This window comes from Octopus bimaculoides, chromosome 3 (genome assembly GCF_046866305.1).
Source record: "Octopus bimaculoides isolate indiv1 chromosome 3, ASM4686630v1, whole genome shotgun sequence".
Lineage (NCBI taxonomy): Eukaryota > Metazoa > Mollusca > Cephalopoda > Octopoda > Octopodidae > Octopus > Octopus bimaculoides.
The window spans coordinates 168,752,529-168,824,617 of record NC_142930.1 but is presented as its reverse complement, the minus strand read 5'-3'; the positions used below and the strand labels follow the sequence as shown (position 1 = coordinate 168,824,617).

Sequence of the window (72,089 nt, the reverse complement as noted above, 5' to 3'; positions counted from 1 at the left end):
AGAAAGAAAGAAAGAAAGAAAGAAAGGGAGAGAAAAAAAAGAAAGAAAGAAATTGGAATGATATTGATGGAGAGCATTTTGAGATGTTGGAAAAGTGAAACGTTTAACTTCACTTTGTGATATAGATATGTTAATGGATTATCTGAACATTCTATAACAACACCTGGTACTGTTGTTGTTGTCGTTATTGTGGTGGTGGTAGCCGTTGTTGTTGTCATAAATGTTACAACCTTCGTTGAGTCGAAACTGACTATAGAAAGAACCGCTCCACCCCAATACCTTCTCTCACTTCTTCTCTTCTACACTTTCTCTCTCTCTCTCCCTCTCTCTCGCTCGCTAACCACTTTCCACATCGTCACATTTACAGTTTAATCTGATTTCATCGACTGATTATAAGCAATCTTTAATGTATGGAGATCCGTATCTTTCCACGTGCCCCAGCACTTCGTATCTTGATAAATATCTACGTATACATTACATACGCACATTCACACTTCACACACACACATGCATATATATATATATAAATAAATATCATAATGGGTATCTAAGAGATTCCACCATGCGTGAAATAGTAGCCAAAACTTGACTCTAAAACCACATTAGTGTGGTTTTAGAGTCAGGTTTTGGCTACTATTTCAAGCATGGTCGTATCTTTTAGATACCCTTAATTATAATTTTAATAATAATTATTACCTTTTGAAGTTTTTATTCCCATGCTGGCCACCTGATAGGATCGGTACTTTAAATAACGATCTTATCCTCATATATATATATATATATATATATATATATACATACATACATATATATATATATATATATATATATATATATATATATATATATATATATATATATATATATATATATATATATATATATATATATATATATATATATATATACACAGCCAAACGATACCTGCCAATTCTACATCAATCACCAAATCTCCAACGTATTATTAAAATAGAGACAAGACCGGAAATAGCACCAATACAAAAAAATAACAACTACAAAAAAAAAACAACTTCCTCTCATTATCATAGCACACGTGTGTATGGAAGATAATCAAAAGCGCTTACACACACCAGAAAGAAGCTTCTTCCATAAAGTTTGGTGACGTTCTAGTAAAGAACTTATAACATTAAAAAAAATTAATCTTTTGTTATGTATAGTAAAACTGCATCAAGCAATTTTCAAAATATAACATATATAAATACACACACACACACACACACACACATATATATATATATATATATATATATGGGAGAATATACAAAAAATAACAACAGACGAGGACAGGTGGTGTAAATAACAAAAGTATATATTAGTATGACGCTCGGGAATACGGAAAGTCTTTGACGTTTCGAGCTACGCTCTTCAACAGAAAGAATAGGGAGACAAGGAGAAAAACACGGAGAAAAAAATTGAATAGTGTTCAGTCAACGGTCAATCATAATAATGGCCGATCATAACAATGACTGACCGGAAGTTAGAAATTCTTATTTCAGGAGAGCTAAGAAAGGGGGAGATAACAAACGGTGATCGGGAACGAGGGGCTGTGTGTGGGAGGTAGACTGCTGGTGATCTTGACGTATGTAGTGTGAAAATGGGGGAAGGGAGAAAGGGAGAAAGTAGTTGGTCAGTTGTAGTGTGTGCGTGGTGTGATGCGAGGGTATTGGTGTGGTGTGCGTGGTGTGATGCAAGGGTATTGGTGTGGTGTGATGTGAGGGTGTTGGGAGGTGGGGAAGGCATGGGTGGAGTGTGGGGTAGAGGTAGGGGTATGTGGGTAGGGTGGGGTATGTGGGTAGGGGTGGGTGGTGGGTGTAAGGAATTGGACGGGGTGGAGTGGGAAGGTAGAGTAGGAGTGTGTTGGGGTGTGGTGGGATGAGCTTATGAGGGGGTGTTGACGAGGAGGGAGAAGGGGAAGGTGGATGTAAGAGAGGGGGAAGATGGGTATGGGAGGGGAGAGGAAGAGAGGAGAGAGGGTGGGTATAAGAGAGGGAAGGGGGATTGAGAGAGGGGGAAGGTGGGTATGGGGGGAGAAAGAGGGGAAGGTGGGTATGGGGGGAGAAAGAGAGGAAGAGAAAGAGAGTGAGAGAGAGGGAAGAGAGTGAGAGAGAGGGAAGAGAGTGAGAGAGAGGGAAGAGGGGTATGGGGGGGGAAGAAGAAAGGAAGAGAAAGAGAGGGGAAGAGAGTGAGAGAGTAAGGGTGAGAGAGTAAGAGAGTAAGAGTGTAGAGAGTAGGAGAGTAAGAGTGTAGAGAGTAAGAGTGAGAGAGGGGGAGTACGAGAGAAGAGAGTGAGAGAGAGTAAGAGAGAGGAGAGAAAGAGTAGGGGTGAAGAGAAGTGGGAGTGGAGAGAAGTATGAAGAGAGGTGAAGAGACGTACAAAGAAGTAGGAGTCGGAGCAGGAGGTGGGGGAGGGGAGAGATGGGTGGTAGGAGGGAGGGTGGGGGAGAGAGACAGGAGGAGGGGGTTAGATGAAGAGTGGAGGGGAGTTGAGCCCATGTGGCGCAAAGGAGCGAAGATAGAAGATTAATCCCTGTTCACGGCGCAAACGGGAGTCTGGATGGCCCCTGTGCATGGACAATCCAAACACAGACAGGTGTTGCCGCAAGGAGTGGCCGGCAGAACGGAAGTGGCGTGACACCGGGGTGTCATTGCCGACGTTGATATCTCGGAGGTGTTCCGCGAATTGGTCGGCCAGGCGCCGCCCCGTTTGTCCGATGTACAGGGATTGGCAGAGAGAGCAGGAGAGGCAATATATGATGTTGGTAGACGTGCAGGTGAAGGAGTCGGTGATGCGATAGGGTCGGTGATGGGTGCTGGTGAGGAGGGTGGTGTTGGAGAGGTAAGGGCAAGTGCGGCAGCGTGGGCGGGAGCAGGGGAACGAGCCAGGTTGGGAGGTTGGGTTGGGGAAGAAGCTGTGGACCAAGAGGTCCCGTAGGTTGTGGGCTCGTTTGAAGGAGGGGAGGGGTCGATTAGGGAAGATGTGGGAGGTGGAGGGGTCGGACTGGAGGCGCCGAAAAGCTCGGAGAATGGAGCGTTGGAGGGGTAGGGTGGTGGGATGGTAGGTGAGGGGAAAAGGGAGGCGGGAAACGGCAGGGCGGGTTCGGGGGGAGAGAGCAGATGCACGGTCCACAGAACGTGCTCTGGCAAGGGCGGTGTGGATGGTGGTGGGTGGATATCCACGCAGGCTAAAGTGGTGAGCCATGAGTTGAGACTGAGTCTCAAAGTTATGGCTGTCGCTACAAAGTCTGCGTAGACGGAGGAATTGGGAATAGGGGATGGAAAGTTTTGTGTGTCTAGGGTGGGAGGAGGAGAAGTTGAGATAGGAGTGTGAGTCTGTGTGTTTGTAGTGGATGGAGGTGCTAAGGGCGGAGTGGAGGATGCTGACCGAAATGTCAAGAAAGGGGACAGAGGTGTCAGAGACAGTACAGGAGAAGTGGAGGGCAGGATGGAAAGATTGAACGAAAGAGAGGAACGAGTCAAGATGTTCGCGGGAGAGAGAGGTGGCACCGATACAGTCGTCGATATACCGACCGTATAGTTCGGGAGTGGGACCAGTGAAACTCTACAGTTTTGTTCTTTTTCTTTGCTCAATCATATGATTGCGGCCATACTGGAGCCCCATTTAAAGGATTTTTAGTCGAAGAAATCAACCAAGGACTTATTCTTTGTATGGTTAGTACTTATTCCATGAGTCTATTTTATCAAATCGTTACGGGGACATAAACACACCACCATCGGTTGTCACGCAATGACGTGGGGTACAAACACAAGCACATGCACATAAATACATACATACGTACATATATATTTGAAGTTAAGCAACAAAAATTCAATAGGTTATAGCAGTACGTACGTTTCGTACAAGCTCCATTTATTCATGCAGTGAGAACACTACAGAAAATACAATGAAAATGTACTCCTCAGCTGCATAAAGGAATTTCATTTTAGAAAGTCAATTCGAAGATGTTTGTAAAAACCAGAGTAAGAGAAGAAAACACATCTCGACTATGCTGCTGTTTCACTTTCTGTGAAACAACAGCATAGTCGAGATGTGGTTTTTATCCTACCAAATTCTGGTGCCTCAAACATTTTAAGTACCACATTTAATCTTTTGATTAAATCTATATTTTTATATGTACATATATATATATATATATATATATATATATATATATATATACATATATATATATATATATATATATATATATATATATATATATATATATATATATATATATATATATATATATATATATATATATATATACATATATATATATATATATATATATATATATATATATATATATATATATATGCGACGGGCTTCTTTCAGTTTCCGTCTACCAAATCCAGGCATTGGGCTTTGCTCAGCTAGGGGCTATAGTAGAAGACACCTCCCAAGGTGCCACACAATGGGCCTGGACTCGGAAGCATGTGGTTGGGAAGCAAGCTATGCATATCAGTCGATTTTGCCAATCGATTTTGCACTGGATATTATAAAACCGAATATTAGATAATAGCACGGGTAGGTAACTCTACACGGTCCTTAGAGGTGTCATACCCAGTGAGAAATCAATTAGCAAGATCTGCTGAAATAGACCCAAGCTTCAGTATATTTTGATTAATGTACCCACTCTATTAGCAAATATACGAGTGCCTACTGTTTCGTAGACGAGTATATATGCATATACATATGCCTATATACTTGTACATACATGCAGATGTATGTATATATATATATTTATATACATATGTATGTATGAATATATGTATGTATATATATATATATATGTATATGTATATATATAATATATATATATATATATATATATATATATATATATATATATATATATATATATATATATATATATATATATATATATATATATATATACATATATATATATATATATATTGTTTCTAATTTGTGTAAATGTATATAGATTAGTATATCAGTTCACTAAAGATGAGACAGTCTGCCTTTCATGTTTTTTTATTATTGTGTTTTAGAAAAATCAGCGGTTTCATACATAGTGTATTCATCAGATTTCAAATGTGTTTAACTGACATCTGGATTCTTGGCAACTTTAGTACCTGGTTGGAGCGTTCTAAGAGGTACTAAAGTTGTCAAGAACTCAACTGTCAGTTAAAAACATTTGAAATCTGATGAGTACACTGTATTAAAGTGCTAATTTTGATAAAATACCATAACAAAAAACTTGAAAACCAGACTGTTTTAACTTTGTTCAACTTATATATATATATATATATATATATATATATATATATATATATATATATATATATATATATATATATATATACATATATATATGCATGTATATATATAATATATATAATCACACACACACACACACAAGTTTGTGTATGTGTCTGAGCAGATAGCACGTAGCATAGGGGAACGGATAGGTGGATACTGGCAGAGCTCAAAGAAGAGAAAAGCTCGTCAGTGCCCTACCACCATGCTAGTTAGGACATAGAGGCTCGGTTAATAACATAGATGTTAAGGTATTACAACACGTAGAACAGACACGACACTTAAATAGATTGCAGAAGCCGTACTTATTGTAGTAGAAAGACCGAGCCTCAACAGAAAACACGAATGGAACAATAACACCCCACCACCACGATGGTTTGGCCAGTTCCACTCGGGAAATTTTTCTTTCACCCTTGATATGGATGACTGCGTAATGTCAACAGTGAGCTTCTGACTACCGTAGTTAAGGAAAAGCAAGCTGCAAGAGAATTAGCAAAATGGTTCAATTCAGGTTACAGTTCGATCGCAACACAGATTCTTGAATTTGGAAAATTTTTCTAAACTTGGTCAGTAAGTCCCTCATCATGTGGTTGCTTCTCATCTTAATCAAAGATTTTCCCTCTGCTCGCTATTGAGAAATATATTGGCTACCAAATCTTATCTGGGTAGAATCATCACAAATGATGAAAACTAGGTTCTCTATAATTTTATCCAATCAAAACGATAATGGTTTGCACCCGCTGGGAAAGGAAATTCCATTTCCAAACCAGGACTACATCCTCCAGACGTTATGCTCTCTGTTCAGTGGAGTATAAAGAGTATCGTCTCTCGTGAAGTGTTAACCCAAAACGAAATAGTTTATGTGGAGAAGTATTGTCATCATGTGGAAACATTTGCAGAAACGAGCCCCCATTACTGGGTGTTGCTCTTGTACAATAATGCAAGACAAAATATTGCCGAAATTACACAGGGAAAAATTATGACGCTAAATATGAGAAATTTGCCTAATCCTACTTGCTTTACTGACTTTTATCCACCTGAATACCATCTTTTTTTCAAGAAAACCAGTTCAACTCTTGCGAAAAGATTACCAATAATATATTGAGTGTTTCTTTTTTTCAAAACCAGAAACATTTTACATCCAAGGGATCACCAATTTGCCAAATAGCTGGGATTATCAGTAATAAAAAATAATATCGTGATTAAATATATTGATAAGGATCAAAGAAGCATTTGTTTCTTTTCCATTTTGAAATGCCTCAGTGTTTTCTATCCAACCTAAAAATAACAAAAAATCTACATTTATCTTATTATGAAATTGATTTTGAAGGACTGAACAGTTTGGATAATGTCTATTGCATATCGATACAGCTTATTATTGGGAGGGGGCGATCAAACAGGTTTCCGATTTGGAAATGTGCAGAATTTTGTACTCTGTGTCTATCCTCTGATAACTCAGTTATGGCAGTCAAATTCAGTAGAAAACAATCTAAAGGTTGCGGCCTTCTTAGACTGAAACATTTTCTCTCAGTATAAATCGCATCCCAGCGTTGTCATGTTTATGTAATATTTTGTTCTCTTGCTACATATTCGTACATTTGCATACACACCATTAATCACAGCATATTTTTCTCTAAAATTCCCCCCTCTCTCTTTATCTCATCTCATTTTATTATCTTTTATTTTACAATCTTTCGTCTCCAGTTTTCTATAGCTTGTAACATTGTTATTACATTTGGCTTCGCCAGTCTTTTGTTTCTCCCATCAAAAATCCAATACATTGCCAACCATCAGCTGTCGATCAGGAGACAATGTAGTTTATATCACCATAGAGACGACTCTTGATAAATTAATTCTTTATTATTCAGTAACCGTCCAACACAACATCTGCCCGTATCTCTGTCTAATTTAGTCTATTCATACATTTTTTAAAGACAACAAAATTCCAAAAATATGAGATTAAAAGATTCTACACCACATAATCCTGAGAATATATTCATCTTTGGCTGAATGGTTGCAAATTACTGCACAATATATCAGTGACATCTGCCGATTCACATTTACATTTACTGATTAAATGTTAAACATAAATTTACGAAACATTCCAATAATTTTATAACAGATTCGACGTTAAACATCATAAATTCATATTCGAAGATGATATTATCTGGATCATAGAATCAGCCATTCCCATCTATTTTTTCCAGCAACTTCTGTTGTGGCTTACGGAAATGATTGTGTAATCTCTTCATGCGTAATTCTTCTTCATACCTTTTTGTAATTCTTCCTTTGTTTTCCTTTTATTGTCAGCTCTCAATACTCCCTCGTTCCTAACTGTCACTAGCTAGGTTTCCTTACTTTGGGATAGGTAACTTATTAAGCTCTCGAGTTCGATACGTGCACAGTCTTCCGCACTTCTTAGTCCCCTTCCTCCTCCATTTGCTCTCTTCATGTATAGGCGATCAGCTACTGCACGTGGCTGATGGTCTCCATGCATCGTTAGGAGCATTCATGACTTCCTGTCCATCTCCCTTAACTTCACCTCTGTCCAATTCAGGACTCCAGCGCCATACCAAACTACTGCGACTGCGGGCCTGTTGATTGTCGAAATTATGTTTCGGGCATTCAACTTTGAAGCAAATATTCTTCTCATTCGCCGTAGGTACTCTCTTTTTGTATCATCCTTCATGACGTGGTGTTCGATTCCATCTGCCTCATGTACTGCCAGGTATTTATAGCTGGATTAAGTTTGAATTGCCTTCGTCATTTCATCACTTGACAACAATATGCCTTCAGTCTTGGTAAGCTTTCCTCGTCTCATCATCATCGTAGCACATTTTTAGAGTCCAAACTTCTTAATATCATTGGAGAAAATCCGTACAGACTGGACTAGGCTGTCCGGTTCTGCCCCAGTTTCTGTGAATAGCTTCAGGTCATCCATGAATACCAAGTGGTTTAGTCTTCCTTACCTCTTCGCAGATCATACCCCAACTTTGTTTTTTGCAGTATTTCACCGAAGGAGATAATTCTCAGCACTAATATCAGTGAGGACACTCTGTTCCCCTGGAGGATTCTTCTCTTGATTTTCACCTCTCCAATTACTTTCTTCCCTGCTCTCAATTCCATTCTCAAATATTTCATGCTATTCCATATAAGGCTTCTCATTTTCTGCTACGCCATACGTTTCCATTTTTCTTATTAACCAGGAGTGTGGTATCATATTGTATGTTTTGCGATAGTCAACTCATGCCAAGCTCAGGTTTGTATGTCTTCTCTTGCAGTTCCTGATAATTACACTATCAATTAAGAGCTTATCCTTCGTTCTCCGGCTACTTTTTCGGCATCCTCTCTGTTCAATGAGTAGCAGCCCACATTTTCCTGCAAGTATCTGTACAGTTCACCGGCCAAAGCACCTGACATTAGTTTCCACATTAGCGGAAGGCATGTTATTGGTCTAAAGTTGGATGCAACATTTTCCTTTTGAGGATCTTTGACACATAACAATATCTTTCCCCTTGTCATCCAGCTGGGTACTTCTCCTTCATACAAGCACTCATCTAGCTGTTGTGCTATCCTTTCATGGAGCTCTCTCAGCTTCTTCATCTAATACTCTTGGACCCTATTCCGTCCTAGGCTCTTCCAATTTGGGTATTTTCTTAACTGATTTTTTAAATAATTTCTCCAATTATCTTTATGTCGTCTTGGATTTCTATATTTCTTAACCTATCTTGGATTTCATGCAGCCAATCCACTTCATCATTATGCGCTACAGGTTGGTTCTAGATCCCACTCCAAAATGCCTTGCTTTTCTCTGGTATCATTGTTAACTGTTCCATTTCTTGAAAGAGTTTCTTCTCTTTTGCCTCAACTCTCTTTTTTCTATAGTCGTATGTTTCCAATTTTGCTATCATTGCTGTTACTCTTTGTTTCAGTGCTTCCAATATCACATCATAACCTTTATCTCTTATTCTTTATGTCCTTTCCAGCATTATTCTTATCCTTTCATTCTGTAATTCCCCTCTTCTCAATCTATCAACTTGTCCTAAACGGCTTTTTAACTTTGTTTCTCACAAATTGGTCAACTCCAGGATGGTTATTTACGTTCTGCTTGTTCTTTTCTTTTGTATCCAACTCTATCTGTAGCCACCATAGCTGCAGCCCAAAGAATCGTGTTGGGTTCCGTTATATTTCTCGACTGGAATAGCCCAAGAACCGAATCTGTTTTTCAGTTTCAATTTGAAGCTTGTGTTAATCAATGTACCTCAGACTGGCGGTGGTGGTGTGGGGTCTGCTGGATCCTGGTCTTCTCTAATTTATCGGCTCAGCATCCTCACTATGTGTTCGTCATTATCGTAATCTTATATTAATTACTCTCCCTATTATTTCTGCTTCATTTTCTGAGGATGCATTTATATTTACACTTTGCTCTACAACTTCACTGCCGTCTTTTATTTTTTAAATTACTTTTTACTACTACTTTTATTATTATTATTATTATTATTATTATTATTATTCAGTAGTTTTATTTTTATAACGTGCTTTCACTTCACTACCGAGCGCAGCTCTGTGCGCCTTGGGTATGTGCTGTGGTTTGCTGTGGTGCTCTTATGTTTACTGTATTGAAAGTGTTTTGCGTAGAATGTGTGCAGTACCCAGTAGTGCAATTTTCTGTATGTTATATATATTTGTAAGTCCTGGTGTTTTTGTTATGTATTTGTCTGAATATTTTTTTATTATACCTAAGGCACCTACTATGATAGGAATTGTTTCTGTTTTTAGATTCCACATTCGAGTTATCTCTATTTCCAGGTCTTTGTATTTTGAAAGTTTTTCCATTTCTTTTAGAGAAACGTTGTCATCTGCTGGTATTGAAACATCAATTAGAAGGCATTTTTTTCCTTCATGATCTTTGACAACTATATCTGGTCTATTTGCCTTAATTTCTCTATCTGTGTGTATTGGCATATCCCAGAGTATGGTTGCTTTCTCGTTTTCTGTGACCTTTTCTGGCGTGTGTTTATACCATCTTTTTTCTGTTGCTATTCCATAATGTTGGCATAGCTTCCAGTGTATATAGGTCCCAGCTCTGTCGTGTCTGTGAATATATTCCTTCTTAGCCAGGACTGGGCAGCCAGAGATAATATGATTTATTGTTTCTTGTCGATCTCCACATATTCTACAGTTACTTGTTATATTTCTTTTCATTATGTGTTTTTGGTAATTTCTGGTGGGGAGGCTTTGGTCTTGTGCAGCAATTAAAAATCCTTCAGTCTCTGCTTTGAGTCCTGAGCTTCTCAGCCATCGCTGGGATTTTTCTCTGTCTATTTCTTTCGCATTTAGTTTAGCCCAGTATTTACCATGTAGGGGCTTTTCTTGCCATCGTTTTATCATGGTCCGTTGCTGTTCTAGTTTTAGTTTGGATTTCATTTGTTTTATAGCTTTTGTTGTTTCTTCTTCTTCTTCTTCGTATTTGTTAGGTAGATTGATTTCTTGTTTGTATTTGTCAGCTTCCTTAAATACTGAAAACAGTTTTTTGTTTTGCTCGTGTTTTGTGGCTATTTGTATTAGTTTCCCTTGCTTCTGGAGTAGGTATTTTTGCAGTCCTATGGTGGTTATTTTATAATAGTTTTCTAGCTGTATAAGACCCCTGCCACCTTCTGTGCGTTGTATATATAGCCTTTCTATGTCAGATTTTGGGTGGTGCATCCTATATCCTGTCATTATTTTTCTTGTTTTCCTGTCTATTTTACATAGTTCGTTTAGTGTCCAGTTAAGGATGTTGTAGCTGTAGCTTATAACTGGGACAGCTAAAGTGTTGATACCCATTATCTTGTTTTTAGCATTGAGCTCTGTTTTTAGTATTGATCTAACTCGTCTATAGTACTCTTTCTTTATTTTTTCTTTCATTTGTGTATGTTGTATCCTATCTAGTTCATTGACTCCTAAATACTTATATGGTTGGCTTTCGTCTAGTTCTCTTATTTCATTGGCTTTATCTAGTGTTATATTGCTACTTTTAACTAATTTTCCTCTTTTCAGGGTTGCTTTGGCACATTTTTCTAATCCGAATTTCATTTCTATTTCCTTGGTAAAGCCGTGTACTGTCTGTAGTAGTGTTTCTAGCTCTTTGTCGTTTCTTGCATATAATTTTAGGTCATCCATATATAGAAGGTGGCTGACTGTTTTTCCATAGCATTTGTAACCGCATCCAGTTCTATTTAGCAATTCTGTTAGAGGTGTGAGTGCCAGGCAGAACAGGAGTGGAGAGAGCGTGTCTCCCTGGAATATTCCTCTTCTAATGGGGATGGCTTTCGTTTTCACAAGTCCCTCTTTTGTTTGGAGCTGTAGCACTGTCTGCCATTTGTTCATTGAGTGCTCTATGTATTTTATGATAATTGGTGCCACCTTGTTTATGGCTAGTGTTTCCAGAATCCACGTGTGGGGAACACTGTCGAAAGCCTTTTGGTAGTCCACCCAGGCCATACTGAGGCCTTTCTTCTTTCTGCGGCTGTCTTCAGTTATGGCTTTATTGATCAATAATTGATCTTTACAGCCGTATGAGCCCTTGCAGCATCCCTTCTGCTCTTCTGGAAACAGGTTGTTATTTTCCAGGTGTTTACTCACTCTCTGCGATATTATTGCAGTAAAGGCTTTGTAGATCGTAGGGAGACAGGTTATAGGTCTATAGTTTTGTGGTTTCTCCGTTTCCGTGGATTTGGGGATTAAGATGGTTTTCCCTTTTGTGAGCCATTCAGGCATTGTTTCTGGATCTGCTATTATGTTGTTAAAGTTTTCTGCCAGCTTTTTATGCATTGCTGGCAGGTGTTTTAACCAGAAATTGGGGATCTTGTCGTGTCCAGGTGCTTTCCAGTTGCTTAGTCTTTGCAGTGTCTGGGTGACCTCTTCAGTTGTTATAGGGGCCCAGAGTTGCTCAGGTGCTAAGTTCGTTGTTTTAATGGTCCTTTTTTGGGGTTGTTGCTTCACCGACCATATTTGTTTCCAGAATTTCTCTAGTTCTTCTGCTGTTGGTGCTGAAGTAATGTCTATTTTATTTTTACCCAGTTCTTGGTAGAGTTTTTTGGGGTTGGATTTGAACTGTTTGTTTTGTTCAAAGAAACGTTGGCGTTTCTCATACCGGCGGATCCTCTGTGCTTTGGCAAGGATGTCTTGCTTTAGTTTTTCTTTTGCCTCAGGTAAGTCTTTTTCTGTAATGCTGTATTTGTACAGTATTTTTGTTTTCTTCTTGTTACTTAGTAGTGTTGATTGTTTACTAATTTCGTTGAGAATCGATAAATCTTTTCTCTTTTTCTTAATTTTGTTCTGGATGTTATTTATCCACAAGGTCTGTTTGGGTGGTAGAACTCCTGTTCGGATGGGTTTGAGTGAGTATCCTGCTTCTTTTGTGGCTGCAGTGGCTGCCGCATATATCATGTCATTTAGCTCAGTGATATTGCCTGTTGTTTCTGTGGTTGTTAGTTCCGTGACGGCCAGGTTTATGCTATTTATTATTGATGTTGTTTTATTGTCTATTTTGATTTTTGGGAGATATAATCTGTGGTCCATTCTAAGATCTGTGGTTTTCAGTTCTTCGGTTATTTTCATTTTCATAGTATCGTAATTATTAGGTTTCCCTTCGTTATTTCCAGGCTTTATATTTGTTTTGCCTTCCTTTTCATTCATATGTTTGTCTGTGGTGTTCTGGATTGGTGCTTTTTGTACACTATTATACATCTCTACGGTCTGGGTTTGTTGTTTTTTGTTTACTTCGTTTTTGCCGGGCATGTTACGTTTGTCCTCGTGTTTTGCTATCTCAGTGTTTATATTATTATTTGGCATTGCTGTGTGACTACTATCTAGATTTTCCTGATGTATTTTTTCTTTCAATTGCTCTATTTCTATTTCTGATATTTTTTTTGCTTTTAGAATATATCTTCTTATGTTAGCTAGTTTGTTAGGGTTCATTGTTTTATCGAGGTCTATATTTACATTATTTTTCTTCCATGTTTTATATGTATGTGTTGTTGCGTTTTCGTTTTTTGGGTAGAGTACTGCTGTGAAATTATTATTATTATTATTATTATTATTATTATTATTATTATTATTATTATTATTATTATTATTATTATATGTTTGACTTTTGTTTTGCATTTGTACAAGTTGGATCCAAGTCTCACCCAGAGACCTCAAGAGACAACAAGTTAGAAGTTCATGTAGGTGTTATGCCTAGGGTACCATATATTTGGATTTGTACAGTTTTGTTCAAGTGAATGTTTAAGAAACCATAAGAAAATTATGTGTTTGCTTTAAGATTTGAGATCACATAGACAGTATTTTACGTAGGATATGGGCAGTTCCCATGAGCACTATCTTTTGAACTTCAGCCATTTTGGGGTTTCCTGGAATCTGAGCTAGGTAATAATCAGCCCGTTTCGCTGTCATTCCCAGGGCACCTATGACAATAGGTATTGTTTTCGTCTTCAGATTCCACATTTTGCTAATTTCTATTTCAAGATCTTTATATTTGCTCAGTTTTTGGTAGGTCTTGACAGATACGTTTATATCGATTGGGACAGTCATATCAATGAGGAGGCATGATTTTTGTCTGAAGTCTTTCAGTATGATGTCTGGCCTATTTGCGTCTATCTTTCTGTCAGTTTGAATGGTGAAGTTCCAGAGGAGTGCAATGTGATCATTTTCTAGTACTGGGGGTGGTTTGTGTTCCCACCAGTTTTTATCATGGGGCAAGTCCAGGTTTTTGCATATTACCCAGTGAATATATTGTGCAGCTCTATCATGCCTGTTGAGATACTCTGTAGGCGCAAGCAGACTGCACATGGAGACAAACATGATCGATGGTCTCATTTTGTTGTTGGCATATACGACAGAATCGGGAGCTGCCGTTCTTTAATATGTTGGCCTGGTAGTTCTTTGTAGGTAGGCATTGATCTTGGGCTGCTATGATAAACCCCTCTGCTTCTGATTTCAAGCCAGAGGCCATTAACCATTGGTGGGTAAGGGCTTTGTCAATATTATTATTATTATTATTATTATTATTATTATTATTATTATTATTATTATTATTATTATTATTATTATTATTATTATTATTGTTGTTGTTCAGTAGTTTTATTTTTATAACGTGCTTTCACTTCACTACCGAGCGCAGCTCTGTGCGCCTTGGGTATGTGCTGTGGTTTGCTGTGGTGCTCTTATGGTTACTGTATTGAAAGTGTTTTGCGTAGGATGTGTGCTGTACCCAGTAGTGTAATTTTCTGTATGTTATATATATTTGTAAGTCCTAGTGTTTTTGTTATGTATTTGTCTGAATATGTTTTTATTATACCTAAGGCACCTACTATGATAGGAATTGTTTCTGTTTTTAGATTCCACATTCGAGTTACCTCTATTTCCAGGTCTTTGTATTTTGAAAGTTTTTCCATTTCTTTTAGAGAAACGTTGTCATCTGCTGGTATTGATACATCAATTAGAAAGCATTTTTTTTCTTCATGATCTTTGACAACTATATCTGGTCTATTTGCCTTAATTTCTCTATCTGTGTGTATTGGCATATCCCAGAGTATGGTTGCTTTCTCGTTTTCTGTGACCTTTTCTGGCGTGTGTTTATACCATCTCTTTTCTGTTATTATTATTATTATTATTATTATTATTATTATTATTATTATTATTATTATTATTATTATTATTATTATTATTATTATTATTATTATTATTATGTTGTTTTTTCTTTCTTTCTTCAAATTTTCTTCCATTTCTCGCCGAGTGTTTTCCGTACACCTAGGGCAGAGAAACTCGTTGTATGCAATCCCAGTTTACACACGCAAATTCACAGGTAAACCATGTATTTAAAAAAAAAAATCATGAATGGATGTTGTTTTCACAGGGATAATGCTCTTCTCAGTACATGAGTCGTTCCAGTTAGCACGATTTTTTGCACTTCCTGTAGGGATGGTAAGCCTGGTATCATTTTCAAATAGGTTTCAGTACCTTTTTTTTTTATCATTCCTAGAGATCCTACAATAACTGGTATGGTAGTCGCCTTGAGGTGCCACATTTTTTCAATTTCTATTAGCAAGTCTTTATATTTACTGATCTTGTCAAATTCTTTCGCCGCTATATTATGATCAGAGGGAATACTCATGTCAATTAATAAACACGTCTTCTTTGTCTGATCTTTTACAATAATATCCGGTTTATTAGCTTTTATAGCCTTGTCAGTATATATGGGGAAGTCCCAGAGAATCGATACATTTTCTCCCTCAGTCACAGCTTCAGGATGGTGTTTATACCATTTGTCAGCGGTTTTGATTTTATAATGCTGACATATTGTCCAGTGTAAATACTGGCCAACTCTGTCATGTCTTGCTTTATATTCTACAGATGCTAAGACTCTACACCCTGAGATTAGGTGATCTATAGTTTCAATCGCATCGTTACAAATTCGGCATTTTGGGTCAGCTCCATTTTTTATCACATTGGCTTGGTAGTTCCGGGTTAATAAGCTTTGGTCTTGAGCAGCCAATATGAAACCTTCACTCTCTGCTTTTAGCCCTGAACTTCGTAACCACTGATGCGTGCGTTTCTGGTCGACATCAGCTTGTTTGCTTCGAGCCACATACTTGCCATGCAGAGGTTTCTCTTCCCATCTGCTAGCTAAATTTTCATGTGCTTTTGTCTTTGCAATTAATTTTATTTTCTTTGCAGCAGCAGTTGGCGCATGTCCTTCAACCTGATCAAGCTGGTGGGTATCTAAGAGTTCGGTAGCGAATTTTTTGCTCTCTTTCAGAATAGAGTGAAGTTTTTTCGGTCTATCATGTTTTTCAACAAGTTTCAGCATCCAATCGTTGGTTGTTTCAAGGTATTTGGACAGTCCGATTGTGGTGGTTTTGTACGTAAGTTCAAGCTGGATCAAGCCTCGACCTCCCTGAGCTCTGGGAAGGTAAAGACGATCCACGTCTGCCTTTGGATGGTGCATCTTTTTACAAGTCAGTAGCTTGCGGATTTTCCTATCAATTTTGACTATTTCACTGGTATTCCAGTTAAGCACATTGAAGCTATAAAGAACAACTGGGACTGCTAAGGAATTTATGGCTAACACCTTATTATATGCATTCAGCTCAGACTTCAGAACTGCTCGAACTCTTCTATAACATTCCTTCCTAACCTTCTCTTTCATGCTTGCATGCTGGATACCAGAGCCTTCATTTATTCCTAGGTATTTATAGGTTTCTTCCTGCTCAAGTTCTTTTATTACTGTTTCGACATCTAATTCTATTGAACTTGACTTTATCAGTTTCTTTTTCTTAAAAGTGGCTTTGGCACACTTTTCAAGGCCAAACTCCATCCCGATATCATCACTGAATCCTTTCACAGTATGTAATAGTCCCTGAAGCTCTTCATCATCTTTGCCATATAGCTTTAAATCATCCATATAAAATAGATGGCTTATTTTCTTGTTGTCAATTTTGTAGCCATACCCTGTTCTATTCAGTTCACTTGAGAGTGGTATCAGTGCTATGCAGAAAATTAGTTGTGAAAGCGAGTCACCTTGGAAAATGCCACAGTTTATGCTAATATTGTTTGAGTGCAATACTCCTTTAGAGAAACGTTGTCATCTGCTGGTATTGATACGTCAATTAGAAAGCATTTTTTTTCTTCATGATCTTTGACAACTATATCTGGTCTATTTGCCTTAATTTCTCTATCTGTGTGTATTGGCATATCCCAGAGTATGGTTGCTTTCTCGTTTTCTGTGACCTTTTCTGGCGTGTGTTTATACCATCTTTTTTTCTGTTGTTATTCCATAGTGTTGGCATAGTTTCCAGTGTATATAGGTCCCAGCTCTGTCGTGTCTGTGAATATATTCCTTCTTAGCCAGGACTAGGCAGCCAGAGATAATATGATTTATTGTTTCTTGTCCATCTCCACATATTCTACAGTTACTTGTTATATTTCTTTTCATTATGTGTTTTTTGGTAATTTCTGGTGGGGAGGCTTTGGTCTTGTTCAGCAATTAAAAATCCTTCAATCTCTGCTTTGAGTCCTGAGCTTCTCAACTATTGCTGGGATTTTTCTCTGTCTATTCCTTTTGCATTTAGTTTAGCCCAGTATTTACCATGTAGGGGCTTTTCTTGCCATCGTTTTATCATGGTCCGTTGCTGTTCTAGTTTTAGTTTGGATTTCATTTGTTTTATAGCTTTTGTTGTTTCTTCTTCTTCTTCTTCTTCTTCTTCTTCTTCTTCTTCTTCTTCTTCTTCTTCTTCTTCTTCTTCTTCTTCTTCTTCTTCTTCTTCTTCTTCTTCTTCTTCTTCTTCTTCTTCTTCTTCTTCTTCTTCGTATTTGTTAGGTAGATTGATTTCTTGTTTGTATTTGTCAGCTTCCTTAAATACTGAAAACAGTTTTTTGTTTTGCTCGTGTTTTGTGGCTATTTGTATTAGTTTCCCTTGCTTCTGGAGTAGGTATTTTTGCAGTCCTATGGTGGTTATTTTATAATAGTTTTCTAGCTGTATAAGACCCCTGCCACCTTCTGTGCGTTGTATATATAGCCTTTCTATGTCAGATTTTGGGTGGTGCATCCTATATCCTGTCATTATTTTTCTTGTTTTCCTGTCTATTTTACATAGTTCGTTTAGTGTCCAGTTAAGGATGTGGTAGCTGTAGCTTATAACTGGGACAGCTAAAGTGTTGATACCCATTATCTTGTTTTTAGCATTGAGCTCTGTTTTTAGCATTGATCTAACTCGTCTATAGTACTCTTTCTTTATTTTTTCTTTCATTTGTGTATGTTGTATCCTACCAAGTTCATTGACTCCTAAATACTTGTATGGTTGGCTTTCGTCTAGTTCTCTTATTTCATTGGCTTTATTATTATTATTATTATTATTATTATTATTATTATTATTATTATTATTAATATTATTGTTATTATCATTTCTCTTTATCACATGTTTGCTTGGTATTACTGGAGTCTTGCATGCGTAGCGAGCTTACTCCCTGCAGCCTATTGTACCATGCTGTCCGTCCTTTTTAGCTATCTAATGCTTTCCTGATTATTCTGGCTGTGCCAGGGAGGCAAGGCTTTTGTAATAGTTCTACTGGAAATTCTATTCCAGTTTCTTTTATATTCCTCTTGATACCTTCTCATACTTTTCCAAGCACGCAACAATAATTACCACTATCTTCACTCTCTTCATTTTCCTTAGCCGAGTCATTTAGTACTTAAGAGGGTTGTATTTCTCGACTATTCGTGGGTCAAAGGGGTATGTAACATCAACATACAGCACATGTAGTGAACCTTGTCCACTACCATTAGATCTGATCTGTTATGCTCTAAGCACCTGATTTTTTTTTGGATTGGGAAATCCCACAGTATTGAGCCAGTCTCCGACTCTGTCACCCTCTGCAGTTTGTGCTCATGCCACGTCTTGCTTCTCTCTAGTACCCACTTTTCACACATTTTCCAATGTAGGACCTCCGTGATCTGATCGTGTCGCCACAACTTGCAATGGTTTTGAGGAAGTCTAGAGCATTCTTTCGTGATATGGCCAATGATTTCATTCACTGTATTGCAGATACGGCACAGTGGAGACACTTTCTCATTCCTAAGTTTGACTCTCCAGTTTGTGGCCAAAGCTTGGTCTTGTGATGCCAGTACAGTGCTCTCGGTCTCTTTTCTTAGTGTTCCTTTCATCACCCAATCCTTTTTTCCAGCAACTTCTGTTGTAGCTACATGGAATTGATTGTGTAGTCCCTTCTTGCGTAATTCTTTTTCACCTCCCTTTTTCTACTTCTTCCTTTGTCTTTCCTTTTACTCTGCTTTCAATACTCTCTCCTTCCTAACTGTCACTAACAAAGTTTCCTTACTTTAGACTCGGTATCTCATTGACTCTCGAGTTCGATACGTACGCAGTCTTCCACCCTCATCGGTCCCCTTCTTCCTATTTGCTCTCTTCCTCTATTAGCGATCAGTGTCTGCACATGCATCGTTAGAAGCTTTCTTGACTTCTTATCCATCTCCCTTATCTCCCCCTCTGTCCACTTCAGGATTTCAGCACCACAACAAACTACTGCGACTGCGTGCGAGTTTATTGCCTAAATTATGATTCTGGCATTCAGCCTTGAGGCCAATATTCTTCTCACTTGCCGCAGGAACTCTCTTTTTGTCCTTTCCTTTATATCGTGGTATTTTATTCCATATACCGCAAGTACTCTCTACCGCAGGAACTCTATTTTACCACTACTTCTTCTTCTTCTTCTTCTTCTTCTTCTTCTTCTTCTTCTTCTTCTTCTTCTTCTTCTTCTTCTTCTTCTTCTTCTTCTTTCTCCTCCTCCTCCTCCTCCTCCTCTTCTTACTATTATTATTATTAAGAAAATATTGGACATCATTAGAGTTAGCTATGTAGTTGTGTGGTGGATTTAGAGTAAGTGAAGAAATAAGAGAGGATTTTTTTGTGAAAAGACTTTGTTTCGTGTTACTATTTCCGGCTATGTTTTTCTGGTAAGGACTGCCTGTAACATTACAATTGTTTATCTTATTAGAAATATAGGTATTGGGAGAAATCTGGTTAGTAAAAGTCTTGTTATTTGGTCCATAATTGTTAAAAGTTTTGTTTCTTTTTTATGGTGGTGTTATCTTTACAAATATACTTCATACAGTTAAGTTTGTGTGCCAAGGCGTTCCAATTCATGACGGTGTTTAGAAATTGTGGTGTGCTTATTGAAATTCATATCCATATAGCTGTCATTATGATTGGAAAAATCATTGTTAAATTTGTTATACTTAATTTGATATCTATAACCAGCATTTCTAAGGGCCAGACTGTAATAGCCTTTATGCTTATTAAAAATTTCTTCATTTGAATATAGTGAGTTAATTCTATTTTCAATGTTATAAGGTATGTTATCAAGAATATTAGAAGGATAATTGCTCTGCGCATGTATATAAGTAATGTTGCTATTAGGTTTATGGTATGGTTGGTAAGCTGAAGTAGTGAGGTTAAAATTTGCATCTAAGAAGCTCACAGAAGTGTGATCCTGCTCGATGGTGATGGTAAGTCCATGGCTTTTCGAAAATGTGTGTAATCTCTTCTGATATATTTCGATTTTACGGTTGGGGGCATTTTGAACTACAAACAGAGCTTCATCCCTATAGAGAACACCTTCAAATTCTGGGAGATCTTAATGGAGTAGGTGTAGTAAAAAAATCTCGGCTAAGCGTGTGACTTCAACAATGTTGCGCGCCTATTGGTATGTCAAAGCAACCTGGTGTGTCCTTTCTAGTCCAAAATTTTCCTGGGTGATGAATTATGGTCTTCCTCGCCTCAAGTATAAATTTTATTTCCTTCATTGATAAGTTAGTCCTATTCTTTGCGAAAATAAGAGCATTATTAAGTAGAATAGCACTAATCGATGGCTAATAACTATCAATGTCAAATTGGATGAATTTTGATTTCTTCTTATTACTTAAGCATTGAAACCATTTTGTAGTTTCCAATTCTCTATGTTTCTTTTCTACTAGTCCATCTGTTTCGTTATATTCTACTATACATACGTGGCCCTGTTTATTATACTTTGTCTCGACCTTCTACCATTTTTTAAAACACATCCGTTAGATTTTTATTCTTATTTTCTGTGTTATAGTTTACTGCACATATAGACAGGCATCCACATTGATATGTCTGTCATTTTTTGTCTTTCGTCTCTCTTACTATTATTACAGCTATTTCCCCCCCTTTTACAACTTGTTTGTAAATACCCGAGTTTTCCCTGTTACAACATTTGTATTCTCCTTTATTGTATCTTATTTTAATTTACTTTATTTTATTAAACAATTTTTGATGTCTTTACAAAAATTCCTGACACTGATGAAAATGACAACGCATAAATTTAATTACAATTACTATGGTTATAATTTTTTTCTTACATATTTGTAGTGTCCCTTGAAACGCGCGTATGTATTGAATCCTATTTTGTATTAAATCTAATTTTGATTAAGCATCTTTTTCTCCTTCATTTTTCTATAATTGTTTATGGTATATTTATACCAATAACGATATTTTTTAACTATATATATATATGTACAGACACACACACATTTCGCAGACTACGACTTCCCAAAAATATTTTTAGCATAAAATACACACAATATAAATGTTAACATATCAATTCATATAGTTGCAAGTAGTAAATATCTATTTGATAATGAACCATGTAATCCACACTCTCGGAAACGCATTTCTTTAAAATGTTGGGGGTTGAGGTGGGGTAAAATTTCGAAGGGTTTCATCTCAAGCCCCGTTTTCCGAAACAATGTGTTGTGTAGCTTATTAGGAGGCCACCGTAATTCATTCAACGAAAAAAAGGATGGGGGGGGTTATATTTCTCACCCACCCCTTTTTTCAGAACAGAAATAAGGGGTTTGTGGCACATTAGGAAGTCAGGGTATTTGATCCCACGCAACAAATCCGAAATTAGCATTTTTCTTAGTGAAACGCGTGCGCGTGCACTTACCAAAATTTACCGAGAATTCAAGTCCCAAGGTGCAAGACTTTTCCACATAATACTCTTACTCTGATGATCAACTCTGACAGACCACAAGCTCCATTCATAGTAGAAAGGTACGCATGCGCATCTCCCGCAAATCGTGGATAGACACATTCCGTAGAAAAATGAATTCTACTCTCTCTACGGGTACGTGGGCCGGTGAAAAGAAAACCAGTGACGTCACTCAGCTCGGTCCAATACGTTAGTCAGATATCAAACTGAAAGAGGTTGGGAAGAGACAGAAAGAAGGGAGAGAAGGAGGAATTTAATTTGAAAGCCACAATAAAATTCACAATGAACCACGTGATACAGCAGTTTCACGAATACAATCTGTACACAACGCCACGCTGAAAGCCCAGTTGAATAAAGATAGGAAAGAGACGAGGATAATTATCGAGAAATACAAAACCGATCGGTAAGTGTTATTTAATAGACACATTTGAAATGCATGAATGATCGAGTTATACATATGAAAAACTGCTATTAACATTTGAGTGGAGCTAGAATAATGCTAGAATCGAAATGTTGATCACCGATATAATTAGTTTATATTTTAAATAACTGAGCTGCAAAAGTTGTGACATCTCTGTCTGTTTGTCTGTCTGTCTGCCCCTCGTTAGTAAATTAACAAAGCAATATAATTTCCTAATCATTTTCACCAGATTTCGTAATGCTCCACTGTAACTTCGTTGCATGAGAACCTTACATGATCATCTCGTTCTGTTACTTACTATCTTGTGAATTAGTCAGGTAGAGTACTTCTTGTTTTCTATTCACTATCTATATTGTGGACATTTACATTTTTAAAAAATTAACAAAGCGAATCAGGATATTTAAAAATTGAGCAATAAAGACTCAACAAATATATTATGCAAGTGATTAAGGATATACTTAAAATATCTTCTTTAGGTTAATTAAATTTAGTTTAATTAAATGCATCGCACAAATAGTTTCTATATTCCATGTAGCAAACTATATATTTGGTATTAATTAACTAGAAGTAAATAATCCATTTTACAAAACAAGAATAGTTAAATAAATAAATATATAAGGTATATTGGCTGTGTATTGAGTCGATTCATCTTTGAGTATCTGTAACATATGCACAAAAATATTCATAGAGGCAATCACAGTATTTTCTGCTCTAATTCTGATTCAGAACGAACTATTTCATCTTTGATCTGAAAGAAAATTTAAGACTCATGGAAAAATCAGAAAATTTCGACGCTGCTACAAAGCAATTAACTAAATATATAATTGATTACTTCGGTAATATTGGAAGCAGAAATGCTTATCCTGCGGTTGAACCCGGATTCATGAAAACTTTAATACCAGCTGAAGCTCCTGAAACACCTGATAAATGGGAAAATGTGTTTAATGATATCGAAAGAGTAATTATGCCAGGGGTAAGTTAATAATATTATATATACTTTGTCGTTAGGGAACAGGCGACTCTGATGCATGTAACGATATTTAATTTCTTCTCTCTTTATAAAATCCTGCTAACATAAAATCTATTGTCATTATTTTAAATCATTAAATATGTCCTCACGTATTTTTCCATGGCCATTTCCTTCTCATAAAACTTTATTGTCTTTTATAAATATAATTCCTGTCTAAAAATATATTTCAAAATAGTTTGATAAGTGCCAACGCACATAATTATACACTGTTGCTTCTGCTATATATTAATAAAAAATAAACACATCCTCATAATTTGAATTTTATTTTACCTGCTGTCATAACCATACCTGCATATATTTGCTCATCGACTTGAAGCGTTACACTGCAAATTGGTATGACTCAAATATATTAAACCTTTCCTCATCTGGAGGCCCTGTTCTTTTCTCTTCTCTTCTGTTATTTTCCGTATTTTTCTTCACTCTGATGAAGCTCCATGTACCAGATCAAATATACTATAGAATATGACGAATATTATTCTCAGAATTTTCTTTGACAGTGCTGACGGGCATTGGAAGCAGAAACGGCTGTTAGAAACGATGAAGTTTTGCATTAAAAAATAATAATCGATGATAGTCAATTTGTTTGTTGTTCAAGAATTTTCTTCATTTTCTGCTTAAGTTAAATTTGATTCCTTCCTGATAAACTCTTGTTTATTTTGTTATTGCCTGTATACTATGAGCATAGTATGCATTGCATATGCATACCCAGGGTTTACATACGTAATTTATACCGTTGTAAAAACGGATATTCTTATCCCTTAGGTGGTTATTCCAACCGCTAACTCTACTAACTTATATATATATATTTATATATAAGCAAAATAATTGAGATTCAGATGAATTAGGTACTTAAGTTGAAGCACCAAAAATGAATGCAGTATTATCCATACCACTTCAAAATAAGGTGGATAAAATCAAAATAAGCAACAGGATAACCAGTGGTGATGCACTACGACCGTTTCAAGCGGCTCCATTTAACTGAACAATGCAATCATTACATAAATTTAAATGTAGGGCTATCCTCAGCTGCATAAATGAATAAATAGAAATAGAATTGTTTTAATCAGTCGGACACATTTGTATAATTTTACTTAAATCCTCTCAATGTAAGAAAACAGATAAAATCCATGCCGTTGTGACTTCAGCTTAGAAGTTTCTAAGACATTTGGAAAAATTCTGTTTGGATTGTCACTGAATTTGGTTTATCAAATCTTTGTATATCAGATCTAAGACTAGGGAATAGTGTCTGTTATGAAAGGGCATGGGGGAGTTGACAGAATCAGTGAGTCTAGTCATAAAACTTGTCAAGACTATTTTGAAGTAGTATAAAGTAATTGGCTATAATGAGGTTGGGTAGTGGAAGACTTCAAATCAAGTAGTAAATCCAAGCAGCATTTTGGCAATATTTTGAATGATGCTTTCATATTGAAGGAATGTATTAAGTGGTTAACTAGTATGTAAAATGTCCACGTGAGAATATAGAATAAGAAAGACAGACATCACGATAGACAGATATGGGATGTGAGGGAAGTGAATAGAAGAGACGAGAAAGCGGGGAAAGAAAGGAATGGGATAGGTGCGGGAAAAAATGAATGTGAGCTAAAGTATAATACAATAAAAAATCAAAATCAAAAATAAAAATTCAAAAAATAAAGATAAGGATAAGATGCCAGTATTATTCTTTTTTTGGTGTCGATTCGGGGTGAGAGGTCAGGCGTTAAGGTTTTGGTAGAGTGGAGGAGGAAGGCGTTTATGTCTATTAATTTAATTTAATTCTAGATTCGGTGGGGTCAGAGAGAATATTTAGTTCAGTGGTCGGTAGGGTCAGTTTCTGATCAGATCCGGTTCTGATAAGAAGTAAAATTTCATTGGTCTAGAGATAGGTTACGTCAACAACTGGTGTTTGTATGATGTTATTGTATGATGATTTGGAGTTGCGGTTTCAAAACCCGAGAGGAAGAAGCCGATAAAGGGAATGTTGTAGTAATCATGGACTCAGAACAATACATGAACACTACCCTAATCCTCCGTCATTTACTACGAAAATATCAATAGCTACAATCAATCCAAAATAATGGCAAAACGTACTAATCTTATCCATCAGTTCCAACAAGATTTAACGGAAAAGGATAGAGATTAGCTAGATTTGACTGTAAAACCAACAACTTTTATAGACTTCCCAAAATCCACAAAAGTAAAGCCATAAGCGAAGCTTGCAGCAAATCAACTTCTTTAGTCATAACTATTTCACATCCCAGAGATCTCAAAATGAGACCAACTGTGGCCTGTCCGTGTTGGACACAAAACTCAGTCACTTTATTGACGTGCTTTTAAAACCTATTCTCCAACACATATCAATGTTTATAAGGAATGATCTGTACTTTTAAAATCGTTTCCCGAACAAAACCAGCAAGAAATCCCTCCTAGTTTCATTCGATGTAATAAACCTCTACATTCCAATTCCTCACGAATACAGAATAGAAGCCATACAATTCTGGCTGCAAAATTCTCAAATGACATTCCTGACCAAATTGGAAGAAGGGTCATCATTGAATGAATAAAATTCATCCTACAGAACAACTTCATCGAGAACACCTACAGACATTCATCAGGCACTGCGATGGGAACGAGGGTAACCCCTTCTTTTACTAACCTTGTCATGGCATAATTGGAATTCCAAATATACGAACACACAAGACTGAAATTTGGATACCACTTCCAAAAATACTTTTCCACCAACTGGAAACGCTACCTGGATGACTGTTTTATTCTGTGGTCGCATAATCTTGAGTAAGTCTTAGAATTTAAAAACTTAATCAACAGCATTAACCATATTATCCAGTTAACGATGGAATGCAGCCACAAACAGCAACCCTTTCTGGACATCTTAATCATAAAAGAGATATTGAAATTGAAACCACCGTCTTCTTCAAACCAACGGGCTCAAACCAATATCTTCTATTCTCTTCCTGCCACCCAAAACATACTAAAAAAATATACCGTTCAACTTAGCAAGAAGAATTTGCATAAATGCATCAAATCCTGAAACCCGAGAAAAGCGACTCCATGAACTTAAAAACACATTTCTAGATAAAAAAAAAATAACCGACCAGTTTAATCAAAAACGAAATAGATTGTGCAAAAACGATAGACATCCAAGAGTTAAGGCAAACAAGAAAACCGCATGACAACCTTAATACTTTATCTTACTATCAACACATAATCCGAGGAACACGGAAGCATACAATATCATCCACCAAAACATACACCCCCTTGTGAACGACCTGAAAGTGAAAAAGGCACTGGAAACACATAGGATTATCAAAATCAAGAGACAACTTAAAAAGGTTACTCACAGCGCCAAATTACCTACCAAATATACAACCCCACTTGTCAAAAAAATGCAACAGCCCTGACTGCAGGACTTGCAGCCACCTCTTGGAGGGCTCAGCAAATAAATTTAAGTCAGGTCAAACTTTTACATAAAAAATCACTTTACCTGTGCATCGAAGAAGTTAATCTATGTCCTCAGGTGTGGTGGATTAATGGAGACTAGATCGGTCATATAGTTTGACCTTGAGAAACAGACTGACGGTAACAAAGCAACAAATCCGGGACCCCACGACCAGGAAAATTCCCGTAAGCAAATACCTATACCAATGCTTCTCAAACATAAACCCGAAATACCAAGTCTTCCCTCTCTATCAATGCACAGGAAACAAAAAATATAAACCACATCTGAATATCCTTTAAAAAGAAGGGAACAATAGTAAAAAGAAGGAAAAAACTTATTTTCTCCACAAAAGTAAAACAACAGGCATAATTCGAAACACGTTCGTAAGAGTCTTCTTCTCGGGTTTCGAAAGCACAACACAAAAATCATCATACAATAACACAATACAAACACCTGCTGCTGACGTCACCTATCTGTCTGTCTGTAGAACAATAAACTTTGACCTCCGATCAGAACCAGCACATAAAATACACTGACACTTTATGAGAATCAACAAACTGGAACGGTAGATGTCTATTCCTTCCAGGGACGTCAACCAGGCAGAGCGCCAAATTTGATCACAAGAAAGAATAAGACGTCATCAGAATTATAACGAATCAAAAATTAGATCCGTTGACGGAAAAGCTTATAAATATACTGACTAGAAAACACTCCGTTACAAGCAAAAAACCTGCACGTGACGGGAAAAAGAACCACAGATGACAGAAACTGTAACAAAACTCCCTTTTCTTTACTCTCTTCCTTTTTTTGTCTCTCTTAACTCAATATGACCGAACCCCATCACCTTTCCCCATCACATAAGTCTTCGTGGCCGTCATTTCTAACTGTTCCTTTTGATGCATGGAGATCTTTTGCAATTGACCTCACGGACTTTCTGGAATTGTAATCAATGGTGATCCACATTTTCTTATATTCTTCGTCGATCATTTCTGATATTATTGAATTTTGTGTACATTTAATCACTCAAACATGTTTTCTACTTCGCAATTTAATTTTTTCTAATCCCATATGTTTATACCATTGATAAACAAAAAAATTGTTGAAACTAGTTTGGTATGTATAGAAATAAATTTATTTAAAATCAAATTAGGTGCATTATATACACAGGGTGCGTAAGATATTTGAAGACAGATTTATGTTTATAAAACAAAAACAGATATATAACTGAAAATAACCTTCTTTATCAAAAATATGCTACGAGGATAATTTTTTTTCAATAAAGCCACCTTCAACCTCAACAACTGCTTCTACATGAGATCCGAATAATCTCCATGCTCGGATCAAGTGGTCCTGGTTAATTTTGGACATTATTCTGACTATGGTAGATTTCAAAGGATCTTTGGCTTTATGGACGTCTTCTTTGACCTCTCCCTCTCAACAACGCTTCACATGTAAGAGTTCAATAGATTGAGATCTGGGGAATTAGGAGGCCAAATGATATGGGGCCATGTAATCATGAAAATCTTCATCCATCCATTCCTGCATTACTAGAGCCATGTGTGATGGTGCTGAGTTTTACTGAAACACATATGGCCTTCCATTTTATACACTGTCTATCGAGAGCTTAACAACAATAATTTCCAGGACCTCAATGTAGGCGGCCGAGTTAATTCTAAGGCCTTGTGGAAAGACGTAAGGAGGTTTCACATGTCCTTCATTGCTGACAACCCCTAAAACCATGACAGTTGCAGGAAATTTTTTGCATAACACTTGGAACTTCAGAAGAGTCTCTACATAACCCTCTATCATTTCTCCTGTTAAAGTTTTGATCTTGGTCGAAGTTACTCTCGTTTGAGAAAAAACAAATCAAATTAGACTTCTCAAAACCAGAAAGGGAAAAGCTGATTCTAAGACTACAGATCCAATATGTTACTGCAACTGTAAAAATGTCTAAAACTTGCAAGACGTTTATCATTTAAATATATATGAGCATGTCTACAGGTGCAAGTATATACATGAGAAAGCATACATAAAACAAAACATACAAACCTGCACGTATGCATACTTACAAACAACCACACACACACACATAGATACATACATACAAACATACATACATACCTTGCTGTTGATGTTGAAATTCCAATGAAGGAGCACAGACTAGTTTAGAAATCGGTTCTTTCTCTATTGGAAAGAAAGTTTGAAATAAAACTGAATAATGACATATATACAAACATACATACAGGCAGATATACATACATACAGGCAGATATACATACATACATACATACATACATATATGCATGCATTTAAACATACATACATACATACATATTCCATCTTTGGAATATGTATGTATTCTCGGCCTGAAGATCTGAAACGTAAGTTCTTCTCTAGCTTGATGACGGAGGCTGGTTTCATCCAATGTAAAATGCATTCACACTCTAACATTCAGAAATGAACAAATAATCGATCACAACATTTTGCTTCTCTCTATTTTTTCACGTAAATTTCATTGATTCACTCAACAAAAAATAATTTGAATATTTTTGTTGTGTAACTCTGATAATTTATAAAGGAATATATATCAGGACTAGCACTTAAATCCTACCCAACAGGTCTGTCACTGGCACCATCCAAAGTTTGGTGCTTATTTCCCAGCACGAACCTCTTATGCTGCAATTCTGGCAGCAATGTTGTCAGATGCTTTGGTGAATGTGGTAATTTCGTGGGTAAGTTATATTCCTTCATTTTGCATTTCCTGCATAAAAACTAGTTTTACGACTCGATGATTTATACGTCCATACATACACACACACATACATACATACATACATACATACACACATACATACATATGTATATATACACAGAATAATGAAAACATAGCAATGGTGTTGCCATAGGGTGCAGACCAGCTGGGAAAAGTTTTATCGAAACCGATTCACAGCTATTGGCGTGATTCTGGGTGTATATATACATGAGCGGTTGTGTGGTAAGTAGCTTGCTTACCAACTACATAGTTCCTGGTTCAATCCCACTGCGTGGCACCTGGGGCAAGTGTCTTCTACTAAAGGCTCGGGCCGACCGATGCCTTGTGAGTGTATGCATACATATGTATATACATACATATATGCATACATACATATATCTATCCACACAAACACATACATACAATAGCGCGGGCGTGGCTGTGTGGTAAGAAGCTTGCTTACCAACCACATGTTTCCGGGTTGAGTCCCATTGCGTGACACCTTGAGCAAGTGTCTTCTACTATAACCTCGGATCGACCAAAGAATTTCGAGTGGATTTAGTAGACGGAAACTGCAAAAGCCCGTCGGATATATATATATATATATATATATATATATATATATATATATATATATATATATATATATATATATGTGTGTGTGTGTGTGTGTGTGTGTGTGTGTGTGTGTGTGTGTGTGTGTATCTGTGTCTGTGTTTGCCCTCCACCATCGTCTGGTAACCAATATTAGCGTGTTAACGTCCCACTAGCTTAGCGGTTCACCAAAAGTGACCCAGGACTTATTCTTTGTAAGCCTAATACTTATTCTATCGGTTTCTTTTGCCGAACCGCTAGGTTACAGGGACGTAAACACATCAACATTAGACGCACGGATATATATATATATATATAAACTTAGATAAACTTAGATATGTTTCGACCAAAGATTGGTCTAGGTCATGTCTAACTTAATAACACCACCTGATAGGATTATCTAAATCCTTTTTACAGTCAAGTTTTGTCTATGGTCTATTCAAGTAGTGAGTTCTTATTGAGTGAGTTGTATCCAGGTATGGGTGGCTTGTCTGGTACTCTTTGAAGAAAGCTGTCTAGACTCCGTTTAAAGCTGATAGGATCTGTTTCCTCTTTTATCTGTTTCGGGACAATGTTAAACAGGGCAGGGCCTGTTGAGGAAAAGAAATGATGCCGCACTGTACCTATACGCTGGTATTCTGAATTGAGCAGGGGACGTATGGCTCGTGGTCCCAGCCTTGGATGAACCTTGAAACTAATGTTCAGGTCGTTTGGGCAATGCTGGCGGTATATTTTCCACGTCGTACAAATAATGTACCGCTCGTGGCGGCGCTGGAGAGAGTAGAGCTTCAAAGTTTTAAGGCGGTCCCAGTAATCAATATCTATCATGCCTTCAATTCGTTTGGTGAGTGCCCTCTGGGGTGATTCAATCCTCGAGATGTTTTGTTTAGTATGGGGAGACCACAAGGGGCAGTAGTATTCGCGGTGTGGCCGTACAAAGGAGGAGAAAAGCGGAATGAGGACACTTTGTTCTCTCGACCGGTAGGTTCTTAAGATCCAGGAGCTCATCCTACGAGCTATATTGGATCCTATTGTTGATATGGGCACTCCAATTGAGATTGTTGTCAACAATTACACCCAGATCTCTGATATTGTTGGATGTCGTGAGCGGTTCCCCTGAAGGAAGAATATATGTATACACGACTGGCTTCTTTCAGTTTCTGTCAACCAAATCCACTCACGAGGCTTTGTTCGGCCCGAGGCTATAGTAGACGACACCTGCCGTAGGTGCCACGCAGTGGGATTGAACCCGGAACTATGTAGTTGGTAAGTAAGCTACTTACCACACAGCCACTCCTGTATATATACACCCAGAATCACACTAATAGCTTAAGAGTGTAATTTAGGATTTCTCGGTTTTCTGTGAATCGATTTTGATAAAACTTTTCCCGGCTGTTATGTTTTCATTATTCTATATAACGTCCTTTCCTTTTCAGTTCATATTCTTCAGTTTTGGGGTGAACCACGCTAATAACGTCTGAACGAAAATACCTCATCTAGACATATTTTTTCATTAAAAAATGAAGGGTAAGGGTACATATATTAGCATACATTAAGTTTATCTTTAACAGAAAACCATAATTATATTATAACAATGATGTAATGAATTATTTAGCCACATAAGCGCCATTTGGACGGATAACTTCAAAAACCCTCTTGGTCATAGAATCTCCCAATTTCTTAATAATAGCAGTTTGAACTGCCTCTGATGCAGTTTTGATAATCGCCTATTAGACATCTTTCGACGTAAATTGGCGTCCACCGGTATAAACATCTCCTTTAATGATGGACCAATTATTTTCGATGAGGTTGAGATCCGGAGATGCTGGTGACAACACCATCAACCTTTCACCTTGTATACAGCAAGACTCTATTAATGTTTGGATAGTCCTAGCAGAATGGAAGGGAGTGTTGTCATGCATGAATATGAGCCAGTGATCAATGACATCCTTCATGAGTTTACAATAGGCATCTGAGGTCACTTTAACCCCTTCAGGCACCCTGACTGCGCCAACAAGTATGTCCCCAATGATACCAGCCCACAATAGGACTCCTCCACCCTGTTGTTGACGTCGTAGACATTAGTGACACTCATCTCCAAAATAAACCCAACCATTTGCTCAAACTCCTGTAACGGAGGCAGTTTCAGTGGTTCTCGCACGGAAGCCATGGTCCTGAAGATACGAATTTTAGTGGTTTTTGGTACATGAGGAAATTCGGAAGTGGTGAAATTCGCTTTGATTGTTTTTCCAGGTTTCCCACGTAACTTGCGGCCAATACGCCTTAAATCCCTAGCTGTCACAATCTTGGAAATCCCATAATCGGATCGTTTCTTCCTTGGGTATTGATTCTTCAGGAATCGTCTAATCGTGTCCACATGACGACCTAACTTCTCCGCAATGACACGAACAGAGGTGCCTTTAGAACCTTTCTTGATGATGACAGACTTTTCTTCATTGATAAGACCTTTTCCACGTTCCTTTGTTATTAGAGAGGAGAAACGCTATTAGTGTGATTCACCCTAAAACTAAAGAATCGAGAATAAAAAGAAAGGATGTTACACAGAATAATGAAAAGATAACAATGGCGTTGCCATGGTGTGCAAACCAGCTGGGAAAATTTTTATCAAAATCGATACTCAGAAAATTGAGAAATCATAAATTTCACTCCTAAGCAATTACCGTGGTTCTGGGTGTGACGGCGTAGCGGATTATATAAACTCTCTCGCTAGAATACTTTAGGCATGGACAGGCGAGATAACACACTTAATCCCATATGGGAATGATAGACATCGATGTTTCGACATTTTGAAGGTGAATCACCAAGCAAGTTCACGACTTATATGCTAATGGATTGTAAAATCATGACCTGGTATGTGGGTGGCGAAAGTTTTTGCGTATGCACAGGAAGGGTGGTGTATATGTTGCTAAATTGTCTGCGGAATTCTACATCGTTCTCTAATTATACCTAGTAAGTGCAGGCTAATAATGTAAACACACCTATCACAAAGTGGAGCAGTAGTGCAAAAGAAAGAGTACACGAGGTACAAAATGCAGCGTGTTTGTAAACGAACAATTGCTCATCCTGGCTGCAATTAACAACCTGAATTCGAAAGAGAATACATTATTTTTCTGTTGCCTGCATGCAATAGAGTTCAGACAGCAAGTTATCAAGTATATTTCTCTTTCAGGCGAATTCCATCTGCAAACAGGATAACAGCAACTGTGAACATAGATTTCTAGTTAGTGAAGGACACTGGAGCCACCAGCCCATCACTGACTTCATCTTCGTGATAATAATAATCAGTACCACTGACTCCCATCAAGTGGAGGCAGGAAGAGACTTCGCGCCATGCTCCGCACCAGACGGCTGGACGTGATTGGGGAAGATCTCCAAAGGTTCGATGTCACCTTGGAGGATTCAGAGGGGTTGGCACGGGATCCCCAGCAATTGTGAGCACTGGTGGACCTGGTCGGCTCTACGCATGATAATGTTCTTGAGACCGCTAACATGGAACGCCTACAGCATAATTCTCTTGATTTCATCCATGATGGATCTTGTTTGAAATATTGTAATTTACTCCTTTTCATGGTACATCAAATTTTACTGCTTCAAATATGCTCTAACCGTTTCGTGCTAATGCAAGCGGCCTCTTAATCATGAAACACTCTAAGTTGCGTTTCACTCGAACAAATAAACACAATCAGCAGCAGAATATAATTTCTAATTTTCAATTATTGTTTTAAAGATAATATTTCTATTCATTTATGAACTTTTATCGAAAGATAACTTAATTCAATTTTAGTTTGAAATATCACCCACACAATGTTACAAACAGATTATCTATGACGTTATATTTCAGAAATCCGCTCCTGCAGCCACTGAATTAGAAGTCATTGTTTTAGACTGGTTGGCAAAAGCTATAAAACTGCCAGAAATATTCTTGTCCACCTCTGAAGGAAGTGGTGGAGGTGTAATCCAGGTAAGTCACTGCCATACCGTTCATATGAATATATATATTTTTTATAAAATATTGTCACTTTGTTTTTAATTATCACTGACCATGAGGCTACATTTGAAAGAAATTAATATTTAACTAAATAAATCTTGTGTTGTACAATATCTATTACTAGAATTCGTCCACTGAGTGTATGTTAATGAGTCTATTCGCTGCCAGAACCACTTCTATAAACAAAGTGAAAACAGAAAATAACGAAATGGAGGATGGGATAGCTGTTACAAAATTAATTGCTTATAAAAGAAGAGGTAACATTATTAGCCTGCACTTACTAGGTATAGAAGAGGTAAGTATATTGAAATTTAGTAAATAAAATATAAGTTGTATATATAACAATTAATTAATGAGACATTCACCTCTGTATGTATAGAATTACATATCATAGTATAATAAGTTAGAATTGTCTAATTTTCCTCGATAACGTTTCATGAGTTAGAAACACTGAACAACTGCATGCACTCGATTGAACTCATTCCCTATGAAAACTGTTGAAAACTGGACTCCAAGTTGTCCCTTTTGTTTTCAGCAATTATTTAATAGAAGATTTACTCATGTATATAAGGTAAAACAAAAAAAAAATGTTGTAATCTGTTGATCTGTTTGTACGTAACTTGTTCTTGCAGAAGCATTGTAAGTATTCCCAAAATGTCTTGACAAAGCTACTCCGGAACAGAAGTCATTTTGACTTTAATTATGTTCAGTATATTTTTCTTCTCGAGAACCTACAATACAACTTGAAAAATAATTTCTCTCAAATACCCGAATATGTTAAATAAAATATAACGAATGGGCACAAACACAAACACATGCATGCACACATAGAGACATACATTTATGCATACATACTTATAAACACAGATTCACATACTTGTATTACAAACAAGCCATTACAAACATGAATATTTGGTTGGACATAATTATTGAAACTTTTTCAATAAATTTTATTCAACAAAAACAATAACAACATTCAACAAAAACATCTTTATATGATTGTTCCAACAGGATGCTAAGCAGTAATTGAAGTAGATGGTGAATATGCTCCGGAATAATCATTTAAAGATGTTTTAGTTACATATTGTTATAGCTTTTGTTGAATAAAATCTATTGAAAAAAGCCGCAATCATTATGCACCAACCTAATATATAGAGAGAAGATTAAAACAGATACATATCAAACACACATATACATCTTATAGAGACTAGGCGCACACGCACGCACACACAGATGCGATAATAAACAGATACGCCTACACAAACACAAATCTTTGACAGATTTATAAAATATTTTATATCAAATACTTGTCTAACAAGTCATGTGTGGCTTGAACTACTAGCATAAAAAAAAACAGACACACACTTATACATACAAAGAGAATGTACGAGTGCATTCTCAAAGCAGATGTGTAATATACTTCACACACAAAGTCAAAACCATATCACACACACTCCCACACACACACATACACACAGGGACAGACACACCTACACCGCCACCCCACCCACCCCAAACACCCACGCAGCACCCATACACATAAAACACGCACACACAATAAAGAAAGAACAGGAAAACACCACAAAAGTTAATTAGACGTACACAGTGCATCTCCTCCAGGCTATAAAGGAAAAATATGAATGATAAATGAGTGGAAATTGAACAGGTGGCTGTGTTAGATATTAAGGCAGTATGCCCCCCCCCAGACACAGCAATAACTCCTCTTTTAAGCGTCATACATTGTTGGCCAGGGACATAATGCTGTTATTCTGATGTTGCTTAAACGGGCCGCTAGTTGAACCGATATGTTTCCTTGTCTGTGCGCTGAATGTGCTGCAGTAGCTGATGTTTCTTTCTTTAACCCGCAGTTGTTATCTCTGTAACGTCATCTCTGTATAGACCAAACAGGACTGATAGAAACCTCTTCTTTAAAGTGTCTAGTATACTAATATATGCAGTCCTATTAGGTTGCAGATCTCCGCGCTGTCATAGGCTCCCATCGCCATATCGGAGCCAATCGGACACGTTTGTAGAGAGAATATGTGCCTCCGGCCATTTTACTCTGAGAAGTCGCCTATACAGCCAAGTGCTTTATAAGTGTGAAACCAATTGTCACTTTCTGACCAGCTTAAACAATCAACCTTCTATAAATATGTATATATATATATATATATATATATATATATATATATATATATAATCATAAATATACAGGGATTAGCAGGAGCTGCTTCTCCAATATGCTGAGAATTCAGAAATAGCAGTCAAAGAATTACTGATTCCAAACTACAAATTTTTTCTCTAACGGATGGCGATATTTATGGCACACACAGAACAAAAAACAGAAGAAAAGAGTAAAAACAAACCTGCCTTTAGTTAATTGGGTACGACGTTTCACGGTTAAGGGTATAAAGTTACCCTATTCCGATCTTCAGCATCAATATTCGAATAAATTTGAAAATGTCTAATAACTCATGTGAATTTTGACCATGCGACATCAGGACCACGTGAGGTAGACACTAAGAAATTTATCGGCTAGTGAGTTCAAAACACCTCACACCAAAAATCTATTCGATGTGTGCTACTCGGCAAAATTGTTAATTATTAATTTTATTACTAATTGACGATTCCCTGCCCTATATATCTGTATATTTTATAGTGATGCCTCTAAGTTATATGGTTAAACCGTAACCCTTCATACGGGACTTTTTTCTATACGGGACTATTTGTCACACACAATTGTTTTCCCCACTCTACTGGGGCACTTGCAAGTAGCCAAGTAGCTATGCTTGATGAGTTTTTGGCACCACAACTCTAAACAGAAGAAAGGTAATTAATAATAGCATCAAAATAGAGGAAACAAGCAACCAGGCGCAGTGTGATACCATAATAGAAAAAATCTATCGTCACACTTAGTGACAATCGAATTATATATATATTACTTCTGCTTTTCTGCATTTGCAGACACACTCATCATTTGCAAAGGCTTGCAAGATAGCTCTAGTAAAGGTTCGAGATATAAAATTGGATGATAAACGTTCAATGAGAGGAAGCAGTTTGAAGAAAGCTATTGAAGAAGACGGAGCTAAAGGTCTTGTACCATTTTACGTAAGTACTGTAATATATTATATAGCTACTAACCACATTCGTGTGTGTCCGCGTGTCTAATTACCAGCAGTACCAGACATTGTCTGCTTATTAATGCTTGAATTAAATACAAGAACTTAGTTTGTTTAACAATAACTTCAAATGATTCCTCCAGTGGAATTTCATTCACAATAACAAGGTGGAATCGAAACTATGGTAAAAGACAGCAAAGCTGAATACAGTTAAACCAAAGTTGAATTCAGATAAATCATATTCAGAACTCGTGATTACTTAGTAGACATGAATTTGTTTAAAGTCAATAATATATTCTTTCAAAAACAGTAAAATTTACCAAAGAGAACAACTCAGTGTATATTATCTACAAAACAACTACGTATTATTTTTAGAATCATTTGCATGTATACATAATATGCATATAGCTTAACAAATCAAACAACTATCTCACTGCATATTATCTATCTATCTATCTATCTATCTATCTATCTATCTATCTATCTATCTGTCTTTCTATCTATATACATACACACACACACACACACACACACGCACACACACACACACACACACACACACACACACACACACACACACACACACACACACACACACACACACACATATATATATATATATATATATATATATACATACACAATGTATGGGGGTTTAGTTCACAAGTTATCTAAACTATTAGGTACGCTAGGTAAGTGCTGCAACGGATTCCTAGGGATCCAAGGTTATAGCCGTGGCGGTAGTTACGGAGCCATTGCAGTCGTTCCAGCTAAAGAAATTAAATAAAATTTGGGATTAACGGAGGTTAAAGTGGTAACAAAAACATGACCGTAAGAACAAAACAGTAAAAACAAACTGTAAAGGCTGTTAAACCATCACGAAGTGAAGAGGTGAACGCTGGAGAAACGAGCTTGACAGGATATATATATCTATATACATATATATATATATATATATATATATATATATATATATATATATATATATATATATATATATATATACATTATGAAGCAGAGGTCAAGTATATTGTCTACACTGATTGGTTGGAGTATTATTTGCTCTATGAACAGGAATTCCACCTGACTTTGCTTACATTGCATCATTCCTGCGAGGAAAATACCTTCAGGCCATTTTATTTTGTGCTGGTTGAAGTATTCCATGGGAAGTACACGGATGTGCTTTTCTATTTTGGTTAAGTCCTCTTCTATTCTTGTACGACAGTCTGCGAAATAAGCCTGTGTGATTTGGGGCATCTGGTGGGCGATATGTAGTACATACAACAATGCCGAGTCGACTTATACGAACAACTCGTGTGCCACACACTGCGTTTGAGTGTGACAAAAAGATCTGTGGCGTGAGATCTTCATGGATATACATTGCAACTCCACCATGGCTCCTGTCTTTTGTATCGCTTCGCAATACCACATACTTAGGTATGTGTATTTCTGAGGCTATAGTAGAAGACAATTGCCCAATGTGCCATGCAGTGGGACTGAACCCGGAACTATGTGGTTGGTAAGCAAGCTACTTACCACACAGCCACTCCTGCGCCTTATATACATTTTTGATATATAAACAATTCAATTCCCTTATATATAAGCCTCATGAGGGCAATTGGTGTGTAAATAGATGAAATTCCATGTGAAAGAATTGCTGGATTGTAAAAAATTAATTCAAATGCTTATGCATTATGAGCGTTAATGTTAGCCATTCAACTACATACCAATTACATAAAAAATTTAAAAAACAACAAAATTATAACGGACAAAATAATTAAGTAGAATATACAGCTATCGAAATGTATTTCTATATATCTCAAATAATATCAATCCAAACTTGTTTATCTTTAAGACAATATTTCGCTATTATAATAACATGCAACAATAATATATATGTATATATAATTATCAGTGTCTTACTTAATCTAGAAACTGTAATAAAACGTGTAAAAAGATATAATGATAATTATATTTTAATATATAATAAGTTTTCTATTTATTTAAACTTATTGATATAAGAACGTTGTTTAAAGTAACTATATCTATAGTTTATGTGATATTATATTATATTCATAGTATATTATGTTATATTATATTATATTCATAGTATATTATGTCATATTATATTATATTCATAGTATATTATGTTATATTATTATTAAATTATTGGATTGTCATTTGTATCTCTTAATTTATTGTTTATATATATTATCCTTTCTTTTTCTCTCCTTGTTTCTTTCCGTGTTCCTTTATGTGGAAGGACTTAGGCTCGAAACGTTAAAGACCTTTTCCCTTCCCGAGCGTTATACTAATACATCTGTTTGTTGTCTACACCACCTGTCTTCGTCTTTTGTTGTTTTTTTTGTGAATTCTCCCCTATATATATATATATATATATATATATATATATATATATATATATATATATATATATATATATATATATATATATATATATACTCTCTTCGCAAGTACTATGCTTTCTTCAACTCTTATGAATTCCACTGAAGAGATTTATGAGTTACAGATCAAAAGAGAAATTCTTCAATTTGACTGGATTTCAGTCCAAAAGGAAAGACGTCGGCAAACGTATCAGGTATTTTCTTGTGAGCTCATAAGTCATAGAAGGCTTAGAAACACTGATTAGTTCTTTTGATTCTGAATGTCATGCGTGTGGTTTCACAATAAATCTGAATAAAACAGTCGTAATGCATCTCTGAGACAGGAAACGCATTGAGTATTTCTCTTATAATTTCTAAGGGAACGCTACTGAAGATTGTACAATCCTTTGAATATCTTAGATATTATGTTACTGTTTGTGCAAATTTAGATACTGAGACACCATCGCGCATACAACTGGCAGCAGCATCTTTCGGTGGTTTAAAATCCAGTTTGGTCACAGTGCCGCATAAAAAAACTGAAACGAAAGTACATGGTCTGTTCAGCTTTCGTTCTCTCATCTGTTTTCTACTCCTCAAGAAAACGTACGTTCGCCATATTAAAACGTTAGAATCAAAAATGTTTGCGATACATTTTAAAAATAAATTGAGAATCAAACGTTCCAGATCTGAGTTTCTTAGACAAGCTCGGGTGAAATGCTGAAAGAGTGTTATTAAATATCACGCATTCAATTCGTCTTTCTGTATGCATATATTTAAGATTTCATTCCTTTCAGATTTGTTCAACATTGGGTACAACTTCTGTGTGTGCATTTGATAACATTAAAGAAATTGGTGCTGTATGTAAGTTGCTTTAATTATGTACCTAATTAATTTTCATACTAATTGGAAGCTACATCTTCCTCTTTACAGCTACGTTTTCCAGTAGTCGTAGTCATTTCCATTCGTAATATTCTAATTTCCTTGAGGACATTATTGTTATTAGCCACCCACAGCTAACATATTCCTCAGGGATGAGCGCGTATAAATATATCTAATCTCAGATATCAAAAAACTAAAAAGAGGTTCAAAGGTACTTCACGAGTCAACGACTCATAAGGCCGGTTTCTTAGACCCTGTGGCGTATAAATTTCCCGACCCCTACACGGGTGCTGGCCCATCGCAAAAGTACACATTTTGGCGAGCTGAATGGACTGCAGTGACGTGAAATGAAGTGCTTGCTCAAAAACGCATTCCAGTAATCCTACAACCAAGAGATCAACGCAAACCACTAAGCTACGGGCCTCCACAATCTCAGATATACACACATATATTATTGCTTGAAACGAAAGGGTAATAATGCTCAATTAGATTTTATAATCAAGTCTTTAATTCTGCTGCACCTCACTTCCAAGTACACATGGATAATATATTCTTTATAATTGAATATTTTTCTATTCAAGTACATAAGTTGATGCTATGCCAAGGTATAGTCTTAATATTTATCAGATTCATTGAAAGTAAATACGATTGTGTCATAATTATGTGTTGTTTATTACAGGTAAAGATGAAGGTATCTGGTTGCACATAGACGCTGCATATGCAGGAAATGCATTTATATGTCCTGAATACCGTTATCTGATGAACGGTGTGGAAGTAAGTCCTAAGCAATTAATAAAACTGAAAATAACACACGGAGCTGTAGACTTCAATACTTTATTATGATGATAGATATTTTAAAGGTCTCATACATTAGAACATCTGCTATTTGTATTATTATTATTATTACTGAGATGCAACTAGTTATCTGACATAAAACGAAACTTTATTTGAGTAAAAGAGATAGAAAAGGTCAATGCAGATTAGCGACGGTTTCAGTTTAGTTTACAAATGAATAAAAAATTATTCCAATTTCCCCCTCAATTTTAAACATCCTCAGTCCACATTAAACCGCAATATATGTACCACGTGGAGTGTACTTTTTGAGTTCAGTACCATCGTCTGAGTTCAGATCTTTGGGTTAATATATCACGTTAAATTTGATATTTTCAAATAAATTTAGAAGAAATATGTTTCATATTCAGTTTTTGGTTCCTATTTTATAGTATGCAGATTCCATTTGTATGAGTCCCCACAAATGGTTACAAGTACCTATAGGTTGTTCGGTATTATGGTAAGTAAATTTCCATTTAGTCTTCTTAAAAACGTAAATTATTTTCTACGTTGATTAATGAATAAACATAAACAGAAATGTGTTATCAAGTCATGTGTATTTAATATATTTATTAAGAATAAACATTACCATCAGCTTTTAGACTTGTAAACATTCAAGAGCAAAGAGTCTAGAGTCTAGAGTATGTATTTTCTATTCATGCATTATGCTTGTGGTTTAATTGTATTTACAAATACAGTAATGATTAAAAAAGTATTATAGAACCCTAAATAGTCAATCAGAAATAGGTTATCAAGATAGCACATAGTATTCCGATTTCTGAAATAGACGCATAATATAGAATATTTTAAAAGTAGAATATTTTTATTCACCGAAATTCTGTTTTGTCTTTTAGGTTACAAAATAGCAATAAACTTGTCGATTCTATTCCCGAGCCTGGTGAATATTTGCAATGTACAGAGAATTCAGAAATGCCAAATTTTATGGTAAGATAATTTAACATTTTTCTATCTAATTTAATGTCTTCGACCATACTGCACCAGTTGTTGTTACATTGGTTGAATCCCTGCTAAATATAGAAAGACGTTTGGAAGGTGATTATTGGTGAAGTATTGTTGCTTTAGGAAATTATTTAAGAAGCTAGAATACTGAATATTGTGGAATGCTGAGGATCAAACGGGAAGATCACATCTATAGCTGTAAAAGATGTTGAAATGAGAGAATGAGAAAGAAAAGCAGCAGTAAACAGAGAAAATGAAGAATAATGAAAGATAACGATAAAAAGTAAGAAATGATTTCAAATTTCTGTGGCTTTGACTTTGAAGCTATAACTTAAAATAAACCACACAGGTAATACTTGAAGACGGAGGTCATTATCAAAGAGCAAAGGGTAGGTAATGATTTTTCAAAAAGCGTATAGTGATATAAAAAGGTTTTGTTTGAACGTATAGGTATTGCAGTGCGAAGCAGTTTTCCTCTATACAATAAGTTTCATATTTCACAGTAAACTATCGAGTTAACTTTTATAAAGTCTACTCCAAATGCCAGAAAATATGATTGCTGATGCACCTGCCATATTTCCTAAACAACCTGATAAGATTTCCAGAAGCCGATGCTATGTATGATAATGAGAAAATAGCATAAAGTGGCTTTAACCAAAACAAAGTAAGTTTCTACAGAATGTCCTGACTTCTACAAATCCTTTTTCTTAAAATGTTTCAATGAGGCACATGAAAATCATCCAAAGATTAAATGAAAAAGATTATTAAGTATTTCAAATAAAATAGGAAAAGGGGTTGTTCCTTGTGTATGAATATCTCTTTTAGATAAAATTACCAACTCTACTAATCTATACAACGGCATTGATTTCAGATATAAAATTATTTCAAGATATATTCAATTATGTCAATAATGTGCCTGGTGTACCCTTATTAGACGGGTAATCATGATAGGGATATTGAGCCACTTATTTTTAACCAGCGATAATTCATAAATAAATCTTGTTTTGCTCAAATATATATATATATATATATATATATATATATATATATATATATGTGTGTGTGTGTGTGTGTGTGTGTATGTATGTATCTTGTTTGGGAATGAGTATCATGTATGATTCTCAGATGCCAGGGAAATAAACCCTCTGTATTACATGTGATACATAGGACAGGCTAAGTTTTGAAAAGTCTAATTGTTCATTTATTTGAAGTGTCTACATGGATCTGTACAATTATATGCTGCTACAAAAACGAACACAGAAAATCATACTCACACATGTCAAGTAATCGTGTGTACTTTATAGTAAATGTTGTACATCGCAATCTTTATTTTAGACTTGGCAAATTCCTTGTGGACGTCCGTTTCGATCTCTGAAACTTTGGTTTGTTTTACGAATCTTTGGGATACACAGACTTCAGGAACTCATCAGAAAGGTGAGTTTACTGTCTTATTGTACAAGCTGTGGCTATCGTTCTTACTATAACATCAAACTTATCTCTGCTCATAAGATGTATAATTGCCATGACATTGGAGAAATGCTAAGAATATATAGCGAATAGCTATATTATACTAATTTACTTAAACATCCAGGAAATGAATTAACAAGGAGGCATAGCGTTTTCTAATTATATAACTCTGAACATTATTTACATTTGACGGATATTTGTCCACAACGTTTCGGCTGATATACCCTCCAGGAAATGGGGAAAATTTTGAACCTGTATATTTTTTTATGCTTGTCAGGTATTTTTTGTTATTATTATTATTATTATTATTAAGGTCACTGCCTGGAATCGAACTCGGAATCTTGAGGTTAGTAGCCCGCGCTCTTAACCACTACGCTATATGCCCGTGGCCAATTATGGAGTGAATTTTAGGGTTTATAAATCTAATATTTTCTTATCCTTCCTTAATATGCTATTCATATCTACACTTGGTCTGCTTAGGAGGTTGTTGTGTCCTAGCATATGTGCTGCTTCTTTTAGTTTTCGTATTTTCCAGTGGTTTTCTCTGTCTATCATTTTAACTTCATCCCACAGGGGAGGTGTTCTCCATTTTTCCATACGTGATCAGCTATACCCTATTTATTAATATCTCCTCGTGTCACAGCTTTGCGATGTTCCTCTATCTTTATTTTGGATTGGGCGGCATGTTTCGCCTTTGTATAGCCTACCACAGCTGCATGGGATGGAGTACACGCAGTTTCTGGTGATATTCTCTTCTATTCGTGGTTTTACTCGAAGGAGATATTTGAGATGTGTTGTATTACTTTTGAATACTGTCCTGATGTCATATGGGCCGCATATCTTTTGTATCTTTTCAGAGAGGCCTTCAACATAGGGTACACAGACTGAGGACAGTTTATCAGTTTCATCCTCTTTTCTTCATAATTGGAGTGGAGTGTATGCTTTTGGGGTAGTTGTTGCATAATAGATTGTTAGTGAGCTTGATCATTTCTTCGTGGTGGGTATCACGATCGCTACTCATATTCATTGCTCGATGTTTTAGGCACTGAGCAATCCTTTTCTTTACACTGTATGGATGGTGGGAATTGGAGTTGAGGTATCGTCCAGTGAAGGTTGTCTTGCGATATACGGATGTCCTGAATCCCTACTTGGTGTGTGTTATTAATACATCCAGGAATGTTTGCTGATTGTCTTTTTCCTTTTCCATTGTAAACTGTATGGATGGCTTTATTGAGTTCACATGATCTAACAGCACTTGAACATCTTCCTGGTGGGGCCAGAGTATGACGGTGTCATCAGCATATCGCAGCCATAGGGTTGGTTTTAGTGGTGTTGAGTCTAAAGCAAAATTCTTAAAGTAGTCCGTGTATATATTGCCTATTATCGGTAATAATGGCGAACTCATAGCTAAACCCTCTTCTTGTCGATATATATCAGTGTCCATACTGAAGTAGGTAGTTTCTACACTACTGATATATATCTACACACGAAAACTAAAAAACATATGCTAGGACACAACAACCTCCTAAGTCGACCAAGTGCGGATATGAACAGTATATGGGAACCAGTGTTAAGGAAGTATAGGAGAATATTAGATTTATAAGATCTAAAATTCACTCCATAATTGCTCACGGGCATATGGCGTAGTGATTAAGATCGCGGGCTACTAACTTAAGATTCCGTGTTCGATTCCAGGCAGTAACCTAAATAATAATATTAATAACAACATCAAAAAATACCTTAGGAATGAGAACCCAGGTTCAAAATTTCCCCAAGACACCTAATGAAGGCTGGTGGGTATATCAGCCAAAACGTTGCGTTATCAACAAACAAGATGAGGACAAATATCCGTCAAATATAAATAATGTAAATAATGTACATAATTCCTCATCTCTTAAATATAGAACTATATAACTCTGAAGTTGAAAAGCTACAAAATAATGAACGTTCGACTAGGAAAACTCTGCAAACCGATTCATAATTAACAGAGAATTCCAGTGAAAATTAGGAAAAAATTATAAATCAATGAAAAATACCAACTATCCAATGAATACATCTAATTTTTATGGTTTCACGATTTTAATCAAATATGATATTATTGGTACAATCTTAACTTAACTATCTCATATATATATATATATATATATAGGAAAATGTAAAAAATCTAAGAGACTTACAACAGGACAAAAGCCTTACTATCAAAGAAGCTGACAAAGGTAGTACTGTAGTCCTAATGAACACAGATTTTTACAAACACCTAGCACTCTCCTTACTAAACGATAACTCCTTCTATGAAACTATCACCAACTATAAACAACAAAAAACTCTCAAAAACCTCACCACCCTTATACTCCAGCAAGGTCAAGGACTCACGGACAAAGAAAAAGATTACATCACTAATTTCAAATGCAAGCCCAGCCTCTTCTATGGCCTCCCTAAAATCCATAAGAACAAATCCATCACCGAAGCTTGCAAACTCTCCTCTGAAATCTACATCAACATCAAGGCACCGGAAGATTTAAAACTAAGACCCATTATAGCAGGCACCTCCTGCGAAACACATCGCTTAAGCAATTTCTTGGACATTCTTTTTAAACCTTTCCTAAGCCACATCAAAAGTTACATCAGAGATGATCTTGACATGCTCAATCACCTCCCGAAAACAACAAACGAGGAGTCACTCTTGGTGTCTTTTGACGTGGTCAACCTTTATACAAATATCCCTCATGAATATGCGATTGAGGCAATTAAATTCTGGCTGCACAAACACCCAGAAACATTTCCTAATCGCATCAACACAACTTTCATCATAGAATCACTTAAGTTCAGTCTGACCAACAATTACTTCCTGTTTGCAGACACATACTTTCGCCAAAAATGTGGTATCGCGATGGGTACTAAAGCTGCACCAGTCCTTGCGAACCTCATAATGGGTTTTTTTGAATTAACACTATATGAAACCTCACGTCAGAAATTTGGACACCTTTTCCACATCTTTTTAATGGATAACTGGAAAAGATATTTGGATGATTGTTTCATCATATGGAATGAACCCTATGAAAAACTTCTAGAATTCAAATCCATTCTTAATAACATACATCCCAACATTCAATTCACTATGGAATTCAGCAAACATCATCTCCCTTTTCTTGATCTCTTAATCATAAAAACACCTAATAACCAAATCACAACCGACATCTACCACAAACCTACAGACTCACAACAATACCTCCTTTTTAGCTCATGCCACCCAAAACACACCAAGATAAATATCCCCTTTAATTTAGCTAAAAGAATTTGCACCATTGTCTCTGACCCTACCACTCGAGAAATACGCTTACAAGATCTCAAAAAAACACTGTTACAACGCCAATATCCCTCCACACTCATAGATCTTGGAATAAAACATGCCAAGGAACTTGACAAAAACACACTAAAAACCAACCAACATAATAACACACCCAACCCCAAAATACTTCCATACATCTCCACCCATAACCCCAATAACATCGAAGCATTCACCACAATTAAACAAAACCTCCCCTTACTCACCACAGACCCGAAAATGAACAATATCATTAATACACACAAAGTCCTTAAATGCAAAAGGCAACACAAATCTTTGAAAACATTATTAACCAATTCCAAACTACATACACCACTTCCACCCCCATCAGTTAAAAAATGTGCACGCCCTAATTGTGGCACCTGCCCTTACCTACTTGAAGGCTCTGAATTTACCTTCAAACGAGCAACAAAGTTTAAAATTAAAACCAATTTGTCTTGTTCCTCGAGTAACCTCATTTATGTCCTTACTTGCGCAGGTTGCCAAAACTTCTATATCGGACAGACGAGCCTCCCATTACGTAGAAGAGTAGCTGTCCATAAGGAACAAATAAACCTCCCTCAATACCGCCAAATTCCACTCAGTGGCCACATAGACTCTTGCGCCAGAAACAAAAAACCTAAATTCATTATATTCCCTTTCTATCAATGTAAAGACAGAATCTCCACACAAGAAAGCATCAACAAGGAGAATCTTTTCATAGAGAAATTCCAACCATTTCTTAACACACACACCCCTCAGTGACCTTATTTCTCTATGAACAGACACAAACTTCCTGTTTTGGAAAAAAAGAGTTCATAGCTCTAACTAAAAACACTTGTCTCCCCTTACACACACTTCCTGTTTTGACACCACATTTCCTGCTTAACACAAACTTTTATCCCTTTTTTTAAACCTAACAAAACTCTCAACTCTCATGCATCCTTATTTTTCCTACCAATTTATACATGAACTACTATTGAACTACAAAAGCTCATAGACAATATAATGTATGGGTATATATTTTTTTTTTATATATTGTTGTTTTATATATTATTTTCTTCATTTTGTACTTTTTTGTACTTCTTTGTAAAAAAACATTTTCATTCTCCTTCTTGATAATTTGCTTCATCGCAATGAAAACCGGTTAGAAAAAATCTTCATTAAATTATGCTCCCAGTTCAGCATTCTGGCTTTTTTACATTTTCCTATTATTTCTCCACGTGCGGTTAACACAACCCCACTATTTACTGACTTATATATATATATATATATATATATATATATATATATATATATATACAAAATATGGGGGTTTAGTTCACAGATGATCTGTTATTGATCGCTGATATGTTCACATCTGTTTCTGGATATTCACAGTTTCAGAACTTTTAACCTTCATGGATTTACACAGGAATATACCTAAGGACTTACGGACTTACCTGTACACGATCGGAAAGTTGAACTGTGAACTTTTATGCTTCTTTTTTCTTCTTTCTTCATCTACTTAGTCCGTTTCTCCTGTCTTCTATGTCATCATTTCCTTAATCGACACCCTTCTCATTTCCCCTATTTGTCTCTGATGACGAAATATCCCATACTCAGGGATATCACAGAAATAGCTGTAAGACTTTGAATTTTTTCCATTAATAAGAATATATGTGACTTGAAATGTTTGCCTTGCCTTAGCCTTTGTTGTCCTCTTTAACAATTATATATATAAAAGAAACAAGTTAAAAATAATAGTCATTACATATAATTCCTTTATTAGAGCAAATTTGGCTTACAGCTGTTTCCAGTCGTCATTACATGTACATTACTGATAGGTTTACTCAATTGGTTTATTGATCAACTGAGGTAAATTGAAGGACCTCAGAAAATTAAAGCTACTTTCGTCATCACCATTGCTGAAGGTAACAATATACATGCACGTGTGCACGACGGCGTAGTTTAGAGTAAAAAGTTGCAAATGTTGCCCAGTAACAACCAATATAGATCAAATCTAGTGGAGAGATGTACAGATGTGTAGATAAGTGCTGGCTACATGTATCGACCTTATAACACTTGGAGTATTAATATATGTAAGTTTATATAATATCCCTAGGTATTTAGCTGTTATTCCGGTAATGTCTTAACGAGCATATATAGCAACGTAGATTTATCCACAATTAAAGATAATTACTACTGTATGAAGAACGTGACTGTGAATATTGTAGTTTTGACTCATTAAATCATTTGGATTTCTTTCATATTTGTTTCTTCTCAGGATATACAATTGGCCCACATGTTTAAGGATTTGATAGAAAAGGATGGCAGATTTGAACTAATTGGTGAAAATATAATGTCACTTGTGTGCTTTCGCCTGAAGGTAAATAATTATTTATTCATGCAGTTATTGTCGTTGATATTAGCTGTGTGATTACATTATCCTCCTCCTCCTCCTCCTCCTCCTCCTCCTCCTCCTCCTCCTCCTCATCATCATCATCATCATCAACATCATCATCATCATCAGCAGCAGCAGCAGCACCAGCAGCAGCAGCAGTAGCAGCAGCAGCATGATCATCATCGTCATCATTATCATCATCATTATTATTATTATTATTGTTCAGTAGTTTTATTTTTATAACGTGCTTTCACTTCACTGCCGAGCGCAGCTCTGTGCGCCTTGGGTATGTGCTGTGGTTTGCTGTGGTGCTCTTATGTTTACTGTATTGAAAGTGTTTTGCGTAGAATGTGTGCAGTACCCAGTAGTGCAATTTTCTGTATGTTATATATATTTGTAAGTCCTGCTATTTTTGTTATGTATTTGTCTGAATATTTTTTTATTATACCTAAGGCACCTACTATGATAGGAATTGTTTCTGTTTTTAGATTCCACATTCGAGTTATCTCTATTTCCAGGTCTTTGTATTTTGAAAGTTTTTCCATTTCTTTTAGAGAAACGTTGTCATCTGCTGGTATTGATACATCAATTAGAAAGCATTTTTTTTCTTCATGATCTTTGACAACTATATCTGGTCTATTTGCCTTAATTTCTCTATCTGTGTGTATTGGCATATCCCAGAGTATGGTTGCTTTCTCGTTTTCTGTGACCTTTTCTGGCGTGTGTTTATACCATCTTTTTTCTGTTGTTATTCCATAGTGTTGGCATAGCTTCCAGTGTATATAGGTCCCAGCTCTGTCGTGTCTGTGAATATATTCCTTCTTAGCCAGGACTGGGCAGCCAGAGATAATATGATTTATTGTTTCTTGTCCATCTCCACATATTCTACAGTTACTTGTTATATTTCTTTTCATTATGTGTTTTTGGTAATTTCTGGTGGGGAGGCTCTGGTCTTCTGCAGCAATTAAAAATCCTTCAGTCTCTGCTTTGAGTCCTGAACTTCTCAGCCATTGCTGGGATTTTTCTCTGTCTATTTCTTTCGCATTTAGTTTAGCCCAGTATTTACCATGTAGGGGCTTTTCTTGCCATCGTTTTATCATGGTCCGTTGCTGTTCTAGTTTTAGTTTGGATTTCATTTGTTTTATAGCTTTTGTTGTTTCTTCTTCTTCGTATTTGTTAGGTAGATTGATTTCTTGTTTGTATTTGTCAGCTTCTTTAAATACTGAAAACAGTTTTTTGTTTTGCTCGTGTTTTGTGGCTATTTGTATTAGCTTCCCTTGCTTCTGGAGTAGGTATTTTTGCAGTCCTATGGTGGTTATTTTATAATAGTTTTCTAGCTGTATAAGACCCCTGCCACCTTCTGTGCGTTGTATATATAGCCTTTCTATGTCAGATTTTGGGTGGTGCATCCTATATCCTGTCATTATTTTTCTTTATTATTATTATTATTATTATTATTATTATTATTATTATTATTATTATTATTATTATTATTATTATTATTATTATTATTATTATTATTATTATTATTATTATTATTATTATCTTATATTTGACTTTTGTTTTGCATTTGTACAAGTTGGATCCAAGTCTCACCCAGAGACCTCAAGAGACAACAAGTTAGAAGTTCATGTAGGTGTTATGCCTAGGGTACCATATATTTGGATTTGTACAGTTTTGTTCTAGTGAAAGTTTGCAATAAAATTTGAGATCATATAGACAGTATATAGGATATGGGTAGTTCCCATGAGCACTATCTTTTGAATTTCAGCCATTTTGGGGTTTCCTGGTATCTGAGCTAGGTAGTAATCAGCCCGTTTCGCTGTCGTTCCCAGGGCACCTATGACAATTGTTTTCGTCTTCAGATTCCACATTTTGCTAATTTCTATTTCAAGATCTTTATATTTGCTCAGTTTTTGGTAGGTCTTGACAGATACGTTTATATCAATGAGGAGGCATGATTTTTGTCTGAAGGCTTTCAGTATGATGTCTGGCCTAATTGCGTCTATCTTTCTGTCAGTTTGAATGGTGAAGTTCCAGAGGAGTGCAATGTGATCATTTTCAAGTACTGGGGGTGGTTTGTGTTCCCACCAGTTTTTATAATGGGGCAAGTCCAGGCTTTTGCATATTACCCAGTGAATATATTGTGCAGCTCTATCATGCCTGTTGAGATACTCTGTAGGCGCAAGCAGACTGCACATGGAGACAACTTGATCGATGGTCTCATTTTGTTGTTGGCATATACGACATAATGGGGAGCTGCCGTTCTTTAATATGTTGGCCTGGTAGTTCTTTGTAGGTAGGCATTGATCTTGGGCTGCTATGATAAACCCCTCTGTTTCTGATTTCAAGCCAGAGGCCATTAGCCATTGGTGGGTAAGGGCTTGGTCAATATCTGCATTATTCGCTCTCTTTGGGTATTTGCCATTGAGAGGTTTTCCATGCCATTTTTCAGTCATAATATCTAAGGCAGCAATTTTAGCACGGGTTTTCAAGCGCTTAGCTTTTTCTGTAGGTGTTTCTACTTCGTCTAATTCTTGAATTTGTTGCAATTGGAATTCACTTAGATATTCCTTTGCCTGTTTTGTTACTGAGTAAGATGCTTTCTTGCTTTCATGTTTTAAGACAAGTTTTAGCATCCAGTCCTCAGTGTTTTTCAGATAGGTGTCTAGGCCAATTGTGGCTACCTTCATTGATAATGCCAGCTGTAGAAGTCCTCGGCCTCCCTCTTTTCTTGGCAGATAAAGACGTTCTATATCTGCCTTAGGGTGGTGCATTCTATGCATTGTCAACAGTGTTCATATTTTTCTGTCAACATTACATATTTCAGTAATTGACCAGTTAACGATATTGAAACTGTAAGTCACGACTGGTATGGCCAGAGCATTGATCGCTTCGATCCCGTTTCTCGCGTTCAGCTCTGTCTTCGGTATTGCTCTCACCCTGCGATAACATTCTCTTCTAATCCTTTCACTCATCACTGAATGCTTGATATTGTCCCCTTCAATTACCCCTAGGTATTTGTAGCTCTCCGCTGGTTCTAACTCTTTTATGACATTTTGCTGGTCAAGGTTCACATTAGATGTTTTTGTCATTTTTCCTTTGATAAAGGTAGCTTTTGCACATTTATCAAGGCCAAATTGCATCCTGATGTCATCACTGAATTGTTTAACAATTGCTAGTAGGCCTTTGAGTTGTTGGTCATTTTTTGCAAAGAGCTTTAAATCATCAATATTGTATAACCATACTGTGCATCATTGAGCAATTTTGAGAGCGGTATTAGGGCTAGACAGAAGAGGAGTGGTGATAGTGAGTCACCCTGGAAAATGCCACATGAAATTCTTACATCTCCAGCATTTAGAGATTCATTGTCATTGTTCAACGTCAGTGTGGTTCTCCATGATCCCATACTTACAGATAAAAAAGTTACGCAGAGTAGGAGCTATTTTATACATTTCCAGACATTTCCTAATCCATCTATGTGGTAGGCTATCAAAGGCCTTTTTATAGTCTATCCAGGCTATCGACAAGTTTTTATGGCGCTTGTGACAATCTTCTAAGATCATCTTATTGATGAGTAGCTGATCTTTACAACCATAAGATCCACGTTTACATCCCTTTTGCTCATTAGGGAATATGCTACTTTCTATTAAAAAACTATAGGTGTACTCAGTTAGGACAGATGTTAGCGTCTTATACATTGTTGTTAAGCAGGTTATGGGTCGATAATTTTTTGGTTCGTTTGTTTCCTCATTTTTTGGAAGCAGGAATATTAAACCGTTAACTAGCCAAGAGGGCATCAAACTAGGATTTTGCAAAACATCGGTGTAAAGTTTTGTTAGCAGTTCATGGCTCTCTGGGAAGGCATTCAACCAGAAGTTAGGAATTTTATCCTTTCCTGGAGACTTCCATTTGCTTGACCTCCTGAGAGCAGATCTTGTATCTTCTACCTTGACCCCCTCCCACTTTTGCTCCTCTAAGGAGTCTAGGTCTGTAGATATTCTTTCAATCCAAGCGGCCTTTTCATTGTGTGTTTTATCTTCTGCCCAGATTTTATTCAAAAATTCTTGCACTTCTTCTTTTGATGGGAGAGACTTTATTGTTACTGGTGTTTTCCCTATCTTCCTGTAGAATTTTTTGGGGTTATTTTTTAACATGTTATTATCTCGGAAGAATCTAACACGCTTTTCATACCTTGCTATACGGGCAGCTTTAGCACATACCTTTCGCTTGATGGTTTCTATGGTGGCATCAATGTCAACTATGGTTTTCATATTATATTTTTTCTTTAGTTTTTGGGTCTTTGTAGGTTTGATACTCTTGTCAAATTTAAGGTCTTTCAAACATTCTATGTCAGATCTAAGCAGCTTAATTTGGTGTTGAATGCGTTCTTGCCAAGAAGGCTTTTTGTGCGAGTGTTGTCTTTTTCTAATCTTTTCACCACATAGAATCGTTGAGATTTTTGCGGATGCATAGTACAGGTGGTTGAGATCTGTAATATCAACATCATTAGCTGAAATTATATCCTTAAGTGCAAGGCGGATTTTACCAATTATTTTCAGGTTTTGGTTAGAATTGCGAATTTTTGGGAGAATGTCGCGTTCATTCATACTGGTTTCTTTAATTTTCAGCCATTTAATCATGATTTGATTTTTTAGATCATGTAGTTCTGTTGCGTCGATTTCTGTATGACTTTCTTCATCTATTTGATTTTCACCTGCCTTAGTGTTTATGGTTGGTTCAGAGAGTATTTCACTTTGCCTATCAGTTTCCTTAACTCTTTCAATCATTACTGTATTTTCATCAGCCTTGGGCTGGTTTATAATTATTTCCTCTGTAGTATCTTCTTTAGCTGCAGTTTCATTCTTTTTATCCCTTACTGCTTGTTTAATTTGGTCAATCTCTATTTCAGTTAGTAATTTTTTTTCATAATGTTTCTTCTGACGTTGGCAAGTTTGTTACTGTCTATGTAGGGTCTTACTTCAAGGTGTTTCTGTCTCCAGTTTAAGTAGGTTTGTACAGTATTAGATTTATCTGTAGGGAAATATATGGCATGGTAGAAGGCTGTAAGAACTTCTTTATTATCTTCCCTAGACCATTTTTCATTCTTTTTCTTTTGGTTATTTGATGACGAGCATGGATGGCCATCTGTTGGAATATTCCGGTTGTGGGGTACTTCCAGCTCCTCTGTGTCGGGAAGATTTGAACCAGTAACAGATTTCTCGTCTCGGATCTGGTTCATTATCCGAGTAAGTGGTCCTTTATAATCCGGTCGATGACCATTACGGTTTGTATTTTGTTTTATTAACAGTGAGGCATAACAAGCTTCGACGTTGACGCTAGGGGACGGATCTGTGGGGAATTATTATTATTATTATTATTATTATTATTATTATTATTATTATTATTATTATTATTGTTGTTGTTGTTGTTGTTGTTATTATTATTGTTATTATTATTATTATTATTATTATTATTATTATTATTATTATTATTATAATTATTATTATTGCTATTATTATTGCTATTATTATTATTATCATTCATACACACAACAGATTAGACTGTTGGAAAAGAAAAGAATCCTAACATCGGGCTATGACAACAACAACAACAACAATAATAATAATAATAATAATAATAATAATAATAATAATAATAATAATAATAATAATAGGATAGATACTAAAAATATAGGAGATACTAACTTACTGCTCTATGCAGGAGGGATAGTAATCACCAGAAGATTAAATATCTCATAGGGAGAGATTCAAAAGAGCAAATGGGGGAAAGGAGACTGCAAAATAAAGAGTACACTTTAAAACAAGATCTAAGTAGAATAGGAGCCTGAAAACTGAACAAGTTTGGAAACTCAACATGTAAATCTTCCCTTGGAAAAAGACACTAATCAATGAGAAAGGATTTGGGACAATAATAGAAGAGTTGAAACAGCGTATCATAGCAGTAGCAAGCCCGTTTCTGTAAATATCAGAAAAGAATAGATCAGTATCAACAGAAAAGATTATTTGAGATAGATCAGAGGAGATTTTATTACTAAATAGATAGTGGAAGAAGTACTGAAAATGAGAAACCTAATGCAGAAGAAGCTAGATAGTTCTGAAGTAATATTTAGGATAAGCCAAATATTTAGGATAAGCCAAATATTTAGGATAAGCCAAATATTTAGGATAATGGAGGTAAAGTATGGTTAATGAAAGTGAGGGAAGGAGTGGTGAGTGAGAAACAGCTGGATTGCCTTAATGGAAGAATAATACCAAATTGGATGACCAGATGGAGGACAATATACATTATGAAGGATAAAAGCAAGGGTAATACAACTTGCAATTATAGATCAATCACTTGCTTATCATTAATGTGGAAGCTGTTAACAGGAATGCTTTCAGAAAGCACTAGCGACAACCAGAATTTACTGCTGAAGAACAGAAAGGCTGCAGGAAGAAGGCTAGAGGAACGCATGATCTATTATATATAGACAAAGCATTTCTAAATGAAGTAAAATCCAACCATAGCATGGATAGATTACAAGGAAGCCTATGACATGATCCCGTATTCATGGATAAGTGAATGTTTGAGTATATTCAGTATAGCAGACAACATAAGAAAATTACCTGTAGCATGAAGAAATGGAATGTAGATCTCTACTCAGATGACACAGTGTTAGGGAAAATTAATTCCAAAACAGGAGTTTTCCAAGGGAACTCGTTGTTCCCTTTAATATTTGACCCCTTTAATATTTGATCCCGCTTCGTTTAATATTAAGGAAGGCAAAATCAGAGTATTAATTCCGAAATAGTAAAGGAAAAATTAACCATTTGCTCTATATGGATGATCTGAAGCTTTTTAGTAAGAATTCCTTAATGTTGAGAGTAAGACTCTTCTTAAGTTCACTTGGAACGGGTTAGGGTTAGGGTTAGGGTTAGGGTTAGGGTTATGCAGATGATTATAGGTAAAAGTGAGTCACATTGGAAAATACCGCAGTTGATATTAACATTATTTGTGGCCAGTACTCCATTAGAGTGGCATAATTGGAGATTCGTATTTCACTTTGACATGTGCTTCAGTTTTGTCTGTCGCTCGCTCAGTTGCACTCCACGCATAATAATCAAGGGGTTTCAGTCTGGGGAGTTAGGTGGCCAGATGTTAGGGGTGATATGGTCGCAGAAATTGTCTGACAGCCATGACTGGGTTTTCCTGTTCGTGTGGCATGGTGCAGAGTCCTGTTGCCAGATACAGGGTCTTCTAGCAGCCACCCTCTTGACCCGAGGCAGCACAACGTCCTCCCGGCACTTGATGTCGGTCTCCGTGTTGAGTGTGAAGGTGTGTGGGAAGATGGAGTCATGACGTCACCATAATTAGTGATCACTCCAAACACCATGTTGCTGACTGGATGTTTGATTTTTATCATTGTCAGTATATGTTTTGGGGACACTCCAAGCCAGCGCTTGTTCTGTGCGTTCACAATCTCTTTGTATCGGAGCCTTGCTTATTTTTCTGCCAGTGAAGGTAGCTTTAGGACACATCTCAAATCAGAATATTTCTTTATCGTTGCTGAAGACCTTAACGCTGGTGAGTTGACCCTTCTGTGGTTAACCGTCTTTCGCAAAAATTAGCGAGGTCGTCAGGGTAGAACAGTCTGCCAATCTTTGAGTTGTATTAACAGCTACTGTTATTTCGTAAGTTGAGCAGTGGTGACGGTGTCATGTCGGAACACATTACAACATACTGCTTTACTAATACAGTTCTATATTTAAGAGATGAGGAATTATGTACATTAATTACATTATTTACATTTGACGGATATTTGCCCTCATTTTGTTTGTTGTCATCACGTTTCGGCTGATATACCCTCCAGCCTTCATCTTGGGGAAATTTCGAACGTGGGTTGTCATTCCCAAGGTATTTTTCGAAAACAAGAAAATAAGATGAGGACAAATAACAGTCAAATATAAATAATGTAAATAATGTGCTTTGCTGATGTCGATGTATTTTATTGTTGGCATGAATATAAAATATTAACCTTTTTGTATATTTTTATATCTTTATGAACAGGGTAGCAATGAACTCAATGAACTGTTGTACAAAATGATAAATGAGACCAGAGAAATTCATATATCGAATTCAGAAGTGAATGAGATTCTGTTTCTTCGTTTCGTTGTCAATACATATCACTCGGACATACAAGACATGCAGTATTGCTTTAACGTTATTGGAAAATTAGCTGAGGAAGTGTTGAGTTCTTGTGAGAAAACGTCACAGAGTTTAAATTAACAGAAAATATGAAGTCATCAGTCAAGATTTAATAGTGCTGAAAAATGGCCGATATTATGATATTAATTATATTTAACAAACATTTAATTGTTTTAAAAATTTACTCTATAAATTGTTTTTAAAGTTAAATCACCTTGTGAGTAATAATTATATTAAAATATTTTGTAAGTAATATTCTAATAATGGGTTGCCTTTTAAAATTTAAGCTATACAAATATAATTTTATATTTCCATCAGCATTTTATATGTTTAGTCACATATCCTCTTAAATCGGTATGACTTTATCAAAATAATTAAAACTATGTTTCCTCATTAATATGAAAAGAACTTTCCCGATATATACTCGAAATATTAAATAACCTATGCACAACGATACAATATCTTCGCTTTTGTTTTATTTACTAATATCACGTTACATGTTTCGTCTAATGTCTAATGTTTCAACGACATTGCTCATAGGTATTTTAAAACAATCTGTACATTGCAATGCTTCAAGAAAAGGCTCTTTTAACAATCTTCAGTGTTTTCGTCCTTAAGAAATGTTGAGTGACCACAAAGGAAACATCGTGTTGAATCATATATATACATGTGGGTGATGATGGAGGTTTGTTTGCTTATATACGCTTATGTTTGTGATGATGAAGATGATGGTTTGCTGGTAAGCATATCAGTTAGGAAGATTGTTTTGAATGACTCGTTTGGTAACATATTTTTAGTTCGAATCTAATTAAAGGAATAACTTTATTTCGCTTATTTCTGGTTCAGATATTGCACCATATGCCCATGTGAGCAAATAAAGATATTACAACATGTTTCCATGTGAAGATATTGATGTTGTCATTCTTGTCACAATACGACCTCACTTCGCCTATATCCTTTATATATTGTTGCATGTTATTAAAATACTTTTATAGACTGCTTATGACATCAACTCCACACTTTGTTTTAGTACAGAAATATATAATTCTTTTATTTAGTCCCTTTTGAATACCGAACACAAGACTATAGCTCTTCTCTATATTTTCTTAATGTACTCTGAAATTAAGTTGTTCAATCGAGATTTAGTGACTATGAATTTTTGCTACCTTATAGATTCATGCGAGATACTTTTCTAAAAATGAAAATGGAATTAGCGAGCGGACCTTGGTTATCACTTTGGTGACTCCGTACTCGCGACTGGAGATGAACCAACCAGCTCGGAACTTCGACAAGCATAATTTTCAACCAATGAATGAGTCCTATCAAATTAAGTTTTCTTTACTCGCAAATTACTGCTAAAAGAACTTTCTTACAAACTAACTCCAATTTATTTTGATTCAATAATACTTTGCTAAAACGCTTTTTACTACACTATCAATAGCTCGGGGATTAACTTGACACTCTTACTGTTATTGTTGTTGATGATAAATATTATAGTAATATTTCTGATATGTTTATAATTGTGCTCCCTGGAATCTTATAATTTAATTGGTGGAAAGTAATGTACATCGTGCACCCAGTGTATTCAGTAACATGTAACACAAGGCTCTTGCTGAAAAAATATTCGATCGTACAATAATAATAAAGAATGATCTTCTATAAAGTTATATGACTCTAAATCCAGTAACTTAAAGCTGGTGTGCAGTGCAGAAACTAATGTTGATATATTCCATATTATTTTTGTATTAATCTTATGCATAAAGAGTTCCGCATGTGTATGCAACCCTGGAATCTACCCTACTGTAAGATAACATGTGGTAACCAAATAACAGCATAAGAACTCTGAAATCACGTTACGAGGTTTTAAACCAAATTATACTCAGTATATATATATTTAGTACAATGTACGTATCTATGTATGAGTTAATAGTCCATACAAAAAGGAACACTCCATTTAATATTCTTTTCCTACACTAGGCGCAAGGCTCGAAATTCCGGGGGAGAGAGCAAGTCGATTAGATCGACACCGGTACACAACTGGTACTTAATTTATCTACCTCGAAAGGATGAAAGGCAAAGTCGACCTCGGCGTAATTTGAGCTCCGAACGTGGAGACAGACGAAATACCGTTAAGCATTTCGCCCGGCGTGTTAACGTTTCCGCCAGCTTGTCGCCTTACACATCATTTGATATGGCAAGGCACATATGTTCAATGGTCACAGATACTGTTAGACAAGAGAAATGACTGACAGAACTTAATATATTCTTCCAGGAACAAAAAATATCCCAACAAATTAATTCAACTTGATGCAACAAAAGGAAAGGAAATCCTTATCTCTACTTTACGGTAAAACACTCAGGCTAGGTGTGAAAATAAAAATACAAATATTCCATTTGTAGTCAGCCACAATCCTAGAAACCACAACGTCCTGCACGCCTGCACTCGGCCAAATGGTACCTCTCAATTCTACATCAATCACTAAATCTCCAACGAATAATTTTTTTAAAAATCACAGATTCTCAGCAGTGGAAGACAACCACCCTTGAGTCACATCTATGCTTCTGCTAAATATATATATATATATATATATATATATATATATATATATATATATACAAAGTATATAATTATATAAATATACTTATAGTATTATAAGGGCAACTGCCAAGTAATGCCACATGCTAGAAAAAGACGCCAAAAGGCTCTAAACTATTTTATCAGATAGACACGCGCTGAAAGCGAGGAAATGAAGAAAGAAATTTTTGGGAAATGTTTTGCCACACATCGATCGATTTAAGATTTAATGACATTATATATATATATATATATATATATATATATATATATATATATATATATATATATATATATATATATATATATATATATATATATAGTTGGAATTTACAAAAGAAAAACAAAAAAAAAAGATGAAGACGGGTGTGTAAACAACAAACAGATGTATTAGTTTAATGTCCGGGAAGTTGAGAAAGTCTTTTACGTTTCGAGCCTACGCTCTTCAACCGAAAGGAATACAGAAATAAGCAGAGAGAGAAAATAAAAAGTGATTAATATATATATATATATATATATATATATATATATATATATATATATATATATACATACATATTTGTAAGAGTGTGTGTGTGTGTGTGTGTGTGTGTGTGTGTGTGTGTGTGTTTGTGTGTTTATAGTGGTTTCTTTTTTTTTTTTAACAAAATAAGTAATCAGTTTGGTGACAGACAGGATTTGGTTTAATAATCACAAGTTTTAAATGTAAGCGGCAATAAGTTTCATGCTTCTGATAGTATAATGGTCGGACGAACTAGCTTAGCATACCGTGCATTATTACGCAGTCGTTCAGTCTCAAAATATACATAGATATACTTATATGTACAAAGGAATAGTCTTCGAAATATTGAATATGTTTTCAGATTATGATATTAACTAATGAAATATAGATATCATACATTTAAGGCAGTCCTTAGAGGTTTGTGTGCGAGGCTTTGGTTGCGAATGTAACACTTGATCAGCAAGTTTTGCGATGAGTTTATAGGAATAATTTATGTCTTCAATGGTCGCCTGATATGCATGAACAACAAATCGAAGGAACACATTATCATCAATTTTGGAACATCCTATGTGAATTTCTCTGGTCAGGGTAATCGATTTGATTAACTCTTCATTGATTTCATTACTCCCCTGTAATAAATACAATAATAAGCAGATATAGCTCAATAAACAGATAATAAATGCTACGTAGTAATAATAATTTATAAGAATAATGAAGGGCCGGTTACCCTGTTGCCATAGCATTTTACCAAATAACATTGAACGGAATGGAGTAACTTGAAATGAAGTGTCAATAAGACAATTCAGTATCCGATGCTGGAATTGGAACCGCGATGTTGTGATGGTGATTGCAACACTCTGTCGCTAGGCTACAGGCTTCAACGTACATTTGGCAGGTACCTGATTAAATCTATGTCCTTATTAAATGGTGCCAATGCTTTGAAGCAAGAAATATTAAAGGTAATGTTCTGAATACTGTGTTCTGAATACAAACTTTTTGTTAGAGCTTGTACTAAAAGGAAGGAAATAAATATGTTTATCTTCATCGAGTTGTTTACAGAATCCTTTTAGTTCGGTCTTGAACTCTTTCCTTTGTTCAAAGAATCATTGATGTTTTTTTTTTTATACCGACGGATTCTTTGTAAATTATTGGGAATGAATTATTAGAAAACTCCTTCGATTTCCGGTACATCAATTATTTCATTCTGTATTTGCAATTCTCGCCTTTACCATTTTACTTCAGTGGAGTTGTTTCGTTATTCATTGACTGAAGAATAAAGAGATCCTTTCCATCTTTTTCTGAATATTTTTTCTTGCTGCTTCCTGGGATTTTGGATACTCTGTGAGTGGATTTCGTCAAGTGTCCAGTTTCCTTTGTCGCCAGTAGTAGTAGTCTTATTTGTATCACCTGCTTTCACTGCATGACCGAGCGCAGCTCTGTGTGCCTTGGATATGTGCTGTGCTCTGTTGTGATGCTCTTTTTTTTACTGTATTGAAATTGTTTTATGTAGGATGTGTGCGGTGCCTAGAGTTGCTATTTGCCGTATGTTATATATACTTGTAAGTCCTGTTGTTTTTGTAATGTATTTATCGGAATATTTTTTATCATACCTAAAGCACCTACTGTGATAGACATTGTTTCTGTTTTTAGACTCCACATTTGAGTTCTATTTCCAGGTTTTTGTATTTTGAAAGTTTATTCGTTCCTTTAAGAGAAACATCGCCATCTGTTGGTGTTGATACCTCTATTAGAAAGCATGTTTCTTGATGATCTCTGAAAACTATATCTGGCCTATTGGCTTTAATTCTCGGTCTGTGTGTATTGACATATCCTAAAGTATGGTTGCTTTCTCATTTTCTGTGACCTTTTTCTGGCGTGTGTCTATACTATCTTTTTTCTGTTGTTATTCCATAGTGTTAGCATAGCTTCAAGTGTATATAGGTCCCAGCTCTGTCGTGTCTGGGAATATATTCCTTCTTAGCCAGGACTGGACCGGTAGAGACAATATGGTTTATTGTTTCTTGTCCATCTCCACATATTCTGCAGTTACTTGTTATGTTTCTTTTCATTATATGTTTTTGGTAATTTCTGTCGGGAAGGCTCTGGTCTTGTGCAGCAATTAAAAATCCTTCAGTCTCTGTCATTTGAGTCCTGAGCTTCTCATACATTGTTTGGATTTTTCAGATGTTTTACAGCTTTTGCTGTGATTTCTTATTATTTCGTAGTTATTAGGTAGTATGACTTCTTGTTTGTATACGTCAGCTTCCTTAAAGATTGAAAACAATTTTTTGTGTTGTACGTGTTTTGTGGCTATTTGTATTAGTTTTCCTTGCTTCTGAAGTAGGTATTTCGGTAGTCCTGTGGTGGTTATTTTGTAATAGTTTTCTTGTTGCATAAGGCCTCTATCACTTTCTATACATTGTATATATAACCTTTCTATGTCAGATTTTGGATGGTGCACCCTAAATCTTGTCATTCTTCTTGTTTTCAAGTCTACTTTTATTAGTTTATTTAGAGTCCAGTTAAGAATATTGTAGCTGTAACGTAGAACTGGGACAGCTAGAGTGTTGATAACTATTATCTTTTTTTTTTTTGCATTGATCTCTGTTTTCAAGTGACAGCGTCCATCAAACTGACAGACAAGAACATCATACCCACATTGCACAACCCGAGAATTGGCAGAAAGCTTCAACCTATCAAAATCCGTCCTTCATGAGCACCTGGTAAAACTTGGGTACACAAATCGCTACGATGTTTGGGTACCACATGAATTGAGTGAGAAGAACCTTTTGGATCGCATTTCCATCTGTGATTCGCTTTATAAACGGAATGAAAACGCGCCTGTTTTAAAGCAAATTGTGACAGGTGATGAGAAATGGATTATCTTCCGAAATGTTCAGAGAAAGCGATCCTGGAGTAAACGCTATGAGCCACCCTTAGGAGGGTCTTCACCCTAAAAAAGTCTTTCTTTGTGTCTGGTGGGACTGGAAAGGAATTCTGTATACATACACACATACACGTATAAGGCGGCGAGCTGGCAGAAACGTTAGCACGCCGGGCGAAATGCTTAGCGGTATTTCGTCTACCGCTACGTTCTGAGTTCAAATTCCGCCGAGGTCGACTCTGCCTTTCATCCTTTCGGGGTCGATTAAATAAGTACCAGTTACGCACTGGGGTCGGTATAATCGACTTAATCCACTTGTCTGTCCTTGTTTGTCCCCTCTGTGTGTAGCCCCTTGTGGGTAGTAAAGAAATAATACACACATACACGTATAATATGTATTTGCATCTATACATATCGAGCAATATTATTTTTACAATAAATTTGACTGTGTATTCACAGTAATGAGTCCCATAAACAAATGATCCGTTGTTACTCTCGATTTCTTTGGCGGTTAAAATTGTATTCGTTTTGTCATCTATTGAAGAATTTCCGAGCAAATATTTATAACATTTTTTCTGTTCCTATTTAATGAAGCTGGTATTACAAAAGAGCGAGACAATAACTGCGCGAATAAATAAAAAATTGTTTACCTTCAGGCGAAAACACACAAGTGACATTAGATTCTCACCAATTAGTTCAAATCTTCCATCCTTATCTATCAACTCCCTAAATATGTGGGCCAATTTTATATCCTGAGAAGAAACAAATATGAAACAAAAAATCAAATGATTTAATGAGATGAAGGCTGGAGGGAATATCAGCCGAAACGTTGTGTTAACAACAAACAAGATGAGGACAAATATCCGTCAAATGTAAATAATGTAAACAATGTACATAATTCCTCATCTCTTAAATATAGAACTGGAAAACAATAGTATTTATACAAAACGACTCAACGCAATAGACGCAGTCTGAGAATTGTGGAGACCTTGCCTATCAACATGTCATCCTTATCAACAAACTGAGACCTGCTATACATAACAGAAGAGACAGACATGTTGCAAACTGGTAGCTATAGCAACAAAAGTCTGCGCATGTCACCATACTTCGCAACATTTTCAAAGCAACGATCATTTTCCATCACTCGCATGTCCACATATCCTGAAGAAGGGTTCATAACATGGAAATGTAGAATTACAAAGTAAACCTTCAACTTTGATTTGTTTTCTTTTTGTAATTTACTTAATATCGCATCTTGCACTGAGCCAGCTTTATCCAACAAGTTTCTATATGTATGTATGCATGTATGTATATATATATATATATATATATATATATATATCTGTAAAATATGTGACACAGATAAATTCCTCTATTTGCATAATACCGAGGTCTCTTTCTCTCTTTTGTTGCCATTCCTGTTATATATATATATATATATATATATGTATATATATATATATATATATATATATATATATATATATATATATATATATATATATATATATATATATATATATATATATATATATATATATATATATATATATATTTATATATATATATATATATTTATATAAATAAGGATAAGATCGATATTTAAAATATTGATCTTATCAAGTGGTCAGCATGGGAATAAAAACCATCAAAGGTAATAATTATTTAAAATTATAATACAGGGTATCAAGAGATACCACCACGCTGAAAAAATAGCAGTCAAATCCTGACTCTAAAACCACAATAAATGTCCGCATGGCACGATTAGCGAAGACGAAGACCAAATAAACAAGTAAAAATAAAGATAATTCCAAATCCTGGATTTCTGGCTTTGCATAAATGCTCTGCCTTCATCAGTGAAATATACTCCAGTACATAAATACAAATACATGTATATAAACAGTATACTTACATATACGAATGTATACACACATATATATGCACGTATGCACACGACTAGCTTAAATAGCCCGCCTAAACAACCTTTCGTGTGATCCGGACAGAATTATTATAATTTTAAATAATTATTACCTTTGATGGTTTTTATTCCCATGCTGACCACTTGATAAGATCAATATTTTAAATATCGATCTTATCCTTATTTATATAAATTAATTTTATCAGTGTATTTACTGCGCTGATATTCTGTCCGGATCACACGAAAGGTTGTTTAGGCGGGCTATTTAAGCTAGTCGTGTGCATACGTGCATATATATGTATGTATACGTCCGTATATGTAAGTATACTGTTTATATACATGTATTTGTATTTATGTACTGGAGCATATTCCACTGATGAAGGCAGAGCATTATTATTTATGCAAAGCCAGAAATCCAGGATTTGGAATTATCTTTATTTTTACTTGTTTATTTGGTCTTCGTCTTCGCTAATCGTGCCATGCGGACATTTATTGTGGTTTTAGAGTCAGGATTTGACTGCTATTTTTTCAGCGTGGTGGTATCTCTTGATACCCTGTATTATAATTTTAAATAATTATATATATATATATATATATATATATATATATTTATATATATATATATATATATACATATGTATGTATGTATGTATGTATGTATGTATGTATGTATGTATAACTTGTTTTCAATCTCTGAACGATAGATATACAGTAACAGTACCGGATAGTAATGTTTATATGTCAACAGAATGTGGTAGTCTTGTAAAAGTCGACGTTACTGTTGTTTTAGCCCCAGGAAAATATCTTTTCCATTACTATCCGGTACTGTTACTGTATATCTCCAGCCCAGAGATTTAAAACAAGTTGTTTTTGTCTATACGAGATCAGTGATTGTGTGTCGCCAAAAAATATATATAATATTTGCAAGTGGAGATAGCTTTCGTCACTAGCTTGTGGTTATCTCACTCTGAGGACGAATAACGTCCAAAATCCGAGGTCTGCGAGTATCACATAAGGCTATAGATATATAGATAAATAGATAAGATAGATAGATATGCACAGACACATATGTATGGATCAAAAAGTTTAATTCAGAATCCTTGGTACTCTGAGTTTTGAGCGTGATGCAAGTGTTCAGCCATTGAGTCAGACTCAATGACCGAGAGACTAGCGAAACGTTTGAAACTCAGAGTACAAGGAATTTGAAACAAACTGTTTTGAACCATACATGTAACTCACAATAAATGTGTTGAGTGCCTTCTTTTGTTTTTCTCATCACTCCTATATATATATATATATATATATATATATATATATATATATATATATATATATATATATATATATATATATATATATATATATATATATATATATATATATATATATATATATATATATATATATATATATGTATATATATATATATATATATACACATATAATCCTAAATTCTCCCCTCACTCTATCTACCTCTATTTCTATTTCTTTTCTTTTCTTTTACCACTTAGTAGCCACCACCGCTACCATTCTGTTATTGAACGTTGATATGTTCGCGTCTTTTTTCTTGGAATGTCTGCTATATCAGGACTTTAACCCACATTGGTATCCGCAGGATTGCACCTGAAGACTTACGCTCATGGATCTTCACAGGATTGCACCTAAGGACTCATGCTCTTGTTTCTATAACGTCGGAAAGTTGAACTATGAACATCTATGCTTTTTTCTTTCCATCCCCTTTTTCTTTTTTCTTTCCATCCCATTTTTCTTTTACTCCCTTCCACTATGTCGTCATCTCAATATATACCATTCTCATTTTCACTATTTCTTCTATTTGTCTCTGATGACGGAATATCAGTGATATCCCAGAAACAGCTGTAAAACTGAATTTTTTTCCAATGATAACGTTGTATACAACTTGAGATGCTTGCCTTGCCTTAATGTTTTTGTCCTCTTTAACAACCATATATCCACCGCATCGGAAATCTGGCTCCATAACTACCGTCTCGGCTATAACCTTGGAACCCTAGTAATCCGTTACAGCACTTACCTAGCGTATCTAATCATTTAGATCACTTGTGAAATAAACGCCACTACTTTGTATATATATATATGTATAGGCAATTATGCGGATAATATAAATTAAATAGAGAATCTATTTATACAAAATGCTAAACCATCGTCAGATTGCTATGCATTATAGTTAAACTTGCCTTCATATAGTCTCTGCCGAGTCTCACTTTTGAATGTGTGGTCTTGCGTGGGGGCTAACTTGGCTTTTATGGTTGATTGTTGTGAAAAGATGTTTTGGAAAAATTTTAGTTGATTAAATTCTGAGTTATGTTATTGTTTAGAACTCATTCATGCATGCAGAATCTTGTCAACAAGCCTGTAGCATTTCTCTTTTGTTAGGTAGGCACAAGATGTGACAGTATTTGAGTTCAACTTTTTAATAGATTTATTGATTGCATGTTTATTTCTTTACATTGATTTATAATGTCGGCCACTAAGAATATATTTTCACTGCGTTACTCAGTTCATTATGAATTGTTCATTATCGGATTTCAGTTGTTTCGTAATTCGTCTACGCTGTTGTTTCTTAACTTAAGGTTCTTCTGTGGTGTTCTTCAAAGTTGCTTCCGTTTTCAAGGAGTACAATGCATAGAATGATATAGATCCAGCCTCTTTATTTTGAATCAAATTTTAATTTAATCTGCCATAAACAATATTAATTGTAATACTCCTGTCGTTTTTAATGTTTCCTGAATATATTAAACATTTCTTCCGTCCGTCAGATCATTCAGATTAAATGCTTATTAGGATGGCAGTAACTCAATTTAGAACCAGTTAAATGTTTTAGTGAAGATGGTGAGCATCGTCCCCACAGCCATATGCGGTTAATAGATTGGTTTCAGTAAACAATTTGAAACTTACCTTTCTGATGATTTTCTGAAGTTGCCGAATTCCAATGAGTCGTAAAACAAACCAAAGTTTCAGAGAAGTGAACGGACGTCCGCAAGGAATTTGCCATTTCTAAAACATGAAAATATACAGGAAGAACATTGAGCTACGATTTTCTTCTTTATCAAGCAATCTCTCTCTCTTTCTCTCCGTATCACACACACACACACACACACGCACACACAGGTACGTGTTTGTGCGCATAAATTGCAGAAACGTCTGTTATAATCGGAGTGTAATTTTTTATAAACTTCAAAACAAATAAAATCCTTGAGTTTATATTGAAAATCTGGTAAAAAAAACTGTCTAATTATTAGACGTGAAATTAGGTGACGCCTGGAAAAGTCTGCGTTCATTGGCAGCTGATATTATTATATAGAAATAAGTAATATTTTATGATTAAAAAGAGATCTCTGAACATAGTTTTATTTTAAAGTGGTTTCTTATTTATAGAAACGTATATATTGCTGGCTAATCCTTTTTTGCAGAGTATGATTTCTAGAAATATAATCTGAAATACAAATATAATATGGAATACAAATAATAAAGCAATTGTTAGCGTAAATTTGGAGTACACAAGTATTTTCCCCTTTCATTGATACTTATATCAATATATATTTGTTTCCCGTTTATACTTACATATATGTGTATATGTGTATATGTGTATATGTGTATATGTGTATATGAACGTGTTTGTGTGCACGCTCGCATGTATACGTTTCCTTTAAATTTACACGTTTAGGAAAAGTATCTAAACATGAATACATATATGTTAAGATTAGAGAACATTCTCTTTACTTGCTAACATAATTCCTTTCTTGTCCAACTGAAACTGTCTTAAATATGTCATACAAATCACTTTAAATACAGAAGGGAATGGTATGTAAACTGGGATTTAGTCGAAATAGAAATAACATTTATTGATTCGATTAGAAAAGCAAATAAACTTTGAACAATTTTAATAATATACCTAAGATCACTGATTATAATCAAAATTTAAAAATTACTGTATCTGTAATACTAAATCGATAATGAGTTCTGTTTAAGCTAAAATATTTTGAAATTTGCAACCTCAAGGCCGACAGGAAAAGGAACAATGTAACAAACCGTATGTAAAATTTGATTTGCACAAATTCACTGAATATGCGACAGAAACAAATAATTTAAATAAGATAATATATCACAGTATGTATTAGTGGAAATGTATTTATGAATGAAAAATATAATATTATGTATACTACAAATAATGCAAACTCAAAATTGTTGAAAATTATTAATTTTTTACTTTTGGCTGCGAATATTTCTGCGAAATGTTAACAGAATAAAAATAGTTAAATAGGAAAATATAGACAGAAAACTGAATAATTAAATCATAATCATATTTTTGTCTAACCGTAGGGAAAAGGCATCGCTATATTCTCTAGCATTTAGATTTATTACAGAAGAAAATGAGTTCCTCTGAGGTCAGAGCTTTTGGCTTATAATATTTTGAGGATTTTATGAAAAAAATATCCCAATTACAATTGCCGTATATTCCTAACCACCAGGCCATGCTCCCCCACAGTACATTCTAATATATGCTAGTAGAACATGAATTTGTTTTGATATGCATTGAACTGAAAACTCGTCCATCAAATTCTTATACATTTCCTCAAATCGTGATCTTTGGTGACGATCCTAAAGATCCCAGGTCTGATCAATAAGTATCCAGAATGTTGCCATAGTAATGAGCCTAAAGCACAAGCCTCTTGACACAGATGGACTATGAACACTGCTGTGCACGCGCACTAAGTTTTAACGTTCTAACTCACTTTCGCTGTTTACAGCAGTGCATGGAAGGAAAGGTTTACTCAAGGTTGCGGAAAGTGTATGGAGAGGAGTGTATAAGCCACACACAAGTGTACGAATGATTCAGACGTTTCCAAGATGGCAGAAAAAATGTCGATATTTACGAACGTTCTGGAAGACTCGCCTTTAGGGAAGAGACGCGTGTCTGCCAAGTTTGTGCCAAAGTTGCTTTCAGTTGACCAAAAAGACACTCAGGTTTCAGTTCCTTGATTGCGTCGAGAACGATGAAAACTTCTTGCAAACTCTGCGTAGGCCTCTGAACAGGTATCACCAAACTTTTCGTAAAATTTGATGCAACTTCACTGCTCAGCTTACTCTGTTATGGTCCATACGACGATCACACGCTACACACGTTCCTTCAAAGTACTATTTTAAATAGTGGTAGTAAGGTAGAACGTTAAAACTTTGTGCGCATGCACAACAGCTTTTAAGGTAACTCTGTGCCAAGCGGCTTTGTTCTGCGTGCTTTAGCTTCGTTACTATGGTGACAGTCTGGATACTTATTGATCAGATTACGTATTTCAAACTAAAAATAGCTGGTGCATTTCTTGAGTCATTAAATAAAGGTGTTTGGTGCTGCCGATATCAGCGGTGGGGACAAGGGTTCGGCTCTTTACGCCTCTGGTCTTTCTTGTTCTGCTCTGTACTTGCCAGACTCGGATACTGTCAAGGGCCCTTAAGAGCTGCTTGAATTCCATTGGTATCAGGACGCCTCCCAAGGTTAAGGGTTACTATTGGCCGGATTTCGTATCCAATGAACGACTTTACTCAGAAACTGGGATGCATCTTGTTACTTGTATGATTCAGGATTCAGACCTGACTTACCGTGTTCTCTTCACTAAGGATCCGACTGGGTTGACGGCTCGTGTTGGGTGACCACATGCCACATGGTCACCACAGACGATGATGTATCTCACAGTGATGAGGACTGTTTGAGACCCTGCTTGATAGATCGCCCGGGAGGACCTGCTAAGATACCGACAAACAGCGAAATCAGCGACGCGCTGCAATGGCGCATGACTCTCACCTGACTTGACCTGAATAATCTATTAAGGAGATCGAATATACCCATTTTTATCTATAGTTAAGATAGTATCGTTCATGTAATTCAACTTTTTATAGTTACTAACATAAAAACCGGGTAGAGAGCAGTTGCAATAAATCAAAATTGCCAACATCATAATCCTTTTGATTTTTTAGACACTATTGTAAGATTTCAAAATCAAAGTATAATACTTTCCATTATCATAGCTGAACGTAAGTTTTCTGTTACCATTCTTAAGGTGGTGCTCCAGCATGGCCGCAGTCCAATGACTGAAACGTGTAAAAGAATAAAAGAATTCTTTCGTTCTCTCTAATGAAATTCTTTGCTAAGCAACAACCTCTTCAAATTCACAGATTTTATATTTAAAATGTTCAAAAATGGTTAGAATATTTGATATAATCATGTGGAGCATAAGTTCATGAGTGGATAGAATACCATTAAGAGAAAATGAAATAATATTTCTTGGAATAAAATCTCCACGACTGCGTCATTTGGAATTTTAATTAATTTTGTCTTCTAGCATATAGAAGGACAGAGATGCAGGAAGAGCAGTAAAATGTGACAACCGACGCAGACTTTGTGCAGATTTCACCGACATCAAAAGCAGTTGTCCAAAAGTGTCATCAGAGTGTTATCTACCGATCAGACATGATGTTGTAGCTA

General features: G+C 35.7%; 2 protein-coding genes across 6 annotated transcripts in view; one reads left to right on the top strand and one right to left on the bottom strand.

Moving 5' to 3' along the window:
• Positions 1 to 22,025: 22,025 nt before the first annotated feature.
• Positions 22,026 to 58,145, top strand: LOC106872850 (aromatic-L-amino-acid decarboxylase). Of its 5 annotated transcripts, XM_014919983.3 has the most exons (13): positions 22,028 to 22,280; positions 23,025 to 23,271; positions 29,401 to 29,514; positions 33,991 to 34,110; positions 34,262 to 34,432; positions 37,102 to 37,245; positions 40,435 to 40,501; positions 41,199 to 41,293; positions 41,743 to 41,810; positions 42,205 to 42,295; positions 43,646 to 43,744; positions 49,369 to 49,470; positions 57,556 to 58,145. In XM_014919983.3, exons 2-13 carry the CDS (start codon positions 23,068 to 23,070, stop codon positions 57,772 to 57,774), a joined length of 1,494 nt encoding a protein of 497 aa, XP_014775469.2. In that variant the 5' UTR covers positions 22,028 to 22,280; positions 23,025 to 23,067; the 3' UTR covers positions 57,775 to 58,145. The 5 variants fall into 5 exon arrangements, with proteins under 5 accessions (XP_089206133.1, XP_014775469.2, XP_014775470.2 ...); XM_089350007.1 differs by lacking the exon at positions 43,646 to 43,744 and having other exon boundaries at positions 22,026 to 22,280; XM_014919984.3 differs by lacking the exon at positions 29,401 to 29,514 and having other exon boundaries at positions 22,029 to 22,280.
• A 2,783-nt stretch (positions 58,146 to 60,928) lies between these two features.
• The window catches only part of LOC106872852 (aromatic-L-amino-acid decarboxylase), a 37,567-nt gene continuing 26,406 nt past the window's right edge, over positions 60,929 to 72,089 (bottom strand). The window contains exons 11-13 of the mRNA XM_014919987.3: positions 68,507 to 68,605; positions 64,305 to 64,406; positions 60,929 to 61,399 (exon numbers count right to left, since the gene is read on the bottom strand). Of these exons, the coding sequence (XP_014775473.1) occupies positions 61,145 to 61,399; positions 64,305 to 64,406; positions 68,507 to 68,605 (456 nt within the window). The 3' untranslated portion in view covers positions 60,929 to 61,144. The remainder of the gene's footprint in view (positions 61,400 to 64,304; positions 64,407 to 68,506; positions 68,606 to 72,089) is intronic.

What these genes read in the sequence shown, in the direction of transcription:
- LOC106872850 (XM_014919983.3), top strand. Translation starts at nt 23,068, where the DNA reads ATGGAAAAATCAGAAAATTTCGACGCTGCTACAAAGCAATTAACTAAA. An exon ending in TGAATGTGGTAATTTCGTGG is followed by an intron (nt 29,515 to 33,990) that starts GTAAGTTATATT and finishes GTTATATTTCAG; the next exon opens with AAATCCGCTCCTGCAGCCAC. An exon ending in ATAGGTTGTTCGGTATTATG is followed by an intron (nt 41,811 to 42,204) that starts GTAAGTAAATTT and finishes TTTGTCTTTTAG; the next exon opens with GTTACAAAATAGCAATAAAC.